The sequence below is a fragment of the Cavia porcellus genome, unplaced genomic scaffold, assembly GCF_034190915.1.
Source record: "Cavia porcellus strain 051 isolate PalLab524CR breed Dunkin Hartley unplaced genomic scaffold, mCavPor4.1 scaffold_23, whole genome shotgun sequence".
Lineage (NCBI taxonomy): Eukaryota > Metazoa > Chordata > Mammalia > Rodentia > Caviidae > Cavia > Cavia porcellus.
In genome coordinates, this window is record NW_026947506.1 from 11,098,884 (window position 1) to 11,164,338 (window position 65,455).

General features: G+C 43.9%; 1 protein-coding gene across 1 annotated transcript; it reads right to left on the reverse strand.

Annotated features, from left to right (window-relative positions):
• Nucleotides 1-21,296: 21,296 nt before the first annotated feature.
• Bms1 (BMS1 ribosome biogenesis factor) lies at nt 21,297-54,335 on the reverse strand. The gene is made up of 23 exons (XM_003466106.5): nt 54,187-54,335; nt 53,284-53,492; nt 52,122-52,312; nt 50,946-51,025; nt 48,108-48,296; nt 47,435-47,577; nt 46,771-46,892; nt 45,914-46,107; nt 45,146-45,285; nt 42,454-43,196; nt 42,157-42,258; nt 41,150-41,307; nt 38,343-38,424; nt 29,586-29,659; nt 28,826-29,002; nt 27,377-27,565; nt 27,003-27,183; nt 26,744-26,802; nt 25,865-25,987; nt 24,414-24,561; nt 23,941-24,116; nt 22,238-22,399; nt 21,297-21,822 (listed from the first exon to the last, which is right to left on the reverse strand). Exons 2-23 carry the CDS (start codon nt 53,457-53,459, stop codon nt 21,598-21,600), a joined length of 3,834 nt encoding a protein of 1,277 aa, XP_003466154.2. The 5' UTR covers nt 53,460-53,492; nt 54,187-54,335; the 3' UTR covers nt 21,297-21,597.
• Between the last annotated feature and the right edge of the window lie 11,120 nt (nt 54,336-65,455).

The window sequence follows — 65,455 nt, forward strand, 5'->3', positions numbered from 1 at the left end:
CAAACTTGCTGCAGGTCCTGGAATCATGCAAATGGTGCTAGTTTAACAGGAATGCAAAATCTAAGAGTTATGGGATCACAGAAGCTTCCACCCAGATTTTAGAAGATCTTAGCCTTGGAAGATTTAGCCTTGGAGGCTAGGAAGTGTGCCCCAGAGAAAGCAACATATGATGTCATGAGAGTAAAGCCAAAGGTACAATACAAACTCCACAAAGTTCGAGATACTAGGAATGTAGATTATCTACTAAAGAAATGTATAGGTCAAACAGAGCCAGCCTAAGTGGTAGGTAATGTGGGCTACAACCAGAAAGGCCATTGGAGTGGGACTTCTCAAGCCCTTTGGAGCTCATATGGCAGATACTGGATATAGAGCTATAGAATTTAATGTTTTCTCTACTGGTTTCAGTCTTGCTTTGGTCTAATTCCTTTCTATCTCCCTATTTCTCCTTTTTAAAATAGGAATGCTTTCCTGTACCATTGTGTGTTGGGAATGTTTAACTTTCTTTCTGATTATTTACAAAGCTCACAGCTAAGAATTTGCCTTGAGCCTCAGAGGAGACTTTGGTCTTCAACTTTTCGGCAATGCTAGAGCTGTTAGGATTTTGGTATCTCTTAGAGATGGACTTGAGTCTTTTGGAGGCCAGGGGCACAGTGTCATGGTTTAGATTCAAAATTTCCCCAGTGATTCTCATGGGTGTAAAAGGTTATTGAATCATGTGGTACTATACATCAGTGGATTCCTGCAGTTCAGTAACTGGACGTGCTGTTGGGAAGTGGGGCCTGGCTGGAGGCAGGTCGTAGAGGCCGTGATGGAGAAGGGTGTATTCTTGTCCTGGGCTCCTCACTTCTGTCTCTGCTTCCTGGTTGCCCTGCATTGACCAGTACTCCTTCATCATGCCCCTCTGCCATGCTGTTTCCCCCACAGAGCCAGCTAACCATGGACTGAACCTTCTGAAGTTATGAGCCAAAATAAACTTCTCCTCCTTTAAATGGTGGGTATCAGGTTATTTTGACCCAGGAATGGGTCAATGAATAAGAAAGAATTTGAAATAGAAAATTTCTGTGCTATGCAGCTCAGTGGTAAGCACTCCCCCAGTATGTGTAAGGGACTAAATTCAACCCCCAGCACTGCAAATTTGAATTTATATATTATATATATAGATTATATAGTTTGTGTGTCTTTTATTTTTAAATTAAAGAATAGATACCACATGGAAGAAAGTAATGATATTGAATGCAAATATCTAGAAAGATATGTGGAAGATCTACATCAGAAGACAGACCTGAGTATCTTTGAAAAGGAGGCAAAGGGCTAGGAAACTAAGCAGGAAATGGCTAAAGGATGCTGCTTGCCGGGCATGTACAAGGCCTGGTTCCACCCCAGCACCAGGGGGAAAAGGGGAGAAGTGGCCTATTTTTTACTCCAGCCCTATATTGTTAAAATGTTTACAAACTGAATATATTCATATACTATTTCAAAATAATTAAAGTACATGTAAATTAATACTTGTAAATAAAGAGGCAATAATAACAAATTATTAAGAAAAGTAATATTTCAATAATTGCTACTTAATTTTTCAATCTAAAGAATAATGAAAATTCAGAAAACAAGTGGAAAGTTCTTTCACAGTAGGTGGATATTTCAAGTAGGACAGTTCTGTGATTAAAAGGGACAGGAAAAACTTGCCCAAGACACAAACCCTCCAAGGCATAAAGAAAATACCAGGTTTATCTGCGAACATGCAAAATCTCTGAACAAAAAGAAGCATCACAAACACAGTAGAAGTCAAATGTCAGGCTAGGGGGAAACATTTGCAACATTTATAAACAGCCACAGGTGTGATGCATAGACCAGGTAACAAGCTTCCACAGAAGCAGTGTATAGAAAGCAGCCAGTCCAACGGAAGATGGGCCAAGGACAGGCACAAGTCGCTGAACATAGGAAAAAGGCCAAGCAGCTGTGGAAGGGATGCTGAGACCTCAGTCATCTAATAAAAATGCAAATTTAAACAATAAAGGATAGACTGTGTCCTGTGCTCACCAGACTGGCAAAAATGAAAAATCTTGGGTGCATTCACCCTGTGGGATCAGGAACCAGGGCTTCCTGCCCTGCGGCAGGGAAAGGATTCCAAACAGCCTTTTGGGGGCACCAGGGCCTCTCAGCTGTGAAGTGGAAATGTGCCTGCCCTTTGATCCCCAATCCCGCTTAAACAATCTACCCCGAGAAGTGGTCTCCAGGGTGTGCCAGGACCGGAGCCCCTCCTAACACAGCAGCACTAACCTGTTATCACCTCCAAGATCTGCAAACTGAGGCTGGAAAAGTTTCAGTGCCAGGCCCGCAATCACAGCACCGGTAAACAGGACGGACACAGTCTGAGTCCCAGCAGTGACTGCTTCACTTTCACCCTCTGCAGGATGCCGACGCCCATGGCAGCCCAGCTGGGAGTGGGGAAGAGGAAAAACCTAAATGCCAGTCCAGAGAGATGCCAGTCCAAGTGCTCCAGGGTGTTAAATCTGCTAACACAGAACCCACAGGACTCTCCAAGCCACCTTTATAGCTGGAAACAAGCAAGACCAGAGGTGGGTACTGGATGACCCTGAATGACGCTGTAGACATGAGAGCGTGGAGAATGTAAAAGGGGACACAGAAGAGAAGCACCAGGACTGTACCTCCAGGGTGTGGGCAGCAGGACAGGAGACAGGTTTTGTGTTTGTGGATGTTTATCTGTGGCAGTGTCTGCGGTGGGGATGTATCCATGCAGCACGTGGGTAATGAAAGTAGCTACCTTTCCCAAGATGAGTAAATTTAATGAGACGCACAGAAGCTATGTGAAGAACACTGACTCACTGGAAAACAGAAAAGGGAAAAATTATTGAGTTGCATTCATTTAAAAGATAAATCTGCAGGGCTGGGTGTGGCTCCGTGGTAAGTATTTGCTGGGTTCCATCCCGAGGATCCCAAAGAAATCAACACATTTCAAAAGCAAACACAAAAGAAGCAGCAAAATCCAAGATCAGAGAAGTTTGCTCTTCTGATATTAAAATGGCAGACATAGCAAGTGACACAACGCAATGTAAAAACTGCACTTGGGGGACTGGGATGGTGAAGGGAAGGTGGAATCTGGTCCCAAACACACACGTTTTTCTCAGCATACTTCAGGGTTTCCTTTCTGTTTCTCTTTTGCTACCTCCACTGAGAACAGATTTGCTTTCTCTTTCTTTCTTTTTTAAAATATTTTATCCATGTATTAAATTTTGGTTTTGGTTTTTTGATACAGGGTCTCAACATGTAGTCTAGGCCTTGAATTCCAGGTAATCCTCCTGCCTCAGCCTCCTGAGTGCTGGCATTACAGGCACACACCACTGATAGAACAGATTTCCTACTGATGGAAGTGGTACTCCTCCAAGGCCCCCAGTCCAGCTCCCTCCCTCTACAGATTGCTGTCACCTCAGACTTGTCTGGCATGCTCATGAATTTCCTAGTCCAGTTATTACTAATTATTTAGGGAGCACGGAGCATCCTAGGCTAAGGGAGCACCATCATTCCCAGATCCAGGGGATGTGGGGGCAGCCTTCCGAGGTCTGCTAGAACTGGCCATGCCTGGCTGTGCCCATCCCACAGGACCGGGTCTGGGTCCAAGCTCCCTCTCTCCCACTCTGCACTGCGACTGCTTCCTTCCTGTGTCATCTGGACCTTTGGCTCTAATTGTAACAGAAAAATACAGTAGCAAAATTAAAATGTGCCCTCGGCCCAACTTCTGGGAAAGGGGGACATGAGGACTGAGTTAGTTGCCAATCAGTCTCTCAGATGTGCGCATCTCCAAGGATGGCTACGCTCACTGAGACTGCCACCCACTGACTCTGGGAGGTGACCCAGCCTGGAGGAGCAAGCCCTGGCCCCTGCAAGCCCCTGCTCTCTCTGTCTCCACTTTGGCTGGTTCTAATTTCTATTACCCTGCCATAGTCACGTGACACAGGTAGATTGACGTAAAAGAAGGGGCAAAGGTATTTTATGTAAAAAAAAAATGCTATTTTTGAAAACACAAGAATTGCTCTGTTCATATGAGGTAATACCCAGAAAAGGTCATTCCTACAGCAAAAGAGGGATATTACTTAATGACAAAAAGATCAGTACATCAAAAATATAATGTACATGCACCAAACATCTGGGTTCCACAGGAAGCAAAGCATGATGGAGCTTAAAGGAGAAACAGAAAAACACAATTATACCTGAAGATATCAACATGCCAATCTTACAGGCTGCAGGCTCCCTAGATTAAAACAAATCAGCATAAGTAAACAGCACTATTAACCAATAGGATGAAATTGACATTTATAGACACTTCTATCCAACATTAGGACTCACATCACTTTTAAGGTCTGACAAAATGTATTCTAGGCTTAAAAATAAACCTTACCATTTTAGAGACTTAAGTCATATGATATATTCTTCTGCCCATAATGGAATCATTGCAGAAATAAATAACAGAAAGATAACAGGAAAATCTCCAAATACTTAAAAATTAAATTACACATTTTTACATAAAATGTGGACCAAGAAGAAGCCTAAAAGCAATTTTTGATGCAAACAACTAAATAAAATACAGCTTATTTGAATTTGTGGCAAACAATTATAGCCGAACTGAGAGAGAAATTTATAGGCTTAAATGCTGAGGGTGGAAAAGGGGAAAGTTCTCAAACCAATAATCAAAGAATCTAGAAGTGGAGGAATAAAATAAACCTAAACTGGGGACTTAGCTCAGCGGCATAAGCACCTGCCTGGCAAGTGCAAGGTCGTGAGTTCAATCCCCGGTACAAAACAAAACAAAAACCCACATAAAATAAACCTAAGCAAACAGAAGGAACTAATAAAGTTGGCAGCAGAAATCAATAAAATAAAAATCAAGACAGCAATAACAGAACATCAAGCCAGGCATGGTGGCACACACTCAGGAGGCTGAAGCAGGAGGGTCCTTGTGAGTTTGAGGCCAAACTGAGCTGTTATACCTCTAGCAAGATTGAACAACAGCACATGGATCACCAATATCAGGAATGCAGCAGGCAACATTACCAAAGGCACCACGCCATAAAAAAGGAACCTAGAGATACATGTGGCTGAGGAGCACAGGGGGCGTCCCCACACCCAAGGAGCACAAGGTTCATCCTTCCTCCTCCATCCCTTTCTGATTTCTTCTCCTTTCCTGACAGGTGTAGCTAGGATCGCAACTAGGGCAGGACACATCCGTCCTCTCATTGATCCTGGACGTGGACTAGGTCATGAGAAGCAAGCTGCAGTGTGAGAGACTGAGGGAAGCACTGCGGTCCAGATCTAAAGTGTCCTCTGTCCTAGAGGTCAGGCCTGGTGGGACAGTGCAGCGGGACACAGGGGCGCCACTGGGAGGGGTAAGGAGCGCCATTTCCTCTGCACGGTGCTTGTGCCTGGGAGCCACCGTGGACTGGCGTGTAAGCCAACATGAACTGAATCCCCTTCACAATGTGGGTGCAGCTACTTTGCCCAGTTGACAGGAAAATGATGAAGACAGTAAAGAAGCCTCATTTCTAGGCTGGAGGGCTAGCAGCCTCAAGGAACCAGGAAGCGCCAGGGGAGTCATGGAGTGGGTCATCCAGGGCCCCTAGAATCACCTCCTTTTGACTGCTGTGTTAACTTAACTGGCCACAGGGTGCCCTTGATCTGACAAGATCCAAGATTACAAACACCACATAGTGAAGACACATACAGTGTCACCCTGGACACTCCTGACGTGTCACATGTCACTCACACTAGATCTGAATGGCTGTGGACGTGGATGTTGAAATACTTTTGGCAAACTAAGGAATGGAACGAGATCAGGCTGTTCTGCTGTCGTGGGACAGTGTGGGGAAAGAAAGGGATGCACTTAAGAATTCACTGTCAAGTCAAGTGTCATGAACACCCGAAAACTCCTGATCACCCTGCTGCAGCCCTGCTGGCTGAGAATCTCATCCTGAGGCCAGCTGCACCCCAGCCCGCACTGATGGGGAAGGAACAGAGTAAAGGAAGGGGTGATAGGGCTGGATAGAGCAGGAAGAGCCTGGCAGAGCTGAGGGCACAGCCTCTAAATCCTGAGGAGTCTCCCCTGCCAGTGCGGGTGCCCATCCGTGTCACCTGCCCTGCACGAGGATGCCATGGTGGCCCCGATGGAGTTGTACCAGGTATACAGGTGGTGCAGAGCTCCCCAGGACCCAGCCCCTCCCCATCCCATTCCGTGGGCTTTCAGACCCAGACACTGGATGACTACAAGGGTAACCGGGGACTTACTCCAGCTACAGCTGCCCTGTGAGGTGTGGTGACCCAGCAGTCTGAGGGGTCCACTGCAGCCCAGTGAGCAGCACCACCGGTCAGTTCGGCTTCCTTTGCACCAGGCAGTTCAGCCCACCATGCACCCAGCTCGCAGGGACCCCCTCTGCTCCAGGACGGCAGTGACGTCCTGCTGACTAAGCCTACTGAGCTACAAGTAGCAACTGCTCCAGACTTACTGTGACCTTTCTGCATCAGAGCACAGGAAATTGATTTGACCGGAGTCCAGCAGCCTTTCCGCCAGTGAAGCCCCCGAGGGCCTGGAGCCCAGGGTGTGCTGAGCCATCACTTCCAGGGTAAAGATGGATGCTGATCTGTCCCCTCCTGCAACACTCAAGAGAGGCACTGTACCTAGTGGGCTTCTTTGGGTTTTTGAAGAACCGTGTTCATCATCTGGGCATGTTATTTTGGCTCCTGTAATGAGTGACCCCCAAAGCTGTTGTCTTGCATGGGGGTGAAAGCTCTGCAGTAGGCCTGGGTTATGGTGCAAGCTCCTCTGCCACCTGGCCACACAGCCCAGCAGATGTGAGGTGCTGGCATTGGTGCAGGTAGGAAGGCTGGTTGGGCTCCAGCAAGGGGAGCACAGTTTAAGCTCTCAGGACTCTAGAGTGAGGCCGTGCTGTCCTCCGGAGATAACTGTTTCCCTCTTGGCCTATTGCTGGCTTTAGAATGCTTAACCATATGTCACCAAGGTACTGTGCAGCCTGACCTCCCCCTCAGGAACTGGCTGTCATCTGAGCCACCCAGCCATACAACTGGACATGTATGGTACCCACTGTGTTAGTCACTTTCTGGTTGTTGGGACACAATGCAGTTTAAAGGAGGGGGGCGGATTTGGCTCACAGTCTCAGAGGCTTCACGGTTGCCTGGCTCCAAGGAAGTAGCATCATGGCCGAAGGGCATCCTGGAGTAATGGGGCTTATTTCATGGTGGCTAGGAAGCAGAGTGCAGAGGAAGAGCCAGAAAAGAAGGGGCCAGAGACCATACATAGTCCCCAACGTCACCGCCCCATGAACCACTTCCTCCCGCCAACCCCCACTGCCTAACAGTCCATTCAGCCCTGAAATTAGCAATGGGTTAACTCCCTGATAAGGTTTGTGGCCCCTCTGCCCCACCAAGCATCTCTTAAGCAGCAAGGCTGGCAATCAGAGCAACTGACACACTTTCTTCGCCAAACGGAAGTGGTGAACAGGCCTAAGCAGGCCCGGAAGACACAAGTGGCATGAAGCAGCCCACCTCCACGGTCCCCACTCCTACTGCACACCATCTTTCTGCCTGTACCTGTGGCCCCACAAGGACCTCCCTGTGACCAATCAACAGAAAGAGGTGACTTAGGCCAGGTGTGCAGATGGCTTTGCACGATTTGCTGGCACCACCCAAACGTGGACAGCTGCAGCGCCACGGAGGCCTGGGGGATGTCCCTGTAGGACAATGATGATGCAGATTTTTCCCTGTGGGCAGAACTCCAGGCAGACAGCTGGCCATGTACATGACTTGGAAGGAGAAATGGCCAAACATGGGATTATATACATCAACTGTGGCCAATGATTTGGCTGGAAGGACAGGGACTTGGAAAATGCATAATTGGAATATTGGTGACAAAGAAATTTGATAAAGCAGTATAGACATACACTGACTGCAGAGGAAGAGTGTCATCTCACGCGGATAGGCTGACCTCCTCTGTGGACACAGGTCAGCCTATTCTCCCAGCCACCTGTCATTGCCAGTGACACATGAACTGTGGAAATTACACACGGGCTCAGCAACATGGGACTCCACTCCCCAAGGCCAGCCTGGCTGTGGCTACCGCTTGAATGCCCAAATGTCAGCAGCAGAGGCCAACATTGAGTCCCCAGTGAATCACCACTCCCTCGGTGACCAGGCAACTCCCTGGTGGTAGCTGCTGCATTCGACATTTTCATCGCAGAAGGGGCAACACTTTTTTCCAGCTGCAACAGACACATTCACCTTCCCTGAAGGCAATGCTTGTGCCCAAATTTGCATGCATGGTCGTACGGAGTGCCTTGTCCACTGTCAAGCTATTCCACGACTCACTGTGGCTGATCAAGAAGCTCTCACAGCAGATGGGGTAAAACGGTGGCCCGATACTCATGGAATTCACTAGTCTTTATGTTCTCCACCTTCCTCAAGCAGGGGGCACATAGAGCAATGGAATGGCCTTTTGAGGGTTCACTGTGCCAACCAGGAGGCAACACCTAAAGGCTCCCAAAGGCTGGGTATGCTCTGAGGCACTGCCCGATATATACCACTGTCTCTCCCATAGCCAGGATTCACAAGTCCCAGAATCAGGGGCGGCAGTGGGAATGGAACCAGTATTATCTCCAGTGATCTACTAGCAAAATTCTCAATTCTTGTTTCATTAACTGATGATCATCTTGCCTGGTTCTTAGGTCCAGAAGAGGGGAATGTTCCCACCAGGAGACACAACACCGACCCACAGATTTTTAAGGTGGATTGCCCAGCCACCTCAGCTTCCTCACGCCTCTGAGTCAACGGGTAAGGAAAGGTAAGAAAGCAGCTGGGTGTGGCGGTGCACATCTATAAACCCAGCATTCTGGGAGGAAAGTAGGAGCATTACAAGTTAAAGCCCAGGCTGGGCGGTTTAGCAAGACCCTGTCTCAAATAAAAAAAAAAAAAAAAAAAGAAAAGAAAAAGAAAGAAAAAAAAAAGAAAAGCAAACAAAGGTGGGAATGCAACTCAATGTAGAGGCCTTGGATTCTATTCTCAGTATCACACAAAAAAGTAAAAAGAACACATCTAAACCTGGGATCCCGTGGTGCCCATCTTTGTCTCTCCATGTGCTTGCTGTGACTGCGGCCAATGGAAAACAACAAACTCATCCAGCAGGGGTCAGTTACGGTCCGGCCCCTCAGGAACGGAGGCTCGGGTCTCTCCACCAGCTACGCAGCATGGCCAGCTGTGTGTGCTGAAGGAAAGGGAACACAGATGGGGAGCTGACGGTCATTATGTGAGCCCGTGGCCATCTACAGAGCCGAGGACTGCCCTTGCCGTGAGCTTTCCTCTTCATTTGATATGCACGTTTGCATGGGTGTGCAGCTGTGTGTCTGGTGATATACAGGTCTCAGAAGGAAGCACAGGAGGAAATCTTCATGACTTGAGGTTTGGTTCAGACAGGACAGCAAGTACAAAATTCATAAAAGTGAAAATTAATAAACTTACCAAAATTAACGTAGCTTGGAGAAAGACTGATAAGACTCCAAAAAGACAGCAGTGGACTGGGAGATGTTTCCAAACCACACATCCAACAAAGGCTCTATTCCAACTCACATGAAAAACCCTCTGGGGCTGGGGTGCATTTGCCTCGTATGTGCAAGGGCCTGGGTATGATCTCTGGAATCACAAGGGAAAAAGAAACCAAATCTTTCTAAGTCAAGTTAGAAAATCATTCAGATAAAAAGTGGGCAAAAAGCTTCAACATAAACTTCATTAAAGAGGGGTCCAGGGATGTAGCTCAGCAGTGTAAGTGCCTGCCTGGCAAACGCAAGGTCATGAGTTTGATCCCTGGTACAAAAAAAAACAAAAAACAAAACAAAAGAAAAACTACTTATTCCAATGAATATGGAAGGCAAACAAGCACTTTTGATGCTCAACCTCATCAGTCAGTATAACATACAAATTAAAACCACAATCAAATACCACAGTGATGCTGGTGCTGGTGAAGAGACAGTCCCGAAACTCTCACCCATGGCAGATGTGCATGTAAGATGACACGGCCATTCTGAAAACAGCTGAGAGTTCTATTAAGCCATGTCACCCAGCCTCCCTACTCTTCAGTCTTACCCTGGAGGAACAAAAAGTTATGTCACACGAAAACATCTACAAAACTGTTTACAGTGATAAATTCATAATCATCAGTCTTAAACAACTGCAGTGTCCTCCCATTGCTGCAGGGGTCATCAACTGATTTCTCTGGAGAGCTGAACACCATTCCATAGTCAAAAGGCCATGGATGACACACAGAACTGGAGTCGCCTCCACGCATTGCACTTAGTGAAAGTAGCCAGTTACAAGAGGTCGCACGCTCCAGGTTTCCACTCACAGCGCATTCCTGAAGTGGCAAAGCTAAAGGATGAGGCACCCATTGGTGGGCTGGCAGCAGTTGGGGAAAGTTTGTGCCACAGCACAAGGGGAGTTCTGTGTGCATTGACCCTGTTGCACCTTCACTGCCATGGTGGTTATGTGACTTAAGACCTTCACACCCTAAAGGGGACCCCAAAAACCAACCTGAGTCTAAGAGGGGCAAAGGATGTGACCAGACGTTTCTCCAGAGGAGATACAAAGGTAACCGACACACCCGTGAAAAGATGCGCAGTCTCACTAATCACAGAGAGATCACAGTGAGACACTTTATACCACTGGAGTTTCCTGTTCAAAAGGGTGTCCTGATGGGGGGACACAGGAACCTTGCGAAGGGTAAATGGTGCTGCCACTGTGGAAGCAGTATGGTTGCTTCTCAAAAAATTAAATATAGAACTATCTGATCCAGCAATTTCACTTCTAGGTATACCCACAAAGAATAAAGGCATGGACTCAGATGGGATTTTCACATGAATATTCATAGGAGTCTTATTCACAAGAGCCCAAAAGTCCCTTGAGAAACAAAATGTGGTAGAGTGGGTGAACTGGGAAGATGTGGTGCTAAGGGAAACAAATGAGACCAACAGAGAAAGACAACTATCATTTGACTCTACTTTTATCAAGTATCTACAGCAGTCTCACGTTTACAGGGACAGAAAACAGAATGGTGGGCAACGGGTGGGCAGGGAACAAGGAGTTAGTGTTTAATGGATACTAAGGTGTGATTTGGGATGACAAAAAGTCCTGGAGAGGACCACACAGCACTCTGAATATAATGAATGCTACAAACTGTACAGTCAAAATGGTTAAAATGGTAAGCTTTATGTGTTGTATTTATGACCATTAATTGTGATGGTCAACTTGAATGGATTAAGGTGCCTAGATCAGTAAAGCACAGTTCCAAGTGTGTCTTGGTGGGTTATGGAGGCGTGACCTTGGGTACCATACATGGCCTCTGGCCCCTTCCTCTCTGGTGCCTTCCCTGCTCTGCTTTTGTGCCACATTCCTACTTTTCAGTCAGCTAACCATTGACTAAACCCGCTAAAACCATGAGCCAAAAAAACTTCTCCTTTAAGTTGTGAGTGTCAGGGATTTGGTTTAGACAACAGGAAAACCACTACAGAATACTGGCACCAGAGAAGTGGGGTTGTTCCTGTGACTATATTGTGTGGTTTAGAAGCCTTTGGAACTCATTTACAGTAGTTTGGAAAGGTTTGGAGATGTGCAATAGAGAAATTGTAGATTTTCAGAAGCCCTAGAAAAGCAGGTATTGATGGGTGATTGGAGTTTGGAAAGATTTGGAGATGTGGACTAGAGAAGCCCCAGAAGAGCAGAGATTAATAGATGATTCTGATTGGAGTTCTAGAGCTCACAATATTGATGTAAGTGTGAACAGTAAAGGCCAGAGTCAGGTGGTTTCAGATGGAGATTCTATTAGTAACTGAACTAGAAGTCCTGCATGTTACGCTGAGCAACCTGCCTGCATTTTGCCCATATCCTGAGACTGAGGGGCTGTGTGTGGATAGTGGACTAATTGATCTGGTGAAAGAAATTTCAAGTCCAAAATTCAGGCTGTGGAGTGGGTAGTGGCTGGCTGCCTTTATCCTTATTTATAGTAATAACTGGGGCAAAAAGCTGAGCAGAAAGATTTGAAAAACAGTTTGGCTCAGAAGGAATCACACATACAAGTTACAGGCAAAGTAATTATAGTAGAAGAGATTAGCCCCATTAAAAAGAAACCTCACATGCATGAGGCTCTGTATTTTTATTTTTATAAAAAATAAACCAAGAACTTTATGTAAGAAAGGAAGAAAGATGCCTTTAGCAAAACTCAGAAATCAGCAAGACCATACCTATCACAGGCTCAAGGGTGCAAATGTAAACTTTTCATTTAAATAGCCCTGGGTGGAAGGAGGAGGTCTGGGAAGACGGCGGAACAGTAAGCAGCAAACTAAAAAGCCTCTCTGAAAGAAACATCCCAGATGCTGGAATATAGCATCCTGGAGAAGGAAAAGCAGGAGAGACGTAGGTCCCCTTGACTCAGGAAGAAACTAAAGTGAGAACTGAAGCCCACAGAATTTTAAAAAAGAAAAACTTGAACAGAAGGCGGTAGCTGGCGGCACTCTCACCAGAGCCAGTCCCCCTGTGCCAGAAGCACTGCTGGAACCCGGAGATGCACGGGCCCAGTGAAGCTGGTGGCTGGTAGCCTGAGGCCTTGGTGAGGATATGTAAAGGCAGAAGGGAGCAGCGAACCAGAGAACTGCACTGGCTGGCATGTCTGAACTTGCATGGCTGTGACTCAGCGAACTGCTCAGGTTCCGCCACTTAGACTCGCCAAGCCATAGTTGCGCTGGGGTGTGGGTGCACTGAGGTCGGGGATCAGGGAGACCAACAGGGAGCAGAGCTGGTAGGGGACCTGCATTGACCTGGGGTGAGTGTCGGGAATAAAACCTTTCCATAGGAAAGGGAATGACATCTTGGAACCGGGCAGTACTGGCAGAAACGACGTACTGCAGAGACTTCCCTTCCCAGCTGGGATTGGTGAGATGTGCTTGGCCTGGGTCATGCCCCTGGATGGGAACCAATAGGGTGTCCCAGACCAATTCCTTAGGCGGGGTGCCCACTAAGGTGGTGAAGGCCTCCTCTGGCTGGCTGGCTGACCCTGAGAGGAGGGGCCAACATTTACCATCCCTATTTACACCTCAATAGCATACTGGAGTAGGTAGGGTCACCTAGCCAGTGGGCTTCAGAAGAATCATAATCACCAAAAAAAAAAAAAAAAAAAAAAAAAAAGGACTGGGGCCTTCTTTATATGCCTGTATGGAAGAAACAAAAAATATGAGAAGAGGAAACAATAGCAAAAAGTCCCCAGCCCCCAACCATGAGAATATTGATCCAAGAAAGGTTAAAAAAAAGAGATTGAGGCCAGCAAACATGCAATATCAGACACGGCATCAGTGGATATAAAGAGATATATTCGGGACCTCATAGACAAGTTCAAAAGTGAAATATTTAACCAAGTAAAGCAAGATATAAATAGGTTAATAAAAGAAATGCTAAACACCTCTCAAGAAGACACAGATGGAAGAACTGAGGAACACAAACAAAGGAGAGAACCATTTGATGAAGAATATAAAGAAAATATAGAATACATGAAGCAGATTCAAAGAGATTACCAGGAAATTAAAAACTCCATTGAAAGCTGGCAAAACTGCTTGAAAGAAACTAAGGATAGATTATCCAAACTGGAGGACAGGTTTGCAATGTGGGATTATGAAAGGAAAAACTTTTTTTAAAATAACAAGGAAACAAGCAGTAACAATACAAAGGCTAGAAGATGGCAAGAGGATCTATAACTTGAGAATAAAGAATTTGAATGAAGAAGCAGGGGTACAAACAAAGGAACTACAAACGATATTCACAGAAATATTTAAGGAAAACTTCCCAAACAGGAAATGGAAATGATATTCAGATATATGAGGCATACAGAACTCCAGCCACCTATAGCCAAAACACAGCCACAACCAGGCATATAATAATCAAGATCCTAGAAATTCAATATAAGAACAGAATATTAAAAGCTATTAGAGATAATAAACAGAAAACCTATAAAGGAAGGCCCATCAGAATTACAGCAGACTTCTTGACACAAACCATCAAGTCAAGAAGAGCTTGGAGCAAAATATTCCAAGCCCTGAAAGGAAATAACCTCCAGCCCAGATTGATATACACTGATAAATTGTCTCTAGAAATTAATGGAGAAACAAGATGCTTCCAAGACAAAGAGGAACTTGGGAAATTTGCAACCACCAATCCAATTCTACAGAGAATACTGCAGGGCATTCTAGATAGAGAGAAAAGTACCAGGATTCCTGGAACAGTGGCAGAGAGGCCTCTCCCCGAGGGTAAAATTGCCATATTGAGGGCTTGATTACTACATATAATTTTCTGGTTTGTTTTAGATTTTGTTGTATAACCACAAATCTAGTTCATATGGTTAAGGGTAGCAAATTAATAGTTACCTCAATTTGTCATTTCCTAGGCTGTTTTTGATGTTATTGTTATTTCTGACCCTATCACTTTAATAAACTGACATCATTGTTCTAATCGGTTGTTACCTCTGGTATACGAAGGCTGAGAGTGTCATAAAAAAATACTATAGGCCAAAGAACCAGAGGCTGGGCCAAGTAGGCAGCAACTTCTTGTCCCAAATAAATTGAAGAGATAGGATCTTGCAACAGACTCAAAACCCCAAAGCCAGCTACAGCTGGAAGACACTTCTGAGAAGTAATCATTTCCAAAAGTTTCTGAATATTTAGCAATAAAAGTAGGCTACTCACAAGCATCGACCCAATATTAAACTAAACAAACCAACAACAAAAAAGACATTTAGACAAGATAGAACCCCCAATGTCCAGCTCACCGAAGGTAAACCCAGGGGACAATGAGATAGACTAATCTGAAGGCCACCCACTTGGACATTCTGAAGTGGTAACAGTGGAAGTAACTAAGCAGATGAAGGAAGCTCCAGAAAAGATCAAATCAGAAATAATTTCAGGTAACTACAGAGATGGTGATCATAATGAAGACATGCTCAATGACTTTAGAGATGATAGAGATTAAAAAATAGAGGAGTTTAGGAAAATAATGGAAACCATGAATGCCCAACATCGGAAAGAAATGGAATCCATGAAATAGTCAGATATCCAGATTAAAAATTTCATTGAAAGTATACACAGCAGAATGAGTCAATGTGAGGATAGAATCTCAGATACAGAAGATAGGATTGCAGTTAGCAATCATGAAAAGGTTTCTTAAAAATAACAAGAGACCACAAGAAATCAATCCAGAAGCTGCTAGGTGATACAAAGAATAATAACTAAGATTGATCAGAGTAAATGAAAAAGCAGAAGATGAAGACATGAAAAATCTGTTCACAGACATCATGACAGCAAATTTTCCTGGCAGGAAGAAAGAATTTGATTTATAGATGAGGAATATAGAACTCCAATTAATCATAATAAAAAGAAATGTACAGCAAGACATATAATAGTCAAGACTCCAAAATTCAACACAAGAACAGAATATTAAAAGTGGTTAGAGAAAAGAAACAGATCACCTATAAAGAAAAGCCCATCAGAATCACAGAAGACTACTCAACACAAACCCTCAAGTCCAGAAGAGCTTGGAGTGAAGTATTTCAAGCCCTAAAAGAAAACATTCTCCAACCCAAATTGATGCATCCTGAAAAACTATTTTTCAAAATTGATGTGATATAAGAAACTTCCATGACAAAGAACACCTGAGGAAATTCGTGAACACCAAACCAACACTCAAAAATGTTCTCAAGGACATTGTAGAAAGAGATAACAAGGACCACAACTCCATGAACTCCAACAGAATGAACTCATCAGGCAAGGCAAACAAACAGAGGGATCCACAACAGGAAAATAACTTGTCCCTGACAAGTTAATATATACCAGTTACAACCATCAACATAAATGGTCTCAATTTACCAATCAAAAGAAACAGACTGGCAGAATGGATAATCCAGCACCTTTCACAGCAGCATTAAAAAAAAAGACATACCTAGGAATGAATCTAACAGAGGAAAAAAAAAGACCTCTATATTGCAAACTACACTACTCTGAAAAAGGAGATCGAAGAGGATATCATGAAATGATAAAATGAAAAGATATGCCTTGTTCTTGGGTAGGAAGAACCAATACAGTGCAAATGACCATACTTCCAATATTGTCATACAGATTTAATATAATTCCAATCAAAATTCCAACAGCGTATCCCACAGAATTACAGAAAACAATCCTAAAATCCATTTGGAACCAAAAGAGACCTAAAATAGCAAAAGTAATTCTGGGCAGCAAAGACTAGGCAGGATCCCCATGATCCCTAACAAAATTATGTCACAAAACTACAGTAATAAAAATAGCATGGTACTGGCCCAAAAAAACCCCTCCAAAGACCCCAAACAAACATAATCGAGGTTCAGTGGAACAGATTAGCAAATAAATGTAAAACTAACTCCAGATATACTTAGCCACCTTATCTTTTTTCTTTTCTTTTTTTTTTGTACCAAATATTGAACTCACAACCTCACACTTGCCAGGTAAGCACATGCACCACTGAGCTAAATCCCCAGCCCTAGCTACCTCATCTTTAACAAAGATACCAAAAACATTCACTGGAAGAATAACAGCCTCCTTCATAAGTGCTGAGAAAACTGGCTGTTCACATGCTGAAGATTAAAATTGGACCCATCTCTCTCACCATCTACTAAGCTAAAATTGAAATGGTTCAGTTCTAAATAGTAAAACAAATACTAAATCTTCTGGAAGACAGAAAAAGTGTAACTCTTAAAGAATTGGTATAGGCAAAGAATTTTTAAACAACCCCTTTGCACAGAAACTATCACAGAGAACCAACAACTAGATTTCATCTTATTAAAAAGCTTTTGCACAGCAAGAGAAACAACCAACAGAGTAAAAAAGAGAAAACCCACGTGTGGGAAAAGTTTTTTTTCCAGCTATTCCTCAGAAAAATGACTAATATCTAAAATACAGGAATCAAAAAAATCAGGCATCTCAAATTTAATGATCCAATCCAAAAATGGGCATCTGAAATGAATAGACACTTCTCAGATAAAGAAGAACAAACAGCAAATAAATACATGAAAAAACAGTTCAACATCCCTGGTCATTCAAGAAATATGAATTAAAATAAAACTGAGCTTCTACCTCACCTTGGAAAAAATGGCTATTATTAAGAGATCAACCAATAAAAAATGCTGGCAGGCTGTGGGGCAAAAAGAACCCTTCTCTACTGTTGGTGGGAGTATAAACTGGTACAACCACTGTGGAAATCAGTGTAAAGATTCCTCAAGAAACTAGAACTAGAGCTTCCATTTGATCCAGGTATTCCCCTTCTTGGAATCTTCCAGAAAGAAATTCATCATGCTGTAACAATACATGCATACCCATATCTATAGAAGCAGTTTATAATAGCTAAATATTGGAAACACCCTGATATGGATTGTGTTTAAATGTCCCCCCAAAGCCTCATGCAGTCATGGGGGGGTTGTGATTGGTTTATTGTGTAGTGCTGGGACTGCTGATGACTGCTGTATCCATTCAGGGGCAGACAGCTGGCATACAGTACAATGGAGGGAAGGAAACATGGTTTTGCCTTTGCTCTTCTGCTCATCACTTCTGTATCTGCCACAGTCACCATGTTGCCCCTGAGCCACGCCACCCTGTCTTGGAGCCAGCTGATTATGGAGTGGAACCTACACAGACTGAGCTAAATAAACCTTTCCTTCCTTTATTTTGGGAGTCAGTTTCAGCCATGAGAAAAAAGTAACCAAATGGATACACCTTGAAGACATAAGTCTTCAGTGAAACAAACCAGACACACAAGTGTAAATACTGCACTGTTTCTCTGCTGTGAGAAACCTAAAGTGCAAACAAGGACTAGGATGTGTAATAGATACTGTGAAATAGGATGAAAATATTCAAACGGTAACTAGGGATGGGGAAGGGAGAAAGGAAGGAAGGGAAAAGAAAAAAACTGATGAAAAACAAAGGAAAAAATCAAAACAAAGCTTTTGTAAATAAGGAAGGGAGGGAAGATGAAGGGAGGGTAGGGGGATGAGAACAAAAGATTTAGCTATGCCATGTACAGGAATAAATTCCCATGAATGTTATGCATACCTAAAATGTACCAATAAATGTAATTTTTAAAAAACCTTGATCTCAAAATGTCACTGCTACCTGGTCTAAATGTGTAAAACTACAAACAGGTGAAAACCATAATTTAGAATGACCTAATTTTGCTTTAAAAAAGTTAAAATATTCCTCCAAAAACCCACATAAAGCTGGGTATAGTAGCATATACCTGTACTCCCAGCAGTTGGGAGGCTGAGACAGGAGGATCAAGGATCATTGTGAGATCATGGCCAGCCTGGGCTACCTAGTGAGTTCAAGGCCAGCCTGAACTACATAGTGAGACTATCCCAAAAAACAAAACCAAACTAAAAAAAAAAAAAAAAAAACACATACACACACACACAAAAACCTACCCAACAGAGGTTACCAAGTTTTCACTCATAATACAGCCTGCACAATACAGAAAATGCTCAGCACTGTTATATTTAGAATTTAAAGTCCAGCAGTTCAGGCTTTTATCTCATTAGTTTGATTTCAAAATCATACAAGACTTTAAAAGAACAAATTAGGTGGAACTAGGTAGAAGCGAATCAGATTCAAGGTTCTTTTAAGGCAGACTTGGAATTAGGGTTTTGATCAACATCTCCATCTGGTGAAACCCCAGGAAGAGGAGTCAGCAGTAGGGGCCACTAAGCAGATGGCTCCCCTTAGAGGTGAGCTCGGCAGCACCCACAGAGCTGAGCACAGACCACGCCTCCTTCATTTGTTTATTCCTGGAAACGACAACATGTCACCAAACAACACAGCAATCTTAAATAAAGCAAGTTCATGTGATGAAGGAAGAAAAGAAGCAATTTAGTGTCCATGCCTGCGGGAAGTCAAAGCTATCTGAGCAGAACCGCCATACTTTAACGACACAGAATGACGGGGACCGTCCAGGCCAGGATTAGTGCAACACAGCCTGAACCTAGGGCTCCAAGTCACAGTAAAAAGAAGAAAAGGTACGAAAATGCGTGACTACAAGAGGCCCAGCACTGCAACACAAAAAGGAAAACAAAGTTTTACAATTTATAGTCTAATGCAATTGAGAAATACTTTCATAAAAATTGTTAACATATTTTAGAAGCCACATACACCACGCAGCATGCTTCAGCCATCTAAGTACCTCCCCGCCCTCCATCCACGCCTCGCCATGCCAATCCAAGCACTTATTTTACTCAGTAGCTCTCCTCTAAGTGCCAACGAGGTAAACAATGCAGTTTCTGCTTTCACGGAATTCATATTCTGGTGGGGCTGCTTCTATAAAACACTTCCTGACAGTATCAAATGACTACAGCATTAGAAGTAATTCCCAACCTCTCCCAGCTTGGTCTTCCTTATGGATCCAAACTTTATAGTTACAAAAGCTATGTGCAAGGGTTATTTTACTGACCAAATCAGCTGGGACCTTAGCTGTAAGAGTTCTACATGGAAAATAACCATTTTGGGTTACTTTCAGGCAAGAGAAATGTCTTTTTATTTCCTTTGCTCTCCAAATATGATATACCAAGATATTATCCAGTATTATTTCAATACTAATACTAGCAGACAGTATGCATACATACAGTCTCTAGAAATGAAAATCACCCACGACTATGCCTAAACATTTTCTTTCTCCACTCCTGAAGGATTCCATTGACTCTTCAGGCTAATGAGGTAATTACATACACTGTATTACTTGCAATTCTTACACTTCAAACGAATTTAGTTCTCAGGTACTTTTAAAACTAGGTTTCATCTATTCTTGGAGAAATCTTGGAGATTTCATAAGCTACTTCCCTGAAAAGCATGGTATGGAGTGCTTTGTATAGTTTAGTTGGATTAGTTTATGTATCAGTTATGCCACCTAACAACACAGCCATGTTTTAACCGTCTATCAGTTCACCCTGAGTGATAATTGGGCAGCTGCCACTTCAACCGATTGATTCTTGCATTGAATGCATTTCATAAAATTTTGTTCATGTTTCTAGTTATATCCTATAAAAATTAAACAGAAAAAATGGTCATCTTCTACTTAAATAGTTGGACTGGTGATTGTTTTATGGGTTTACTTATGCATCAGCCTCAGATCCATTTAGCATACTGGACAGTAAGATTCATTTTCTTCCTGAAACGGGCAATGTACATCCAGAATCCTCCAGAAGAGTCTGCGCACATCCCAACTGCTGCTTCCAGGCAGCTCAGCCCTGGCAGAATGCTCACCCCTCACTTCTGAGGGAGATGCAGGCTAAGCACTTGCTCGCTGAGTTCTGGGTGTTTATACATCTCTTACACGAGGCTCCTAGCTCATCCTCCGTCTGGGGTCCGGGGTTTACTTTCTTTGGCCCATGTGACGCTTTATGAGGCAACACAGTACTTGTATTAGCAGCGCACATACTAAAATCGGATCCAAACAAGCTAGTATAGTCTGTGTAAAGACAACATATAAATGTGGAGTGTTCCATATTTTCACATAGACATACACACAAGCAAGGCTGGAGGAAATCTGAAAAAAATCAGCAGACTGTATCGATGTCATCACCCTAGTATTTACAGAATGCTACCATGGGGGAAACCCGACAGCATGTGCAGAGTATATGACTGCAGTCACATTGTACAGATCAGGTCCCTGGCGGTTATGCCAACACATGACCACAGGATGGATACGGCATATACAGGTCATGTATGTTATACCAACGTATGATCACACAATTACACATCAGACCTAAGAGTATGCCACATATGAGCCCGCTGATAATTAATTTAAGAAAAGCAATACAGGTAGGTGGATGTAAGGCGTGAACTTCATTGGTATATCCATTTCCATGGTCGATGATAGGCATGTGACACAGCGATCCTCTAACGCTTTAGAGAAGTATTTACTGTCACTGAGCTATTGACACTTTATATAAAAACGTATCAGTGCACTATAGTATTGCCAGCAGGGTCGGGGTTCAAAGACTCCACCAGACGTAAACTAAATAAAAACACACACACGGCCTTCTCCAAGACTTTATACAAAAGCTGAGAGTCCAAGTTAGTATTTTTTTTCCCTCTTGGAAGATTACCATGAAGACAGCAAACAATTATTCCTAAGCAACTGTCAGGCATTTAGCTCTAATGAAAACCACTATGCCAAAATTAACTGGAAAATATTTTAATGGAATTTTATAGCACAAAATGATTCAACTGAGACAGGCAGAAGAAAGTAAAATAATACATATAACCGTAAGTTACACCGCTTCAAACTTGCACATCACTGGACGCCAAGAACGAGCAACAGTCCTACTAGCAGCCCTGCCGCTTTTCTGAAGGCACAGACGGGTTACGTATCCAGCAGGTCTCTTGGGCTCCAGGCCCCTGCCTGATTAACAAGCTCTGTGAGACTCCGACCTGGCCATCTCTGCGGGGCCAAAGCCAGCCCCTCCACCCACAGGCCCTTTCAACTGCTCCCAGCACCCTTCAGACTGGACTTCTGATTCCTCTTCTCCCTCTGGCCCTGGATTCGGAAAATCTTCTTCCTGAGGTCCTTCTGCCGCCTCAGCTTCTCCTCCTCCTCCTTCTGCTTTGCCCTGGCATGTGCCTTATTGTGCAGACGCCGCTGCTCCTTGGCCTTCTTCACCTTCTGGCTGTTCACTGTGCTCAGAGCATCCAGCAGTGCCAGGATCTGCAAGGATACAGCCCGGTAAGCATCACTTACTCAGCTGTGGCAGGCATGTGACCCACACTTCCAGGGCCTGAACACTCAGCTGACAGGTGTCACCTGTGCACAACCCAGGTAGAGGTTAACTAGGTGGAGCGCATCCTGAACCCGAACAGGACAACCTGCACAGAGCTGTATGTGAGCACATTTTACCCCGACCAAAAGCCCACTTGTTGGCCACTCTGTGGACGCTCTACCCACCAGCTAGGACAGAGGGGCCTCTGCCACCTCCCCGACTCCAGACCCAAACAAATACAGAGGATCCAGGGCTCTTGTGCCCCTGAAGAGAGCTGGGCACACAGTGGAAATGCCACACTGCACTACTGAGAGCACAACTTTGGTTCCCAAATGCAAAACAATAAGCCGTCGCTCACAGTACCTTCCTCTCATGAGGCTCGCGGATGACAGCTGGCCGCAACCTGTCCTTGGGCACCTGGCCGGCCTTTGCTTGGAGCTTGGGCTTGTTCTTAAATGGCAGAGCCTTCTGCAAGGCTTTGGGGATGTGCAGTGAATTAAAATGTTTCTTTTGCCTCAGGATGGGCTGAAAAGGAAAATAAAACAAAAACTAAGACATACATGAACTATAACCCAAGTCTATAGAAAACTCTGGCATCAACTCTTCTCCATGGATTGACCTTTCCACAGGTCAGTGACCCCTACGTCAGCTGCCTGCCGGAAGTCAGCATTCGCCACCCATGCAGGACAGCTGCTTCCGAGGATGCCGACATCCCTCACAGCACGGGGGCTGCAGGGCATGCTTATGGTCTTCGAGAGCGCTCTTATGGCGACATATGTGGAGGGCACTGTCGGGCTGCGTCTCATGGGACAACCAGGACCCGCCCCTGAGGCACCAAGCAGTGTTTCTCCAGCCTCTCACTTTAAACCGCTCTGCATGAAGAGCAGCGCTTCTTCAGCAGCCAAGTGTCCCTATTCCTGCCTCTAATTAAGAAGTTTAAATTTCTGTGTTGCTGCTAGAAGGCTGGGAAAGAGAGATGAAATTTAAGCAGCACAGGAAGGCACTGGAACTCTACAGAGAATTTTCAAAGTAATGTGAGTTCTATACTTAAATTAAGTACTACATTTTTTAATTCCCAGAAATATTAGCAGGAAGTTCAAAGTTTCGTCCAAGGCAAACTAGGGGTCAACATCAACCACTGAGAGAAGACTGCTGTCTTCACTGTTTAAAAAAAAGCATGGTACACTTCTGTAGCCCAGCTATTTAGGAAGCTGAGGCAAGATCACCTGAGTGCAGGAGTTCAAGATCCGCCTGGCCAACACAGATCCTGTCTCCCCATAAGTAAACAAGTAAGTAACTGTATCAGTACTAATCAATACCCTTTGCTCAGGAACCCAAATTGCTTTAAAATGTAAAACTTCAGAGAAATCTCCTAAAAAAGGCACCATAAGTTAATCATGGGCACACATCTCAAGTATATTTCACTAAAACCTATCTTAAATGGGAGACTATTTCTACCAATATAGCAGACTGATACCCTGAAAATACCCTTTTTCTTTGGAGGGGCATTGTTTTGAGGCCCAGGCTGGACTTGAACTTATGGTGATCCTCCTGCTTCAGCCTCCTTAGTGCTGAGATTACAGGTGAGAAGCACTATACCCAGAGGCAATGACTATTATTGATTGTGAAAAAAATATACTTGTAAACCTTGTACGCATAAGGGGTTAATAACCAAACTTCACAGAACTCTTCTTATAGGGCAACAGTAGAAAAACACACAACAAAGTTAGGTGAGATGGTAGGTAATGTCCATTCGCTTCACTATGGTAAGTATCTACCTATCTATCATAACCCAAAACATTATGTTACAAACCTCAAATGTACACAGTTTAAATTTTTTTATAATCCAGAGAAAATCACCTCCATTTTCCTGCCTTCCTGTCTAAAATATTCCATGGATTTACTCAAATTTAACATTATACTTGAAAATTCAAAGCACACAGGACACGGTACATAAAAGCATCTGGGTGACTGCCTAGACCACACCTGTGCCGTCCTTCCTGACACGTGCACACACGCACGCACACACGCACGCACACACGCACGCACACATGCATGCTCTGTACCTTGTACAGAGAATCCTTGCTGGCCTTCAACTTGATGCCATGAGCGAGCCTGAGCTGACCTGTGGTCCGCATTCCTGACCAGGTGTCTTTCTCACCCACTGGTTTCAACAGAGACGTGACAGGGTTATAGAAGGCTGGGACGGACACAGGGTACCACGTGCGCATGAAGACGATATCTGGAAAGAGGAAATTTAACGTTTCAAAACAAGATGCATACCCACCTGCCTGTTTGTGTGGCATGCACACACATACACACACTCACCCAACTTTTCTGCCTCACCAAGTTTTCTATTCTTGTGCATTACACAGCTCCCAAGGGTGTGAAGCAGGAAGTGGCAGGCACTGTTAACTGGCAGTGGCAGAAGAAGCTCTAACTGGGCAACGCCGGTGCTGATTCTTTCTAAGACCTAAACTCTAACTCCTAATCAACACTGGCTAGACATCAGCAACGAAAGGCAGCACGGCGCACTTACCACTCATCAGCAGCTTGTCCTCGAAGGTGGCCCGAAAAGCCCCCTCGGGGGCCCGCAGTGCTTTCTTGATCTGTCCCCTAATTCCGCTGACAGTCCGAATCACAGCACCTTCAAATTTGGCCACTTCCAAGGCAGAATGAAACATTCCCTACAGGAAAATGAGCAGAAACATGCATAAAATCATGTATTTCAACCCTGAGTTCAGTACTGGTATCAAAGTGACATTTCTATGTCAGGAAGTACACAGCTCTATTTTACTTTCCCAAAGTAACATCAGTTCAGACTGCTGTGGGCTCATCAGCATGCTCATCACTGGTACCCGGTAGAATAAAGAGCAGAGATGCATTTACTGGACACCTGTCACGGGCACCCTGTGGGCTGGCCTGCAGCTCACACCGTATCATTTAGGCCCCTCCATTTAAAGTAAAAAGTGCTAGACAGATGCTGGCGGTATTATTACTTGACTTCACAAGAAGATTTAGAATCTTCTCCGCCTCTTTTTCCTCCTGTGGTGTTGGGGATGGCACCCTTCACTGCTCTACCAGTGAACGAAACCCCCAGTTCTCAGGATTTTAACTGTTTTTAATGAAAACATCTCTGCTAATGAAATTTCCAACAAACGCTGCTCAAACTACCCTCTCCCAATACTGTAAAATATTGTGCCCACTGGCTAAAACCTTGAAGCTTTTTGCAACCAGCTTTGTCTTTTTCCTTTCTTTCAGTTTATTAGCACATGTGTGTAGCACACTTCTACATTCTTGGGGGAAGTCAGTGCATGCATATAACACATCTTAATTCCCTTTTCATCTCCTGTCTCTTCCCTCTCTTCCCCCTCCACTTGGTACTTCCTGCTTAACTGCTACATAAATGTATCATCTTCCTCTTAACACAAACCTAAGAGAGAAGAAACCCAGAGGAGCAGGCACAAGTTTTTGGTACTAGTTCTCAGACACGGAAGCAACAAGAGTCCTGGGCACTAAGTATCTTCTTGACTTCACTTTGAGAGTTACAGCACATTTCACAAACATATAAACACCAACAAGTCAACCAAAAAAATTCCAAAGAAAAACATTCAAATACTATTCTAAAAACATTCTGTCTGCACTTTAGAAGACCAGGAAAATCCAAAATGCTCTAAAAACTGAAACTTTCTACGGCAGACATGCTGCTACTTGTGGGAAATCTGATGACTTCATGTATGAGTCCCAGACAAAATGCAGGCCCACTAAGGACCCTGTATGCAGTGACCTTCGCTCACATGGGTAAGGTCTATGTGAATCACACATGAGCCATCTCATTATATGTATGTAAGTATCCCAAAATCTGGGGAAATTTAACCTTTGAAACACTTCTGGTCCCAAACATTTCAGATAAGGGATCTGAACTTGTACTGCAGTCTTCTTTGAACAGTATAAACATCTGTAAATATGTCAATAGATAAATATACAGACCTTAATAAATGAAGTATTCTTGAAAATTTTATAAGGAAAACCAGTTAGCTTTAATTTCTTCACAATTTTTATTGATTTATCCAGGTCCAGGATAACTCCTGTCGCAGCTATCCGGAAATCAGGCTGAAAGAAAACCCCCAAATTTTAGTATAAAATATCTGCAGGATACAGCCAACCCGTGCTACACAGTGAGTTCAAGGCCAGCCTGAACTGCATAGTGAGACCCTGCCTCAAAAACAAACCAACAAACACACAGACCAAAACCAAAAACCCAGCAGGAGTTTCAACTCACTGTGAAGCACTAAGTGACCAATGTTTGCTTTACTTATAATCAGCTAAGAAAGAACAGGACAGCACGTGAACAGGTCAAACAGTATCTCAGCCAGGCATGGAAGCTGCAACACGGGCAGCTCAACTGACACCGACAGCAACTTCACAGCAAGTGTCAATTCGGAATGAAGAGGAAAAACTGAAGTTAGCTGTAACTGATAACAAACTAAACTCTGGACTCCTGGGGTAGATTGTTTCACCTCCTCCTCCTCTGTCTGTGAAACTGGCTCTGACCAGTCTCACACAGAGGGCACACACCTGCTCAGCCTCCCCAGGGGAGGGGCCCCTAGGGAACTGGCTGCGCTGAGCCCCCACAACAGGCACAGCGCTGCCCTGAAGCACAAGAACCTGTGTCTACAATTCTTCTACACCAGTCTTCTCTACTTCCAAGCCCTTTTAAAGGACACAGGAAAATCAAAAGCAAACAGAAATTTATCATGCACTACATGCTAAAAATGAGAGATTTCCAACTTAAAAGATTCATGTGACTCAGATTCAAGATCAACTTCTCAAATATAATTTATGAAATAAAATACCCAAGATACTTACCATTACACCACTGACGGACTGTACTGCCAAGAACCCAGTTCCCTGCGGAGTGATGGGACCTTAAAGGAAACGGGAAACAAGCCGGAGTGAGACGCACGACTATATTCCATTTTGCACACATACTCCAATCTCTTACCCCAGGAGACAAATATTAGGACGAACTGGCAGTTGATGAAAGAAAACAGCAAAACTTAATCAGAAGGCCTAATACTGGACATCAGTGGAATTTTATAGCCAAGTTATTCTAACTCCACTTTACCCCAAAAGGTTGCTCCACAGTGCATGTGCTGCGGGGTGTACTTTAGAAGCCTCTGTCGTCCATTGTGGTCTTCAATGTAATACAGCGGGATGGTCTGAAACCTCCTCCACCCAACAGAGAAAATGATCGGGTCTCGTGACTTCAGGATTTTCTTATACCAGCGATGTTTCTTCAGACGCATCTGCAAGGAGAAATGTGGAGCATAGTAGGGTGCACACTCACGTCGATGGCTGCACACGGTGGGCAGCCACAGGACCACCCTCCCCAACCACCACTTGCACGCCCAGAGCACTGACCACACAGGCCCCATGCTGCCCTTGTGCCCACAGCACCCGCCTCCCAGTCCCCACACAACCTTCACATTCAGCACCCACCTGCACATACCCCACGCTGCCCTCACTGTTGCCCAAGCCACCCAGAATAATTGGGTAGTGGGGGTCAAAGTTCATCACAAATTCACAGGGGACGTTTTCGATCTCAATTCGGACATACATCCCAGGTCGAAAACCTTCATACTGGACTCTAGTTTCGTCGTCTTGATCTTCAAATTCTGCTTGGTTAAGCTACATATGAAAAGGGGGGAAAAATAATAAAACTTCATCATGCTATTAATCAATCTAAGATTAAAATTAAAAATAAGGAACTTATTAAAGGAATTCTTTAGGTTTCAACCTCATCAAAAATGGTGGGTATGGGATGGGGAAACAGTTCAGGGGCACAGCGCCTGCCTGGCAAATGAGAGAGAGAGGTCCTGAGTTCAATTCCTGGTACCAAAAAAACATACAAATAAAAACAACAACATTATGTTGTTATGTCTTTTATCTTAATCTCCTTCTTTCTTTTCATTTTTTTTAAATTAAAAAACAACAACAAAAAACACAGTGGGTAGCTGGGCACTGTGGCACACACCTATAATTCTAGCCCTGGGAAGGCTGAGACAGGAGGATCCATGCCACTTCAAGGCAGCCTGGACTGTAAAGTGAGTTCAAGGCCAGCCTGAACTACATAGTGAAACCCTGCTTTAAAAAGATAAACAAAACAAAACAAAACAAAACAAAACAAAACAAAAACAATGGGTAGCTATGCTGCGGTTGTTAGCTGTGCTATATTCTCTCTTGCTCAGGACATGACAAACGCAGACACCCGGGAAAGGAGCCCACTGTACTGTCAGCACCCAGCTTCCCCGGGCCACCCCTCCTTTCCTCACTGCGACTTCCTGCTTCCCTGCTCCACACTAAACCCCCGTGACTTCATCACTTCAGCTGTCAGCCTCCTTCACAGTTGCAGTCCACATCTCTATGAGCATTCACAGCTGCCTGCGCTCACTAGGGGGGCCCTGGGGAGGTGACTGGATCACCGGGTGGGCTATGCAGCAGCGACCAGCCTACAGATGAGCCTCCAGCTAAACGTGGTGCTGGGAGGTGAGGCTGCTGGACGGCACTGAGGGCGTGGCCTGCAAAGGTGTGTCCCCCCCCCCCTGGATTCTAACTGCCCTGCTAGCAGCTGGCTCTTTCCCCACTGGCATCACATTCTGCCCAGGAACCAGCTGACTATCAGCTGAACCCTCTACAAACTCCTCACCTGCAGCCACTGCCCATGCGCTCCTGTCTCCTCCAGAGTGGGGCCACCATCTCAGACAGCCAGCTCAGCCCCAAGCAGGAGCCACTCTACCCTATCCCTGAATCTCTGTGGAAACTTTCTGAGTTTCGAACTGAGACCATGAGCACCATACCCACATGCACCTTGACCGAGAGCCACTGGGAAGGCGCAGAGCAGGCAGGGGCAGCGGCCCTGGGAGGAGGCACGCAGGAGGAGCCGCTCACCTGTGCCTGTTTCTGCATTTCTCCCTTAAGGTCATCAAAGTAAGTGCTTTCTCCCTCATCATACTCTGCATCGAACAGCTCCTTCAACTTCCTCTTCTTCTCCAAATGCTTTTTCTTGGTGTCTTCCTCTGTGCTGGGGTCAGTTTCTTCCTTAACTTCTTCCTCTACATCTTCAGTCTTAATTTCCAAAAGGAAAAACATTTTAAATGTTTATTAAACAAAGAGCAGATAAACTTCTTTTTGAGCTGCAAAAACCTTAGTCATGAATAAGATATGAACAAAACAAAACCAAACAGCAGCCTCTGGCACTAAGAGACTGCACCCTGCGGCAACAGACAGCACTGCAATGATCGCTGGTCCCTCAGACCTGGAATGCCTGAGTGACAGAAATGTGCGCGACCCAGAGGCTCCCAGAAATGCTCCAAGGACATTTCAGGGAGAAAAGGAAACTAGTTTTCTTTAAATGGCACTTACATTTAGTAAGAGGGGAAGATGGCAAGAGGAACAATAGAGGGGCAAAGATGAAAACCTCCATGAATAAAAAATTGTAAGGAATCGGTAAACAACCATGGCAAGAAGGGGCTGGTGGTGTTGTGTAAAAGACTGAGAAGGAGCTGGTGGATGACTTCTGTCTGTCCTGCACCTCACCTTTAGGAAGGACTCTCTCCGCAGGTCTGTGAGTTACGCAGGTAGCCACCTGGACTGTGCTCCTTACCAGGAGTGACCACGGTGCAGCAGGATGCAGCTGTGATGGACTCACCTGAGCATCGGAGCCTGGCTTTCCTTTGTGCACGTCCCCTGTTTCTAAGTCTTCAAAGTCACCGTAGAGCTCGTCTGAAAAAGAACATCCACAGGGCCATCTGTGATGGGGCCAGCACACAACAGCACAGAACCCCATGCCCTCCACACATCCAGCTCTGATCTACTGGTCTCCATGGTTTCATTGTCACTGCCATTACTTGTCAGGCAAAGGAAATGGACCCGATCCACATTTCCACACTCATCCCAAATCTCACTCAGCTGTGTGCTGTTCTTCCAGCACAGGTGAGGACTCTGAAACAAACAACAGAAGTGGCAAGCACAACCCTCAGGAGGGGCACTAACACCAACACCCAGAGAGTGACCAGGAAAGCCACCGCCCCAGAGGAGGAACCAGCGTAACATCCTTGGTGTGACACACCAAGGGCAGGAGCATGTGCAAGGGCATCTCAGCCGTGCTGACACCACAGAACATTATTATTATTATTTTTTTTGGTACCAGGGATCGAACTCACGACCTTGTACTTGCCAGGCAGGTACTTACACCACTGAGCTAAACCCTGGCCCAAAAGATTTCACTCACTCATTTATGCTTGGAGCACTGAGCTCAGTTGCAGATCTTGTCTTAGAAACTTCTTTGGGAGGGCAACATTAAGAGAAGTATTAAAATGTTTTCACACAGGAGCCAAAAAAAATGAAACAACACATGGGATGCTCCTATTTTAATGAGAAACAAAAAAGGGGAAAAACACTCACGTATAAACCTAACAAAATCTCTCCTGGAACTTTATTTAAAAAACAGGCTGTAGCTGGGTGTGGTGGTGCATGCCTATAATCCAAGCACTCGGGACGCTCAGGCTTGAGGATTATTGCAAATTTGAGATCAGTGTAGGCTACAAAGTGAGCTCACGGCCAAACTGAACTGCATAGCGAGACCCTGTCTCAAAAAAACATGCTGTAATATGTCATCACAGGACATAGACATAACCTTATCAGCCACGTCCCAGCCACCCCCAGTCTATGCTGCATGGCTGATAAAACCATTCTCCCAACAACACAACCACGATAACAACCACTGCCAAGCACTCCTAGTCTACTACTTCTAGAGCTGCAAGCTCCAGAAGTAATGCAGGAGATAAGAGGCAATCAAAGAATTCTGGAAGGTAGAGAGAAAAAGAGAAAAGCTGGTGACTGATGCCAGGGTTTCCCCACCCTCACCCAGGCAGAGAGTGGCCAGGCAGGCTCTCTACCTAAACAAATCTTGCTGACACTAGGGACACTGGGCAGCACAAGGACAAGGGGTAGGCCCCAGACCATGACAAGGGGCAGGGCCCGCCTCCCAAAAGGGCCTGAGCTGATCTCTTTTCCTCCACCAAGACACCCGGGGCTGAGGTTACCCACAAGGGAGAATCTAGCAGGCCCAGCTCCCCTCTCCCACTCCAAAGCAAGCTGCAAACAGACAAGATCAACAAGGACATGCTCCAAGTCAGCAAACAGCCTGCAACCTAAAACATCTGTTCCCCCAGGGGCACTAGCACGACCTGATGAACCAAGCTGGCTAAAGCAGCTCCACAAAGGCTCTGAAGTCAAATTATCACAGGAACTATATTCTTAGTACTCTACAGAGTACTAAAACCCATGTTGTGCTACACCTGGACAGGGTGATGCCTCTAAACGGTAAAAGGGAAGGAAAAAAAAAAAAAAAAAAACACACAGAACAGCTCCTCTCACAACAGCCAAAAGATACCGAAAACAAAGAATCACTGATTGTATTTCATATTCATACATAAACTTAACACACCCTAAACTTAAATGTGAGAAGATGACCAAAGACACCAACTCCAAAATGGATCAGATGCTGAAACTACTGACTCACACTGCAAAATGCTTCATCGAGCAACTACAAATCCCATGGCAACAAACAAAACCTGAAAACCTCAGCAAAGAAACTGAATCAAATGAAAATGACAGACCTGAAGTCTACAGTAACAAATTTAAAACTATTGGATGGGTTTGTTCATTAGCAAAGGTGGAGCAGGCAAAGGAGGGAGCTGGAGGCCTGATTAGCAGAATCAGTATCTGGACAAGAGTCAACGGCCTGCAAACTACAGGTCTGTGGGAGGGAACCACCACATGTGCCACCGAGTCCCACCAGGAGACCAAGGCCCAAAAACAGGCAAAGAAGGGCCCTAAGTCTCCCAAATCTGAGGGGAAACTTTCAGACTCAAGCCAAGGAAGCTTCAAAGTGAACTCAAGAAATACATGTCAGATAAACTTCTGAAAACTAAACTGAGGCAATACTTGCAGGGGTACCCAACTCAGGGGACAGCATCTTGCCCGCTGAGCCCTGAGCCCAGGGCATGTGGCACAACTATTCTGAGGACAAGAAAAGTGAGGAGACAATGGTTCCAGGCAATAAAGCCAATCTTAACAAATTTAAAAGAACTGAAATTATAAGAGTGTACTGTCAGACTATCACATAATCAATCTAGAAATTCATAATAGAAAGTCAACAGGAAAATAATCAAGCTAGAAACTCATAATACAGCCAAAGGCAACAGGATATTGAGGTAGGTGGGGTGACAGCGATGCATGGACTGCTCTGGGCCTGCATGTATGCTCATGTGTGCGTAGACCTCAGGGACCTTGGAGGACTTTCTACCATCTCCCTAATGCCGCTATGACCCTAAAGATGTTCAAGAAATCGATTTTGAAAGACAGAGAGAGAGACAGACAGAGAGACAGACAGAAAGAGAGAGAGACAAAGAGAGACAGAGAAAGGAAGAAAGGACCAAGAAGCAAGCCCTCCCCGAATCAGCACCATGCAACAGCTTCTGGAGGGACAGTCACATGCCAGCCATTTCCTGTTGAGTCAGTGCCATTCATGGACTACGGGGGGGGGGGGGGGGACGACGACGGACACAGACGGACAAGAAGTCACCAAGAAGCAAGGCTTCCCTGTGAATCGGCGCCATGCGCAAGCTGCTGAGGAGAGCCAGATGCCAGCCTCTTTAAGATGTAGGCTGGGAAACGAGAGCTAACCCACCCCCCACTGTAAGCAACCAGCTTATCTGGAGAAACACAGGCTGCCATGATAGCTGTTAAGCTAAAATACAATTTAATGCTTGCAGTGTTTAGCATTTCACTAACTTTGCAGGTCTAAAGCTGGTAGTGTGATCATCTACACAGAGGATAACAATACACAATGTAGCATCTATGAGGGATTTCCTTCTGAAGGTGGCAGCCATTGCTAATTCCATATCTTGTTTTGAAATCTGTATCACTTTCATTGTTTTGTTGGGTTGGGTTTTATTCTGTTTTGTTTTGTTTGATTTTTATTATATCTGATGGCATGGGCAGCTATTTCAAAGATAGTAAGATATATTATGATAGGCATTTTGGATTTACTTTTATCTTATTTTGAAGTTCTTTATTGCATTCATTGTTGTATTAGTTCCATTCTGTTCTGTTTTTATTTAATTTTTACTATGTCTGAAGCTGCAGCTATTTTGAAGACAAGCGGAATTATGGTAACCATTGTTGATTTCCTATTGTTTTGAAGTCCTGTGTCACAATGGTTTTTTTGATTGGCTTTATTCTGTTTTATTTTGCTTGGTTTTAGCCTCTTTAAAATAAATTAAAAAAAAAAAAGAAACTCATAATAGATGCCAACAGAAAAAACTAAATAACCTACTGCTAACATTCCCAGATCAAACGGAAGTCTCAGTACAAACAAAAAAATGTACAGAATGCAATCAAAATGAAAAGCCATGAAAATTTGTGAAGTGCAACTAAGTAGCAGCAAGAGGGAAATTTACAGCACCAACCACACTACCAAATACAAGGGTTAGTAAATGAAGGTCTCAAATCAGAAATATGTGAAAATTGAAAGGGAAAAAAACTAAACTTAGCAGAAGTCAACAAAATTTAAAATGAGAAAACAGAAAAATCAACAAAGAAATAATTTAAAAAATCTTACTGACAAAGATTTTAAAAAATGAGAATGAATCCAGATTATCTAAAAGGATCCTGCAGCCACTAGAAGAGTGATAAGCATATTGTCTTAGTTACTTTTTACTAGTCTCTGAGACAAAATACCTGATGCCCAAGTTGGGAAAGGAAAGGTTATTTCTTACAGTTTTTGGAGGTTTCAGTCCACACTCAGGTGGCTCCAAGACAGGCGGGCATGGCTGGACCACCATTCATGGTGACTGCAAACAGCAAACAGGAAGCAGCAAAGAGCAAGACACAGCTTCTTCCTGCCATTACATCACATCCTGGCTCCACCCCTAAGTGGGTGTAGCACTAACACCATCAATCCAAGCACTATACAATGAACGAATAACAAATGCACAATTCAAACTCATGAGGTCTGGGGGACACAGACATAACCCTTGACACATATATTATCCATGGAGCATTATTCCTTCACAAACAAGAAGGAAACCCTGTCATTTGTAGGAAAATGTATGGATCACCATTGCAAGCAAAATAATCCAGACACAAAAAAATCAAGGTCTGCATGTTCTCCGTCATATGTGAAAACTAAAAAAATACTTGAGGTCGAAGAGGGCTGTGTGCACATTAATCAATGCACAATATGCATCTATGGGAGAATCACAGTGAATTACAGTAACTTGTGCAATTAGGGTGTGTTAATAATTAGAATTTAAAACACAAAATTTCAGCGAAAACCATGAAAAGTAATTAAGTAAATATACATTATTTTGTGAACATCACCCTCAGAATATTCAGACTGGTCTGAGAAGGTACTTGGCAGACTCTCACCTCACCAACAAAACTCCTAGAAAATCATAAGATTCCAAAATTTACAAAACCCCTAGAAAACTCCTAGAAAATCATAAGATTCCAAAATTTACTCAAAGTGAAACTAATAACCTCAATCATCCTCCAACCATCAAAGAAATATAACGTAGTGGAAGTTTCTGAACAAGTAATCTCCAGGCCCAGACAGTTTTATTGGAGAATTATACCAAATATTTAAAGCATTCATCCATCAAATTCTTTTAAGAAACAGAAAAAACATTTTTCAACTAACTGTATGAGGTTAATATTTATCATCAAAGCACATGAAGACAGAACTGAAAATAACAAAACTATAGACCAACATCTGTGATAAACTTGGGTATAAAATTCTCAATAAAACAGTACCAAGTAGAATCCAACAACATTTAAAAAGACATATATACCATGATCAAGTGGGATTCAGTCCAGGTACACGAAGTTGGTTCAGTCAAAAAAACATAATGCAATCCAGGACAGCAAAGAGTAGAGAACACAATCTTCATGATCACATCAGTGGGTCCTGCACGGCATCAGATAAAATTCAACACTACTCATAACTTTAAAAACTCCTCAGTACTCAAGGAACAGAAGAAAAAATGTGTACAAGAATAACCAAACTAACATCCAACTTCCCAGAGAAAAGACTGGGAGAAAGGCAGGTATTCTCTCAGCCTCTTATTCCACACAATGTTGACATCCTAGCTGCTGCAACAAGGAAAAAATAAAAACACAAGGCAAATGGCTGGAAAAGGAAGAAACAACACTGTTCCTATTTGCAGACTACAAATCTGTCCATGCAGAAAATCCCAAGCAATCTACCAAAAATGAAACACAAATGTCCCAGAACTAATAAGTGGGTAAAAGGTATCTACAGACATTTTACATCTGTACACAGTCTACAATAAAGCACCCCAAATAATCAACAGCAAGAGCCACCATTCCAATGAGAAAAAGACTGAACAACATTCAGACATCTTACATAAATAAAAGATGGCAAAAAAAGATGAAAATATGCTGAAGGTGCTACACAACATAAGCCATCAGGAAAACGTAAAGTAAAAACGCAGTGAAGTGTCACTGGATGTCCATGATGATGCTGAAATCACGTGAGAGCACCACAGGTTGGTGAGGCTGCAGACACGGAGCCATCTGGGCACTGCTGCGGAAATGCAAATCTGCCAACCACACCAGCAGTCTCCTGAAGACTTAAATACGCAATCAGCTGCAATCGTGGGCATGTATCCCAGAAGACAGGAAGTCTGTATTCACACAGAAGCCTGTGTAAATAGCCCAGTGTGCACAGAAGGGCCTGGGGACATGGCTGGGGTAGAGCGAGGGCCCCACATGTGCAAAGCCTGGGTTCTCCCCAACCCAGCACTGGCTGCATGAAAATGTACATGCACAGAAGCTCAGTTCTGAGTTCCTCAAACTGCAACAGTCTGGATCTCTTCTCATGATGAGGGGCTAAACACACTGGGATATGCTTTCCACAAGAAAACCACACAGCAACAAAGAGGGGTAAGTTACAGTGAAGATGAGCTGAGTATGCCTAAGAACTCTGCCCAGTGAAAAACTCCAGACCCCAGAGGATACTGATCATATAACTGCATTTACCTAACATCCTAGGAGCACAGACTATAGGCACGGAACAGACCAGGCCTCCCACAGCGTAGGGACTGGGGACACAAGGATGGCAGGGAGGGGAGTGGGTTCCTGAGAGAACAGGGAAGAAAAGAGGTCCTGCTGCGGTGGGTGCTTTGCGCAGTTTTACACACGCAGACCCCTAAACATGATGAAGGCATGTATCACACAGTCCTTTACACACGAGGGCGCACGTGAGGGCAGCTATACATGGCTATCAAAACTGACTAAGCTGAACACTGCTCTACCTCAATTTTTGAAAAGCAGGCTCTAAAACAATGAAGTTTTTTCTAATCCTGCAACTAGGGAATATAAGTAAAAGTCAGACTTCATTAATTTTCTAGTCATGAAGAAAACGGTAGGACTGAAAATAAATCTACAAATTATTGAGAAATAATTTGCAAGTGTAAACTTAAAAAGACCAAAGTTGGAAAGGACAAAGTGTGCATAACAGATAAAATTTTTTATTCTCTAACAATTTCAAATTCCAGGGCAGCTTTACTATTTACTGAAAAAATGCTATGATTCCTGAAAATATTAAAGTGTAAACAACAACCACAGCCAAAAGCACTCAATCAATGATCATGGAAAAATTGAAACTGATAACCAGAACTACCAGAAGAGTACCGTCTTGATACAGCTATGTGCACATCTGCTAGAAATGCTTAAATTAAAATGAAGCAAACCTTTACTCCTAACACACAGCTTATAAGACTGAGAGAAATGGAAGGGAGCTCATTAACACCGCGTGGAACATGTCCCATGACAATAGGCCAGTTGACTTCCAAAAGTCACTGTCACTATTAAGGTGAGGGGCAGTTGGGGTACTGCTATAGATCCAGGGTGCCAAACTTGCATAGCCAGGGAGTAAATACTGTAGGCTTCTTGGCTGTACAGCCCCTGTTGCAATCATTCAACTCTGCTACTAACACACTCATGTGACTTTTCCAGTAACATTGACATTGAAAACTGAAATCTGAACTTAATATAGATAGCATCCATATTATAAAATATGTTGGTTGTTTTAGTCCTTAAAACAGTGTAAAATCCGTTCTCAATCAGTGTTCTTTGGAAGCAGGGGTGACAGGAGATGGTGGTGGGCTCCAGTCAAGGCCTGCAGAGGGAGGTGGGACACAGCTCCTCCTAAAGACTCTGCATCTGTGCCCTCAATGCAATACAGGTTTAAGCACTGTTTTCTGGGGCCAGGGGAGTCTCTTTAGCAACAGTGCCTGTTAAATCACCCCTTGGGCAATGATACTGAAGGAATCTCCATGGGAAGAGTACGAAAAGGAAATCTCTCCACAGAATTTTAGAACCAATTACATAATCTTTTATACATTTATTATTACACTAAAAATTTTAAAATTAAATGACAAAAAAGTATTTGGAATAAACAAATGATAAATGTCCTTTAGAAATGCTCAAGCTTATATATCAATAAAAATATAAGATAGGCAAAGGATACAAGCAATTCACCAAAAAACTGCTGCAGCCAAAATGATTTAAATGAATACACTCACTTATGAGTTGTCAAAGAAATACTGATTACATATAGGAGAAACCTGTTTTCATCTTTCAAATTGGCAAAAAAGGGGCCAGAGATTTAGCTCTGTGGCATAAGTGCCTCCCTGGTGAGTGCAAGGTTGTGAGTTCAATCCCTGGCACAAAAAAAAAAGCAAAAAAAATTATAGATAGCACTCAGTATTGAATAAAGGAGTCCAGTAAGTATTAAGATACATGCACACAGGCACATAACTAAGAAAGGCCTACTGAAAAATCATGTGGTAACTGCATAATTTTATCTTGATGGTCATCCAATATAGAGCTCTTCAAAACATGGACAAAATCCAAAACTGCTTAAAAATAATAGTACTGTGACTTGAATTATAGTATGGTATTTAAATCATAACAATGAAATCTTTGAAAAATTTAATGGGAAAATGTATTAAGCATATGATAACAGACCCAATTTTAACAATTAGGAGGAAATATCTCTAAAGTTAACAAAGGTTTTTTCTTTTGTTTTAGTGGATAAACAACTCTAGTACAAGATGCACTTTTTAGTCTAAATTTTCTACAATGTATACTTTAACATCAAACGACAAAACATAAACATTCACACAAAGGAAACCTACTTTTTAAGAAATGCATGATCAAAAGTGAGCAATTTTCTCATCTATCTTTAAAGTTTGTATCTACTCAACAGGTTAACAGAGGGAAGAAAGGAGGCAGCAGGACACTGCCTGCAGCTGCCAGAGCCCAGCATCACCCCAGCCTGCAGTTACAACACGGAGGGGACCTGCAGCCTTACCGTCTTCTGCTAAGATCTTGGCGGCATCCTTGTCCTCTTCCCACTTCCCTGTCACGAAGCAGTCTCGGATACTGTTCATAACCTGACACAGAAAAGCAGCGTTCAGTGATGCGTGTCAGTCATGTCATGGGGTACTGCTACTGAAGCGCAGTAGCAGGCGACCACCAGCCTGCAAGTGCTTCCTGAGGCACTTCCAGGCACAGCCTCACGTCGGGGGGCTGTGGGGCGATGCTGCCGGGATGACCACAGAGACAGAACACAAAGGTCACAACATTAAGCAGTGGGTAAGGAAAGCACCCCTAGGCCACTAACTCATAAACAGTACTTACTGATTTTCAGTGTATTAATGTTTTTAAGGCAATGAATGCAACGGGATCTTTTACTAAGTTAGTCATTCTATTTGTTAATCCAAACCTACCATTTCTGCTTGAAAATTTAATTCCTATAGAATAGGTGAGTATACTTGCAAATCAAGTATCTGATAAGGAACCTGTATCCAGAATACATCAGCAACTCCTCACCCAATCTTAAAAATACGCAAACAATATGAACAGATATTTCTTTCAAGTATTTATAGAGATGGCCAGAAACTTCGCGACATGATGGTGGAACCATTATCTATCAGAAATGCAAATGAACACCATAATGAGGCATCATTTCACATCTTCTAGGACAACTATAACTGAAAAACAGGTAACAATCGTTGGTGAGGAGCCCAAACACTGCCAGCAGGAATGTCAAATGGCACACAGCTGTTTCTGAAAGCAAAATCATGTAAGGGAAAAAGTATGTCCCACAATCATAGGAATGGTTCTATGTGTAGCGGTGTTTTAACACTCTTATGTAATATGGGATAGACCAAAGAATCACCTCCAGATTCAACCAGAGGATAATTCTCCAGTAGAAAAATGGACACAGACACTTAGCTCAGCAGTGTAAGTGCTTGCCTGACAAGTTCAAGGTTGTGAGTTCAATCCCTGCTCAATACCAAAAAAAAAAAAAAAAAAAAGAGAGAGAGAGAAATGGACTCAAACATGAACTGAAAACACCTGTAAAAATCCCTCATACTCTGACCACTGAGAAGGACTAGAAACAGTGACCAACTCACAGCAATAAGCACTGTCATGCCTTGACAGTGGGAGGCATCTTCTAGTAAAGGAAATCAGCGCTGACTCCAAGTCTGGCACCAGAAACCTACCAGCTGAATGCCAGAAATGTGGCTCAGCAGTGAGAGCTTACATAGCATGGGTGGGGCCCTGTGTTCCATTTTTTTTTTAATTCAGGCTTTTATTCTGCTTATATGGAAGGAGGTAACACAACCAAGTGAGGGGAAGTTTCTCTTTACAGAAGTATTATGGAAAAACAAGCGAGTCTCCCTTCTATAGCCTTCAGATGTCGGGGGCCCTGGACATCAAGCATCACAAGTGCTGACATGAGGGGAGACCCCACTGGCCTCCTACTGAAAAACCACCAGTACCTAGGAAGCAGGGCTGCCCAGACCAATTCAAACCTCACCCTACACAACTTCTGCACACTTCGTCTACAATCATTGGGCTATTTAAATCAATCTTATATGACATCAAAATTAAATAAAACATTTGGTTCTTCAATCCGAGCAGCCCACTGATCTAAGTGCTCAACCCACAAGCAGGCCCTTGACAGCTGTGGGATGCACGCCCCTCTCCACGTGGCTCTGAGCTGAACTGAAGGGGACACAGAGCAGCGGGCCGGGCTGCACATGGGGAGGCAGTGCATGCATGAGTTCTGAATAGAAGAAATGCTACCCAGAGAACACTCACCTTAACAAATGAGGAGTACAGGAACAGTAGAGACCAGAGGAAGGGAGGAATACAGAGATTTAAAAGGCAAAGAAAAAATAAAAACCCTGTGAAACTGAACCTCGGAGTTTAGTGATACAAACTCGGAGGGTAAGAGGTAGAGAAGATAAACGGGCAGTGTAGACATGCTCCATGAGCAGGATCAGCTTCTGACCAGCTATTATGTGGTTTTCATCATCCGTATTAAATTTTATCATTAAAAACTTATTAAATAAAATTTATAAGCACTACATAGTGAATTGTATTAGGCAGTATGAGAGTAATGAGGCTTCTCTGGGGAGGGAAAAACATTTAAGCTAAAATGAATGACAAAAAGCAGTCAGGCTTGGGAAGAACATTCCAGAAGAGAAATCAGAGGATGGGACAGTCCAACAGGGGATAAAGCCTCTGCAAATTTGAGAAGTGAGTGAATTCCAGTTTGACTAGGGAGCAGTGCATAGGGGAAGAACATTCCCAGTGTCATGGATCTGTCTACTCAGAAAGAGTAGAAATTGTACATTTTAACTCAGGACAGCAGACGTGTTCCAGTAATGACACACAGTGTTTCAAGTATACAAAGAGTCTTCTGCGCAATGCCTGAAATCAAGGGAACACCACTACTCATACTAAACGGCGAACACTTTCCTTTTCCATGATGCACGTACGGGCTGTGACTAAACTCAGAACAGCTTCTTGCTCAGCATGCATGAAATGCCTACTGCGATACCTGAGAAAATCACCCACTGTGGAAATGAGAGGCCAGCGATGAGGAAGCAATGCTCTTCAGAAGAGATTCTAGAGTTACAGACAAGTCAAATATACGAGCTTTTTCTCATTAAAACCTCAGAATTCGGGTTTAATTTGCAGTGTTGGCACTTTGTGGTAAGAGGGTTTGGGGTTGCAGTTTGGGGCTTCAGTCTCTAAAGGTTCACCATATTCTACAACGATCTTCTCATTCCTTCCAAAAGTGAACACGCGATTCCGCCTCACCTCTTCCAAGTCCCAATCATGGGGCGCTTCCACAGGAAACCTGGAGCAGTCCATCGCGTCGGCCTTGTGCTTGCAGCCTCCGTCAGGCTGCCTGACGCGGAACAGCCCTCCCAGCTCTTCCTGTGCATCTCCGTCATCATCTCCATCATCTTCTGTCACTAAAGGGAACACCACAATGGCAAAGTGAGATCAAAATCTTCAGCTCTATAGGATTCGGTACCAATTGGCTAAGGCTCTTGTCAAATAACCCAGGGGACTGTGTGTCCTTATGTAGGGTGGGCACAGTGGTGGCCCTGAGCCAGTCAGTCAAAGAGAACATCTTGGCCACAGATAGAGACATCAGAAGATGCCAGCAGAAACAGACCAAGAATTGGGGCCAGGGAGTGATCTTAAACGCAGAACTAAATTACCACAGTGTTTTTGTGCAGTGCTGAGCCCACACAGACTAGTCTTTTGGCAAATTCTAAGTGAAAAGAAGCACAGACCAAGCTTTCAATTTGACACTTCTATCCCAAAGAGTCCAAGTCACATGGTAACTAAAGAGCACAGCTTAAAGCTCCCCACTTTTTATCCATTTTTTCAAATGGAACATACAGGTGAGCCTGATAAGCTATAAAAATCAGGGCACCAGAGCAAAAGGGGAAGAGGCTGCATTACACACAATTCCTACTCTCAGAAAAGAAAAACAAAGATTTTTATAGGCAGAAATATTTCCCTGGCATTATTTTACAAAATTTTCTCATGTAAGACTTTTAAATAGAATGTGAAATGACATAATGCACAGTATTCTCATCCAAAATTTTATGGCAAACCCATAAATCTATTTCATGTAACCAACCTGTGGCCCTCATGAGCTGATTAAAAACATCTGCCAAATGTAAAACGTGACAGCCAGGGATTACAGATGTCAAGAGCACTGACCCAATTTCCCAACCAACTCCCTCATCTGTTCTGTACAAAACAGTCTAAAACCCCTACCTTTCCAGCTCTAAGCCAGAGCTCTTTACCTGTCCCATAAATAAGCTTTCGGAGGTTTGGCGCTGCTTGCTGCTGCCGCAGAAAGGCCTCGGCCGCCTTCCTGGAGAGGTCTTCCTTCCACTTGAGAGCCCCTGGAACACAATGCAAGAGCCAGTTACGCCTGCTCACAGTCCTCTCCGCTGCAAGCTCACAGCGCAGCATCTGACAGTTAACTAAGTCTCCCAACAGCAGACCCCAAACGTGGGTACTGTACTGACAACTTTTCAAGTGTTGAGTTTCCAGAAACGGCCAGTTAACCTTAAGCATACTTGAAGTTAGTTACTCACCTGATGTTTCTGTGGAAGGATTATTTTCTTCCTTGTAATCTTCCTCCTCCTTGAGTAAATCTTCGATATCACTGGTCTCCTCAATCAAGTTCTCTGACCTCAGTTTCTGACGATGATGCCCTCTAGAAGGGCATGCAAGCTTCTCCCCAGCAGCCTCTCCGTCTCCCACGTCCTCCTCCTCTGAGCTAGGTGAGGAGCTTTCTCCAGATGCGAAGGCCTCCTCTGCTGTGCAGTGGCCAGAGTCAGAAGTGGCAAGAACTGCTTTCCTCATTGGCAAAGATGTCTCCAGGTTCTGGTGGCCACTCCAGTGGCCAGCTGGCAGCAGTTTTGCTTTGCTGCCTTCTCCATCAGCCTCCAATTCTAGAATGTCCTCCTCTCCATCAAAGTCACCATCTTCACTGCTTTCATCGGCTTCCTCCTCTTTCACTCCATCCTCTGAGCTTCTCTCAAGGTCATCGTCACTGTCAGCAAATGCTGGCAAGTCCACCTCACTGTCCTCCTCCATCGCCAGTTTCTGCCGCTTGCCACCCTTGACAGCCAGGTACTCACGCTCAGTGCCTTCAGGACCTTGTTCGTCCTCTGTCTCGTCACCACTAGAGCCTCCTTCCAGTCTGTCGCTGTCAGACCCTTCATCGCCTTCCTCGTCACTATCTCCAGATTCCCCTTCATCTCCAAACACGGCTCTGCGACGTACTCGACCAGTGCTCACATCCAGGTGCTTCTCCTCTTTGGGCATCCACAGCCTGCATCACCAGATGAAGACAAGGTAATTTAGGATGTACAGTGGCCGCCTAATCTAGAAAAGGAGGAACAGTCAATAAAAATACTAAGAAACAGCAATATCAAGGAATCATTTAAGGTGACATACACAGGAAAATGATTTGATAAACACCAGCATAGTAAATAAGCAAATGGGAAAAAAGAGATACACTTTTTTAAAAAACCCCTGATATCAGGCAAACTGTCCAAAAGGAGGTTAGTGTTCAGTAATCTTTTGGGAAACAGATTTCCAAGCTGGAAATGCTGGTTCCAGACCTGCAGCAGGGACAGGATGAAGGAAGCTGGATTGTTCTGTGGTGCAGGAGACCAGTGGGGATACACAACAGGACATAGTAAATGGCCTGAGCCCTCCTGTGGTCAAAGCAGGGACAGCAGAGGCCTAAGAGTAATGGCAGCAATGGGGTAAGGATCCACGGAATAAAACAAAAGCTCATTAGTCAGCGGTGACTCTGGAATAAAAAGGAAGTGCCAGCTCTTCCCTAACCAAAGTCAGCTGACAGACATCAAAGGAATGGAAGACAAGAAAAGTGCTGATGTAGTTTAGATCTAGGTGTCCCAAGGACTCTGTTAGGTGCTGCTCCGCTGTTAGGTGCCCAGTCTCTGGGGACAGGACCTGGAAAGATCAATCTACTCCAAGCTCCCTTCTCTCTCTGCTTTCTGGTGACCATAACAAGGGCAGCTTTTTCCCCACCCAAGGCCTTCTGCCTGTCATTTTTTAAGCTGGCCAAACATGGATGGGAACTCCTGAACTGTAACCCAAAATAAGCCTCTTCCTTCAAGAGGCAGGTGTTTTGCCCCAACAATGAGGAAAGTGCCTGAGACAACGGCCATTTCAAGTCACTGTAACTGCAGAATCATTAAGGTTCTAAAGCTACAGGATGAAATGAAGCTACATGAAGCTACTTCACATAGTGCTACATGTACAGTTAGGAAACCATCAATGGAAAAAACTGAAGGGCACCTGAAGAGTAAATGATAACAAAATAATTAATGAGATGAAGACTGCAGAGAAAGAAAATGCTGCAGCTATGGCACCACATGCCTGTAGTTCCAGTACTCAGGGAGGCTGAGACAGGAGGATCACAAGTTTGAACCCAGCTGGGTAACTTGGCAAGATCCTATCTTAAAAAAAGTAAGATAAAATTAAAGTAAAAAGACAAAACAAAACCCCAACCTAGGGATGCTGCTCAATGCAGAGGTTCTAGGGTTCAATCCCCGGTAACACAAAACAAAAATGCTCAGGATACTAAAATTAAAAAAATTTTTAAATGCATTGTAATAGCATTAGAAAGGAGTATCCACACCCACAAACATGGCAACAAAACACACAAGAATGAAAACAGCTAATTACAACAAGGAGTGAGTAATAGTAACCTTCAGTGAACACTCACTTGTCAGGTGCAATACTAAATATTGAGGCACATTAGAACAAATTCTGTACTAGATCATCTTGATCACTTTCAGGTTGAGTAGGAGGCAAAAATCAACACACTCATTGGGTATGAAAGTACACAAATTCCTAGCCCAAAGTGAAAAGCCATACAATAGTGCCCATTACCCCGGAGACACAGTATGATCCAACAAAATTTCCAGACAAGGTTTGTGGCTCCAGCTAGTACTAGATTCTGCTCTAGACGGTGGGGCACAAAGAGAAAACTAAGCAGACTCTGACCTCCTAAGAAACTACAAGCTACCTACAAAAAGACATGATGCCATTTGAGGGATACATCTGGTGACAATGAAAAAGGTTGAGAAATATTCCCATGTAACATCACGTAAGTCAAAAGAACTTTGAGAAACACATGCACAGACAACGGAAAAAAGCAATCTTGAGCAATGCCACAGCAGAATGATGGGTGAGAGGAACCCTGTAATGCGGTATTTACTAAAAACAGGGGAAGAGTACACTTACCCTTGGTTATCTATATCCTCTGACCCCAGAGGTTTGGAATCAGAAAAAAGCGTCACTCTGCTTGAAGCCATCTTGGCATCAATAGTGGAGTGGGTGGCAATGAGACTCTGGACCAGCTCCTGGGTGGGCCCTGCTGCCTCCTGTCAAACCAAGGAAGGCAAGGAGAGAGCAGACGGACTCTGAGACACTGACTTCCCCAACATTGTAAAATTACTCTAAAACCGTTCGAGAATCCTTATGTCCTTAAAAAGAATCCTTACAACAAAGTTTGAAATTTACACCTATCTTCATTAACTCTTTTCCAACATCCATGGGGCATATCATCAAATACTTAGAAAAATCTCAGGACCCAATGCTTTCAAAAACATTATTTTAACCCAGTAATAATCTCATTTCAAAATACAAAAAATCTAAAGTCCATTTCAAAAAGCAGAAACAAGACTACTCTGAATAAGGAAACGGCATGAGAAAAAGAAAAAGACCAACCAGAGCTGGAACATAGGTTGGTCTATATGGAGACAATGGGCGGCACAGATGCCAACCCCACCAGGATGCCTATGCTGGGTCAGAGACAGAGGACAGGACAGGATGGTTTGTGTTTGGCAGATGCACTGAGCTACTCAGATGTTCTACCCCCTTAAAATATGTATTTGGGTTTTAGCGTAAAGATGGATGAGGAGAAAGGCTTCAATAAGTACAAATGATGCATTGCTGTAATGAAACATAGCCTGGGCAGACAGAGGAGTTCGGAGCAGCCTCCCCACTTACCAATGCCTGAAAGCCATGGCTGCCGCCAAGGTCGACATAGACGGCATCTTTGTCATACAGCACACCCCCAACTCCAGAGAGAGGTGCGTAAACCAGCTTTTCCTTCTCGTTTAAACAACGCTTCTTTTGCTGTTCAGGAAGAGCACATGGGTCCGGGAGGAAACTGACATCACTCACGGCAAAATCTCCGACACCTGGAGAGGGGAGTTTAGCTGACAGCAAGCCAACAAGTACTCACAGCTGGAAAGTATCTCCTATACCAAAGGCTCAAACCATAGCGTAAAAACGGGCACCATTCAACACTGGCATGTACTGTGCCTCTCTAGCCATGTGACACCAGCATCCACTTAGCACCTTTGCGGCATGACACGTAAATAGGGTTTTTGGCTTTGGCTTTTTGGGAGGCAGTACTGCAGATCAACATGTGGGTTGTTCTATCACTGAACTATATCCCCAGCCCTTTTCAAAATTTAGAGACAGCATCTCAATAAACTGCCCAGGCAGGAGAACTTTCAATGCTCCTGCCTTAGAGCCTCCCTATGGTTGCAATTACAGGTGTTGCCACCAAGCTCAGCTTACCTTCTGAAACTACTAATGAGCTAGCCATGGTGGAGCCCAGTCTGGGCAACTTAACAGCTCAGCAACTCTCCCAAAACAAAAAGTTTAAAAAAAAAAAAAAAAAAAAGGCATGGGATGCAGCTCAGCATGAAGGCCCTGGGCTCAGTTCCCAGCACAAAAAACTGAAACAAGCAAACAAACAAAATCCCTCCATCAAGGCATTGATCATTTTTCAGTTTTCTCCAAAAAATGAAACCATTCCCAAAGTTCCACAAATACACTAATTTTATAAGGAATACCTGGCATGTGAATTTGGCTTTTATTTTTCAAGTATGCTCCTCGTAGATAACCATAAAGAGACACCTTTCGGTCACACTTGATGTTTGTCCGAATATCCTCAGGGTTTGTCAAATCTTCCATCCTAGAAAAATAAAACCCAATCACGTGGAAGAAACAACAGCCTTCGAACCTCCCTTCATGTTGATAATGCATCAATTTCTTGTTCACTGGGGACATTGTTTAGAAAATGAGACAATGTAGGAAGTAAACACAGTTCACCATCTACCAGAGAGGGAGCAAACACAACATGCATCCACCAAGAAGGGAGTAAACAGCCACCTGGGGTCAGGGAAGAGCAGAGGGTTAACCTGGGACCTCGCAGTCTATTTTGGCTGGACTCCAGCAGGACGAAGGGGTCCCAGAAAGTCAACAGCAAGCACAGTGCAGATGCTCTGAGCAGCCGCAACAGCAGGACCCAAGGACCACACCCTGGGAGACCAAAGCTAAAAGACAGCAGGGTCCACACCCACAGAACTCAATGCTCCAAGATCCTCCAATGCTATACATCTCATGTTTTATTCACTCCCAAAAGCATGATGGTCCAAAATTAGCTCTACTGTTGTTGTTCTAACCTTTTCAGCCTTGAAATACAGGCAGGAAGGAAAAGATTGTACTCATTTTTACCTGTCTGCCAGGATATAAGGGTGAGAAGTCTGCCATGTAAGAGGCCTGAACTTCATGACTGTGATAAAACGGCCCAGGTTGTGAATCTCTTGGTTCTGATATTCTCCATGTACCATTCCAGAGAGGTAGAAGAGCTTGGCACCCTAACACCAAAAAGACGTAAGTAACGAAATATAAATTACACTTCAGTGACATTGTTATAAATACTATACCAAATAGCAGCCCTGAATAAGAAGCAACGCTAAGAGGGGAAACCTCCAGCAAAGCCCGATCCTGGTGCTCCTGAGCTGATAGCTTCTCTAGAATTTGTTGTCCCATGAGGAGCGGACTACTCTCCCGTCTGTCAGCAGCTACTGCTCAGACTCAGCAGGGAAAGGGCAGTGAGGCTCCCAAGCAGCCAAGGATCCTGCGGCCAACGGGGTCACAGTGGTATGCAAAGGAGAGAACAGAGGCACCTTCTAGTCCCTATCTCTCTTCATTCATGGCCCCAAAACAGCCAGACACTGCCTGCTGGGGGAGATAGATACACCAAGAGACCCAAAATAGACTCTTGAGAGCAACAGTCCAGGGACCAGGAACAGATTCAAATGGGAGACTCGGGAGGTGAGTCTCAGAGACACTTGTCAGCCTCTCTTCATTCTGGTTAGTATTCAGTAATGATTTCTCTTCCTACCGGGTAGACTTCCGTCCAGAACCTGTGTTTTAATCGCTTCTTTGTCTTCTTCAGCTGCTTATTATGCTTGAAGGAGTCCAAGTGGGTGAGAATTCCCATAATTTTAGGAAAGCCATGTACTTGACAGATGTTTAAAAATTCAAATGTTTCCATCTCAAACCCAAAGCTGGCATCTATAAGCATCAGCACCTAAAAACAGAACACACAAGTTCTCAAGGAAACTACCAAAAGGGACCATCTAGACCAGAGGTCACAAAGCAAGGCCAGCACAAATCCAGCCCATCACTGTTTCTGCAACCAGTTTTACTGGAACACAGCCAGTGATTTACTTAGTCTACAGCTGCTTCTGCACTACAGCTGTGGGGCTGATTGAGGAGCAACAGAAACTACGGGACACACGAAACCTGAGACTTTACTCTCTGGCCCCTTTCAAGAAAGAGCTGCTGCTCCCTGCTCTAGCCTCAACCCCATGACTGCCATGGTGCCCCTGGGCAGAGAACACCACTGCCCTCTCACCAAACCAAAGTGACCACCAGGATGTCAACTTCCATCTCAAGAATCTGTTTGCATGAGAACTCAGAAAAGGCTGGGCCAGATGAGAAATTCTGACTTCAATAAATATAGCTTTTGGTAACGTATTTTCAAGTAGAGTAACAGGTCCCTAGCCAGGAAACCAAGTAGATCTCAGACATCGAAAAGATGGGGAAAAGCAATAATCAATAATAAAATATTAAAAGTATACAAAAACTGGGGCTGGGGATTTAGCTCAGCGGCATAAGCGCCTGCCTTGCAAGCAGGCAGTCATGAGTTCGATCCCCGGTACCGATTAAAAAAAAAAAAAAAAAAAAAGTATAGAAAAACTAACCTTTGGCTTCAGTTTCTTAATAAGGCTAATCTATTTTTCTCTGCGAAGTATGTAGGAGACTTCTGTCAATGTATTAAGTGATATGATACAATTACTTGCATTTTTTTCTTCTGGTATGGAGGATTGAATCCAAGGTCTCTGCGCTGAGTTATTTTCTTTAGCCCATTTTATTTTTTTATTTTGAGACAGGGTCTCATTAAGTTGCCAAACCTGGCTGAAACTTTTCATCCTTCCCCTGCTTCAGTCTCTCAGACTGCTGGGAATACAGGTATGTGCCACCATATTAAGCCAGAAATTATTTTCTAGAAAGGCTACTTAGAACTGGGTCAAAGCATAGTATAATCATGAATAATGATCTATGAATATGAGGCCAATTACTAAAATTTAACTCTTCAAATATATAATTAACTTCAGAGCTGACTGCTAGAGTTTGAGTTTTAGCTATTAAAGATAGTTTTGTTCTCATCTTTCTGTAGCTAACTTAAAAAATAAACAAAAACCTTTATATTTCTTTAAGTGGGGAACATTCCATGATCCTAAGCCATAAACACACAGTTGTAGGTGCCTGTGTGTGCCAAGAGGCACTGGTGCTGCTGCAGCCCGCAGGCCAGGTACCCTGCAAAGGTCTGTAGCAACCGAAACAAGGGGAGGGTGGGCCGTGGCCGTAGTCAGCTGACACCAGAGCGCTAAGGGGCAAACAACTGCCACCACATCATGAACAGGCAGCAAATGCTCCTTTGCTGCCATTTTTGCCAACCATATGCTTTGTTCCTTGAGAACACACCCTAGTTCATGTGTCCTGCGTGCCTCTACGGTGACACAGGAGGCATTAGGACAACTCCGGGCACAGCAAGCAACACAAACCAGACTACAGTCAGAGAATGGAGTGCTATTATTAAAAACGAGGCTGAGCTATAAAACTTACTGATTAAGTTATGTCCAAGAAATGGTACATGAAGAAAGGAGAGCACAGAAGAATCTGTCTCATCAGCTCTCACTTGTGTGTATATAGGGCTGCACGTGAGTTTATTGGGATCTGGGACACGGCTCTTAGGGGAGCCAAGAGACAAGGCAGAGCCGGAAAGAGCAAATGTGCACAGTGAGGACCCCACAACACAGCTGGAGTATTCCACCAAGCTTGTGTGTTTCTCACTAAAATTTTAAAAATATTTACATAAAAGGAATCTCACCTATGCTTTCTAAAAGGAATCTTGCTTTATGCTTTCTAAATTAAGGAATTAACACCATTTCAATCATTTCTGAAGTACCAGGTTAGTACAATTATGCCACTCTGTTCACAATAATACTTATTTTTACTAATGGCAGCATTACATGTCAAAATCTGAATGATGGTCAGGCATGGTGGCGCACACTTGCAATCTTAGCACTTGAGAGGCTGGGGCAGGAGGATCACCATTATTTGAGACTAACCTGGACTACACAGGAGTCCAAGATCAGCCTGAACTACAAAGGGAGACTGTCTCAAAACAAGAAAAAAATAATTAAATGGTACTTAGTTTTCTGACATTCAAATGGCACAGATTTAAATATCTACATTAATTTACTTCATGTTTTAAGTGTCTTCCTAAATCAAAGGACAAAATCTATAGCTTTTTGTAGCCAAACAGCTCTCTAGAAGCAGCTAAAAAGGAAAACAAAACGGAAAAAAAAAAACTAGCCAAAAAACCCAAGATATCACTCTTCCTATAATGCTAGTTTAATACTGATTATGGAATTGCCAGAAATAATGGTTTACCACTTCTAAAATGCAACCACGGCCATATTTTCCCATGTATGTGCTGTGTGACTAATGACAGTCTCCATCGACTCAACTGAATCCCATCTACTGTATCTCTAATGACATCTACTATTCCTTTAACGACTACGTATTTTTTCTCTTCAGCGTGAGTTGTCAGTAATCCATCACACTATCGCAGGGCTCATCGCAAACCCCGGGTACCCCAGGGACTTACCAGATCTGCAACTTTGGCCAGATCAATCATCATGTTGATGTCACACCCACATTCAATGAAGGTGAGTCTGCGCTTTTTACCTATAAGTGGAAAGACAAAAACTTTACTTTTAAAAAAGTCTGAAAAGACTCTGTTAATGCTATCATTTTTTAAACTACATCCAATAAAACAGCATACAAATTTATGTGAGTACATGAAATATCCTTTTTTAGGAGAAAACTAGTAAAATAAATTTCATGTTAGTTTTCTTGCTATGTTCTCTTTAATGCTGAAATACCAAGCGTCACCAAATAAATAAAAGTGCTTACACAGGTAAAATTCTGACCAGAGTTCACAACTATGATCCTGCCTTTACCAAATTTCTCACACTCATTGAAACTAAAAATGTCCTCAACCATAACACAACAGAATGGTAAAGAAGAGTAATTATTTCTAAGTTAAAGCAAAATGAAAATGGTCAAGAAGATAAAGATGCCTTAAAGATAAAGAAAAACCTCACCAGGTATGGTAGTGCACATCTGTGATTCCACTTATGCAGGAGGCTCAAGCAGGATCACAAGTTAGATGCAGCCTGGGCAACTCATAAGACCCAGCCTTAAATAAAAAGGCTAGGAATACAGCTCAGTGGCACAGCATTTACCTAGTATGTGTAAGACCCTGGATTGAATCCTCACTACTGTCCAAAAATAATAAGTTTTTACCTGTCTACACTATTGTTATAACAATACATTTCAGATTTCATCACTGCTATTTTGATAACTGTCTGATTTCTTCCTCAAACTTTTAAAGATCACTATTACCTAAAGCAGACAAACTCAAAGAAAAAGAAAGCTTCCTCTCATCTCCAAAAGAACATGGCTTGGAGATGGCCAACAGCTGTGCACCGTGCACACCCTCACTGTAAATGAATGTGTTCACAGGAACGAGGCCTGTTGAGCCCTTCCAAGGAGCAGCCCTGGCCAAGCCAAGGGAGCAGGCAGAGTGAGGTATGTATCCTCGTCACTTCCTGAAAGCTAGCCCTTTCTGATGTGACAGTCAACACAGGAGAAGCAAGAGAGAGATAATACCATGTGACAATATTAACATTTTCTACTGATGAAAACAACCAACAAAACACATCCAAGGCCCTCAAGTGACACCTGCCACGTCACTCACTTCTGAGGCAGCAACTCCTACCTGACACAATTGTCACAGGGCCTCTGATCTCAGTCAGCTTCTGCCTGGTGAAGTTCCGAATGAGGCACTGAATTAACGTGCTCTTCCCAACTTTTGGAGGCCCCATTACCACTACTATTATTGGTGGGGGCTCTAGTGGGGTTCGGTCAACCACTGGAATGTGATGCTTTTTTGTCTTTAAATCTTGAGTCCTATTTATTAAAAAAAAAAGGAAATTCACTTTTATTTTATGGAAGGAATAAAAGGTCTCAACCTGATAAGCAGATTCTATAGAGAATAGCTAATACATGAATACAATGAATTAATTAACCTCTGGCCCCAATTCAAACAACTGCTCTTCAAAAAAAGTATCACAAAGTAGAAAAGTATACATAGTTGAAAATTCAATAATCTTAAATTTCATTGTTTTGTAAGTTGACTTTAACAGTTTAAAAGAAAAGAAGCAAACAGTGTATCATAACAATCAAAGCACAGACTTTGGAGATAAATTTGGCTATTCTACTATTGGTTATATGACTGAGGGTACCTGAATCTGAGCCTCAGATTTCTTACCATAAAATAAGAGCAAGAATAATTCTTGTCAGATGTAGTAGTATATACCTATAATCTTAGAACTGAGGCAGGAGGACAGTCTGAACTACCTATTAAGTTCAAAGCCAGCCTGAACTAGATAGCAAAATCCTGTCTCAAAAAAAAAAAAAAAAAAAAAAAAAAGAAAGAAAAAACAAGTAATTCTTACTCTCTTAAGACTCCTAGAAGAATTTAATTCAATAACATTTAAATTACTGCTAGATGTATTGCAAGGCCTCACCAAGTAAAGTGGTACATTTATTATTATAAATTATAGTTTCAGTATTTCCAACTATAACTAAAATTATATGATTTTTTAAAGCACATATTCTAAGGATTTTTGAAGTTTAGAAACAGACTCCATAAATTCTATAAATCCTTTTCCCTTGAGGGGTAAAAAAAAAGCCAACCTGTCAGGAGATGCTTGAGAAAAGGCAGCACCTATGGAAAAGGCTGCTCACACTTTGGTAAAAGCTGTATGGCACGTATACATCCTTGGAGTTGGATTCGACTCATGAAGCCAAATGTCATCTGTGAGACTCCTACCATTTAAAGAATACATGAAGCAGCACCAGATCCTAGCTACACACACCTGTGAAAGGATCGTGCCATCCGCACAGCAGACTGGACTGCAAACGCTTTGGGGTTTCTCTTCCGGGCATCCTCTTCGTCTCCAAGCTGAAGATCCCGCAGATGCCGTTTCTTCTTTTTCTCAGCTTTAGGCCCACTGTGTTTCTTTCTGTGTTTCTTCTGATCCTTAGTCTCCATTGTGGCTATTTGTCAACTCACAAGTAACTCGAACTTACATGGAAAGAGATGGGAAGGTGGAGAAAGTGTTTCACAATTGGGGCAACACCAGAAAAAAAAACCAGTTAAATTTTATTTATCTTTTTCATTTAGAGATGAGTTATCTGTCCACCCAATAGCGGTAGATACTGCTTAATTCGCCATGCTCAATTTCACTTCCCCCTACTGTATCACACAGAGTGAGTTCTCTATGCTAAGGCTCCCTTTTAAACTTAAATTACTTCTTGTTCATTTTAATTGTCAACCTCTGCAGGGCCTGGATTTGTGACGATGAATATTCTCTGTGTTTTTCAGCATTAGTCACACGCGGCCAATGAGAACATCAATTGCATCTACGGAAACTGAAAAACATGAATTTTTCATTCTAATTAACTTTAAACTTAAATAGCGACAATAGCTAGTGGCTGACATACTGGCCAGCCCAGGCCTATGCAATCGTTTCCTAGCTTCAATTAAAACATAAGTGAAAAATCTGAAGCATATTAAACACTGCCCAGCCTCCTATGCTGGGGGGCAGAGGCAGAGGACGCTCCAGTCTCTGCTGGGGGGGGGCACCCCCGCCCCGGGGTGCTGAGCCGCAGACCCACTTCGCCGACTCCACGCCGACTTCTCCGCCACTCCCCGCCCACTCGGAGAAGCGTCTGAGCGGCAGAGGCTCCCGGAACACTGGATACGGGACTGAACTCACCGCGCGCAGACTCACGATCTCCCCAGGCTGCAGGGAACACTGCAGTCACCTCAGCTGCCCGGCTACAGTTACCAGACTGACAACACTTCAAGTCCGCATGGAGCGACCGCCGGAAAAGGAAACTCGCACCACTTACCAAGTCGCCGGAGGGAAACAAGAAAGAGACTGAAGAAAAAGGCCCGCGGAGGGACGATTTTCAGGGGAGGTCCGGAAGTAGGCTCGTGATTGGCTGCGAGCGCGCGTAGGCCTCGCCCGCGCGGTTGCGCTCTCAGTGCAAGGTAGAGCCCAGCCCCATACCCCGTAGCCCCACCCACAATGCAGTGGCCCCGCCCCGGCGCCCACCTGTTTCTGCGCACAGCTGCACCGGCGCCCAGCTGTGTGTCGGCTGACAAGCAGCCGGCCTGGCTCCGAACTCGGAAGCGGTGAAAACTGCTCATGGTCCCTCGCAGAGGGTTCATTGTGTGCTCTCCATACCAGCGAGGCCGCGCGTGTCCATCCGCACACTGCACCGGGTGCCGCGCAGCCAGCCAGCCTGTTGCTAACGTCCGACCGTTACAGCACCCAGTTGCTGTGTCTCTCTTCATGTCAGGCTCCTGTGTCCTACACCACTAGGCTGTCGCGTGTTTACTTTGCTCCCCTTTGCATCAAACTTTCAAAAAAAGAACCTGTCAATATATTCTTTGGTTCCCTAGACAAATGTTATTTTTCACTACTGGCGAAGGAACTCACCATCACTGAGCTACATCCTCATCGTTTTTTATTTTGAGACGGGATCTAAGTTGTCCAACTTAGGCTCGAACTTGGGATCCTGTTGCCTCAGCCTCCGTAGCTGCAATTACAGGCATGCCCCTACCGTTCCTGGTGCCCAGAGGGATTTTTAAAGGAGATGCAGATGTTCAGTGTCATACAGGGTGGTGGGTACATGCTTAACCCCATCATGCCCACAGAACTGTACATCATGAAGATGAACCTCAATATTTGCAAAATCAAAACCTGCCAAGATGTCTCATAATCAGGATGGAGGGCTGTGACAAGGAGCCAGCTGAACTCTTTTTTTTTTTTTTTTTTTTTTTTTTTTTTGTCTTTTTGTCTTTTTTCCTTTTCGTCGGGATCAAACTCACGACTGCCTGCTTGGAAGGCAGGCGCTTATGCCGCTGAGCTAAATCCCCAGCCCCACCAGCTACACTCTTAACTGTAGAACATGATCCCACCACAAGGGAAGAGGGCAGAGGAGCTGACTTCAGCAGCTTTGGCAAAGGATATTTTGACCAAAAATTAGAAACTAAAGACAAAAGGAACTGTGTGTAAATAGTAAAGTCATTGGCAAATGGTTCTTGGACGGTGCACGCTAACGTTCAGAAGTGGTGAGCTTTGTCCCAAAGTGAGCTCATGGGCGGAGGCTAACAAGAGCCAGAGTTCTTTCTCCCATTGGAGAGGAGCCACAGATCAGCAAAGGGGGAGGATCAAAGGGGACACTGGTGCTGGTGGAGTGCAGCCCCTGGAGCGTGATCTGCATCCTAGTCTTGTCCCCCTAGAGGCCTGGATCACTGAGCACCCACCTCACAGATCCTGGTTTCTAGTACCATGGTCTGGGGTGAGAAGCAGGGCTTATTGGAGAAATGGTTGCGCTAGGGCTGGAGCAGGAAACGTGTAAGGAGCTGGGAGTATTTTTAGTGCCTGAAAGTGAGAAAATGCTGAAAACCAAAGTCTGAAGTGAAGGTTTGTTTTGGGTATCAATTTGCTTAGGAGAGGGAACTGGCAAAACGTTATTGAGGGCATATCTATAGTACAATTAGAAACAAAAGAGCTGAGAGAATCACTCTCTTTCTTCCTTTTAATTCTAAACAGCACCCTACAGTTATTCCTGCTTCCACTGTCCTAAGACAGGTAAAAATAGCAAGCCTAGGAGATCATCAAGCCTTAGCTGAGCACATAGACTCCAGAGCACTGGTACTGGACTCACTAGCAGAAAGGGGTAGGGCCTAGGAGTTGCCAAAATCAGTTTCTGACATTTAAATTCTTGAAAACCTGAGTTATCAGTCACTTCTTTGCCCCCTTATTCCTGCTGCAAGCTTTAGTTTGTGTGCAGTACTTTTCCATTGCCCCAGCACCTTCCTTGGTCTGGGTTATACTTCTGTTGGCATGGACTGGCCCTGAGCGCAACTTCCTCTGGCCTCTGATAAAGGTAGCTACTTGCTACTTATTACTGGCTTAGCAGTTCTTTCCTTGTTATACACAACAATTCAGACCATGATGGCCCATTCAACTGTGATATCTATGAGACACCTCATTCTGGGTTCTTTGGCGCCAGTGGCCTTTAAACTCTCAGGCCCTGGCCTCAGGCTGGAGGAAGGATCAGTGTCCTTGGTCTGAGGTTTTCAGCTTTCTTGGACTGTGTCATTGCTTTCATCTTCTCTGGCCCTTCAGCTTGCAGCCAGCTGTCTTGAAACTTCTCAGCCACTGTGATTGTGAGTCGGTCTCTTCATGGGTATTTGGCTATTTCCCCCAGAGAACCCTGAATCACACAGATAGGGTGGAAGGTGCCTGTGATGGCCAGGCTGGCGCAGTGTGAGCTGTGGGGAGAAGATCTGTGTAGAGCACGGCAAGTTCCAAGGGCTTCATGGGGCTGACCAGGGAAGAGGAGAGTGGGAGGTAGGCAAAATCACAAAACTGGAAAGATGTTTAGGAGAAGCACTTGGGTGGACATTAATGATTAGAGAGGAAAAGTCAGGGGCAGGGCTGTTGTTGGTCATGGGAGGAAGGAAGGGAAGATGATGGAGGATTTCTGGAAGCAGAGGATGGGGGCAACGTAAAGAGGAGGGTGTCAGCAATGAGACCCAGAGACCCAGCAATGCGACCCAGAGACTCCGCAATGAGACCCAGCCTGGGAAGGAGTCTAGAAGAAGGTGGGATTCATGGGGTTCAGGAGAAAGGACTGTGGGCAAGGCAGTAGTCCTCATGGTCTCTGTAAGAGGGAAAAGGGCCAAGGGCGCTAGGAGAGGGCATTTGGCCATCGCTGGGAGTTGCTGGGTAACATTGTGCGAGCAGGTGGGGCTGCTCTGAAAGGCCTCTTCAGCCCCGCTTTCCTAGAATTTGGTGTTGGAAGAAAATGACTGGTCAGAAACTAGGTAGGGTCTTTGGTGGGTGGGGAGACTCACCCAGAAACTAACTTGAGGTGTCAGATAAAGTAGTCGTCCTCTGGGGAGGAATTGATTTGGGCGAGACAGGTAGCAGGTTTGTCCAAAGGCAGTGTAGAAAGTTGGTGAACCTAAACTCTGCCTCACTTGTGTCTTAGGTTGTTCAGGCTGCTGTATCAGCATACAGAGACCTTACTTAACAGGAACTTACTTCATACAGCTGTGGAGGCCAGGAAGGCCAACCTCAAGGCAGGAGGAGATTCTGTCTGGTGAGGGCCCCCTTCCTCGATTAGATGGTATCTTCTTGCTGAGTCTTTATGCAGTGCAGGGAGAACGCTAGTCTCTTCCACTTTTTGAAGGGGAACTAGTACTCTTCCTGGGGGCACTCCCTTTGTGACCTGGTCACCTCCCAACATCCCACCTCGTAACACTATCTCATTTGGTCTCAATGTATAAATGAGGGGAGGAGCCCACAAGCATTCTGTCCACGGCACCTTGTGACTTCCTGATGGCCAGAATCAGGGTGAGTGAGACAAGGATTGTGACGGAAGTCAGATTCTAGGCACGAGCTAAGCATTACACCAACTCACATTTTATGGGTGGAAAACCTGAGACCCCAGGACAGGGAGCATGCTGGCTACGGTTGGAGCAGGAACCAAGCCTCTCTGTTGTGAGGCCTGGAAACTCTGAGCGCACTTGGCAGTGCTGCTAATAGTAAAATGACCACAAGGTGGTGTTCTTTCATCACTCACACCGCCTCTGAGTGTGAGGAGGGACAGGCCGACGTGCTGTGACTGTCACCCAGTCAAGATGCCTGTCACAGGTGCATGGGTTGAGCTCAGGTATACCCTGCAGGACAGCCTTGATGAGGAAATGTGCTTCATCTGGGATCCCAGGACACTGGCCTGCCGTAGCCCAAGTGTGCTGGGGTAGTGCAGTAGGTTCCCAAGAGAAGAAAGAAACACCTGGAGATGGGGGGAGAGACAGGGTGTGGTAAAGTACCCATGGGGAAGGATGGGTTAAGGGAGCCTGATAGCAGAAAAGGGTAGAGTCCAGGGGAGGGACTGGACAGTTTCCAGAAGGTTCTAGGGATGGTGCCATGGTACAAGCTGGACTATTAATCACCAAAAGATCCAGGGTGGCAGGATGGACAGAATGCAGAAATGGTGTTTGAGGGACATGGTGCCAGATGTTCAAGTTCTTCTCACGAAGGATAGAGTTCAAGAAGTATGAGGCCAGGATGGGGAGGATATAATTTCACACAGAGGAGAAAGAGGTAAGTGCATGGTGCATGCCTGTAATCCCAGCACTCGGGAGGCTGAGGCAGGAGATTGCTGCAAGTTTGAGACCAGCCTGGGCTACAAAGTGAGCTTGAGACCAGCCTAAACTGCATAGCAAGACCCTGTCTCAAAAAAGAAGGAGGACTAGGAGGAGAAGGAGAAGGAGGAGGAGGGGGAGGAGAGAGGGAAGAGGAGGAAGGAGGAGGGAGGGGGAGGAAGAGGAGGGCAAACTTCACAGAGGAAAAGGAACTCTAATCTCCCAGAACTCTCAGCCACCTTTCCCTCTTCGGTGTGCATCTAGGTTTATAGATGTATTTTCCATCAGGATGAGGTCAGTTCTAGACTGCATTTTGAACTGAAAAGCTTGTACCCATTAACTACAAGCTGGCTGCCAAGTCCTCCTCCTGGCCTTGCTTGTCCTTTAAAGATATCAGCTAATGAAGAGGCAATTATAGCTTAGTTTGCATTTCTAGTCTCATGATGTTGAACTGTTTACACATAATCAGCTCATGCAGTTTGTAGTTACTTAACTGTCATGTTACATTCTTTTCCCATTTCTCTTTCCCTTTAAGAATTATATATTAAGAAGGCTGGGGATTTAGCTTAGTGGTGTGCCTGACTGGCAAGAGTGAGATCATGAGTTCAATCCCCAGTACAACCAAAAAAAAAAAAAAAAAAAGGAAAGCAAGAAAAGAATTATATATTAAGATCTTCTCTTTATGCCGAGGACTTTTGCAGAGATCATTGAAGTTCTCCTTAGAGAAACCGGCTTTTAGTTTATTGGGAGCTGTAAATTTCTTATAGAGCTTGATTCACACTCAGAAAAACATGCACTTTTAATTCTCATATGCTATTCAACTTCACATATCTTTTGCCCTGTGTGGCCTACCTTAGTTGAGGTCATAGGCTGTTTTCAAGTCTGCTGCTTGCACCTTTAGGAGGCTCCCACAGGGAGAAGAGCCAGGGCCCAACTCCAGAAGGCCTATGGGCCAAAGGGGCAGCTCCCTCTGCATTTCCTGTTCCTAAGCAGGGCTGGGTGTTCCTGGCTTAGAGGGGCAGTGTAGGGAACGGGATGGTGGCAGTGAGCTGAGTCACCCTTGAGGCTGTTCTGCTGTCACAGAAGCCTAGTATGGGCAGTGTCCTCACTAAGATGACAGAGGGTCTGACAGCAGGTGATCCCATCACAGTTGTGGTGGGTATGGCAGGTGTGCCTGGAACAAAGTAACATGCCTGGCTTCTGCAGGGGCACACAAGTATGCTCTTTGAAAAATGTAGGAGTGTCCCCATGGCCTGGGACCTCTGTCTGCAGAAGGACTGGTGCCACTCACAAGGTGGTAGAAACTGCATCCCACACTTGGCCATAAACTCAGGACAACTCTCCTCTGAGCAACCATGGCAGCAGGCTGGAGATGGATGGGGAGGTGGGGGCACAGAGGCTGGGGGCTCCAGCATCAGAGGATGGTGGTTCCCACACTCTGGCATGACTCAGAATAACCTGGAGGCTCATTGAGCCTATTTCCTGAGTCTCAGGCGTCTGGCTCATTCTGAATCTTCATTTTCTACTGTCCCTTTCTGCCTCTCTGTAAGTAAGAAACCACTTCCATAATGGGCTATGTATCTGTTGTCCCACAAGACTCAGGAAGTATGTCTCAGGATGGTGTCAGGGGCTTTTGTTACCACGTGAACGTGAGGGAGTGCACATGTATAGACCTAGATGGCATGGCCCGCTGCAGACCTGTGCTACAGAGCATTTAGGGTGGTGTCACCTGCTGCTTCTGGGCCGTGATGAACAGAGCGGCCAGAGAATAAATGATGCAATTGAAAGTCACAACGAACCTGAGAAAACATTGAGGAAATTGCCCTGGCACTGGTCTTGGCAGTCACATTTTATTTTATTTTATTTGTACCAAGAATCAAACTCAGTACCTTGCACTTGTCAAGCAGATGCTGTGTCACTGAGCTATACCCCCAACCCAGCAGTGACTTTTTAGATGATACAAAAAAAAGTGCAAGCAATAAAGGCAAAAATATGTAAGATTACACCAAACCGTAAATATTTAAACAGCAACCGAATGAAAAAGGAGATCCAAAGAAAGGGAGAAGATATTTGCAATCCCTATATATGACAAATGGATAATATCTAAAATACACAAGCAACTCCTATAACTCAACAGCAGAATAACAGCCCAATTAAAAGTGGGCAAAGGAGTTGAAGGAGCAGTTCTGCAAAAGAAGATATACAACAGGCCAAAAGGTATATGAAAAAATGCCAGCACTAGTCATCAGGGAAATGTAAATCAAACTTCCAGCCAGCCAAGAAGTGTTGAGGGTGTGGAGGTAAGAGAGTTTCTGTACACTGTTGGTGGGCATGTGAATTAGTCCAGCCATATGGAAAATAGCAGGGAGCCCCTGAAAACATGAAACACAGAATCACCAAGTAATCCAGCAATCCCACCTCAGGTATGTAGCCAAATTTAATTGAACTGAAATCAGAAGGTATCTATCTGCCTTCGTGGTCAGTGCACTATTCTTCACAATAGCCAAGACAGGGAAACAATGAAAATATCCATCAGTCGATGGCTGGATAAAGAAAATGTGCCATATTCACACCATGGAATGTTGTTCAGCCGTTAAGAAAGAGGCCAGCCAAAGGGTATCCTGGAAAAGCAGCACTGTGTGCCTGCAGAGGTGGAGACAGGCTTTGGCTGAGAGCTGTTGAAATGGGCCTGAACAGAAGGTGTTAGCCAATCTGTAAGAGCAAAATATTTACCAGTTGTTGATTGAATAGCAACAGTAAATGTAGTAATACTGAGTGTTGGTTATGGGGATATTTAGGCACCCTTTATATTTAGATTTAAGGACAGGAAAAATTTGCCAGGCAGAGTGGCACACACCTGTAATCCCAGCATTTGGGAAGCTGAGGCAGGAGGATCACTGTGAGTTTGAGGTCAGCCTGGGCTACACAGTGAGTTTGAGACCAGTCTAAGCTACCTAATGAGACATTGTCTCAAAAATAAATAAATAATAAGAAGAAGAGGATAAAGAAGAAAAGAACAGGTAAAATTGGAGTAAGTGGAGAAACACTGGGAATAATCATTAACCCTTTTGTCAGGCCTTATATAGTCAGCTTTTTCTAGCTTTACTGAGCTATAATTAACAAAAGTTATCTATATTTATGAAGCAAAACGTACTGTTGCTGCAATGATTATAAAAATCAGGGTAGTTAACATTTATCACCCCACCCAGTGTTGTTTTGTTGGTGAGAACATTAAGACCTACTCTCTGAAGACTGCAAGTACACAAAACAGCGTCAACTGCCCACCGTGCTGTATGTTAGGTCTTGTTACCCTTGGACTAACAGCTATTTCTTCAAACTCCTGGCATCCTCTGTTCTGCTCTGCTCTCCAAACTGAGTCTTTTCCGTAGCTCTGTAGTAGAATCATCCCATGTTTGTCTTTCTATGCCTGATTTGTTTCATTTAGCATAATGTTTTCCAGGCTTATTGATGTTCCAAGCAGCAGGATTTTCTTTCTTAATGTTTTATCATTCTAGGCTGATGGTTTTGTGAACCATCAACTTTTGCTTTCATTGATTTTCTGTTTCTCTGTGTTCAATTTCATTGATTCTGCTGTATTCCTTTTATGATTTGTGTGTGTGTGTGTGTGTGTGTGTGTGTGTGTGCGTGTTTGTGTACCGGGGATCGAACTCATGACCGCACACTTGCCAGGCAGGCACTTGTGCTGTTGAACTAAATCCCCAGCCCAATATTCCTTTTTTTTTTGTCTGCTTGCTTTGAGTCTGAAATGTCTGCTCTTTCTAGCTTCCTAAGGTTGATACTTAGACTGTTGGTTTTAGATTTTTCTTCTTTTGTAACGTATATATTTAATGCCTTTGTCTTGATGAGCTGTGATCAAAACTACCATAAAGAAATCTGCTGAAAGATGAGCTCATAAAACCATGACAGTGATTGTACCAACAAGAAGACAAACTCATTAAAACATGACAGTGTGTCCTTATCCACCTTACTCACTGGATCTGGCACCATGCAACTTCTGGCTCTTCCCCCAAGTCAAAATGATAATGAAAAGTAAGTTTTGAATCAATTCAGGACACTGAGGCAACCACAACAGTGCACTTAAAGACACTCATGAAAGAGGACTACCAGAACTACTTTATAAAGTAACAAGAAAAGTGGGATAAGTGTATTCAAAGCAAGGAGGAATAGTTTGAAGGGTGTTAATGGCAATGTGTCCTGTATTATAATAAATTTTTAAAAATTGAAACATTCACTGTATCTTTTAATCACACCTGTACTTTTCATGACTTTAATCCTACTACTAGGGATTGAACCCAGAACCTTCACACATAACATCACCAGCCCTTGTTTATTTTAAAACAAGGTCTTAATAAATTGCTAAGTTGTCCAGGCTGAGCTCAAACTTGTGATCTTTTTGCCTCAGCCTCCCAAAGTATAGGGATTACAGGCATGTGCCACCACACACTGCTTCTTTTGAAATTATTGAGGCTACTCCAAAAGGACTATTAAATACTCCCTTTTTCTAACTATGTGTCTGTAAGGTTGAATTTTTTCCCGTAAATTTGGCAAAAATGGTGTAACAGTTTGCATGCAGAAGCATATAAGAATCTACTTGTGCTCTATTAAGCCAAACATTAAGGAGATTTGCAAAAATGTAAAACAATACCTCTTTCTTGTCACATTTCTATCTTGCATTGGGAAATGTAATTACTTTCATTAAAGTATGGTATTTGTTTTTTAAAATATTTATTCAGGCTAATTTTGTGTTACCAGATATGCTCTCTCTTGACACATATACCATCTAAGAATTTCCTCAGAGCTCCCTGTAAGATGTGTTTCTTGGGTGCCTGACCATTCTGAGAATATGCTGGAAGCCACCAATGCACTCCCCAGACACTCAGCTCATAGATAAATTCTTAAAACATGCAAGTACAAGATGAGGGGAAAATGAAGAAGCCAGTTTCTTCCCTCTATGCTTAAGACTATTGAATGTGTTTCAGATGGGACCGTGGGGGCTCCATAACCCCAGAGGGTAAGAGAAATTATGAGCCAGCCATTTATCCTGGGGGTGGGGGACCTGCTGTTAATTAATCTATGTTAGTTACAGAGGTAGCCATGGTCAGATACATGGCTAGTGGAAGCTATCAGCTAGCTAACAAGGCAGTGAAAACCTAGTTAAGATTAGTAAAGTGAGGAGGCAGTGATAAGAATGATATCCAGGCAGGCAAAAGCAAGTTGAGATGAGAACCCAAAGAGAAAGTTCATTACTGTCTCCTCATCCAAAGAAGGAATATCTGCTCAAAATAGGAACCTCAGTTCTCCCTAATTATAACAGGATAAAGACACTCATAAACAAATGGCACAGAGGAACCTAAAGATTCTTGGTCCTCCATGTGAGGCCTCTATTTGCTGCAAAGAGACCTGTAATAAAGGACAAGAGAGGAGGCAAACCAAGGGCCCAGGCAGCTGTCCCCATGAGGCTGCCGGGACTGTGGTAAGGGAAAAGAAGAAAGCACTGTCAGGCTGAGTCCCTCGTCCCTCCACACTGTCCTGGCACCACTTAGCTGTCTGCTTCTGGTTCAGATATTTCCCCAAACACCTGAATCTTGCTTCCCTTAATATAAACTCTCTGAAATACATTTTTTGACACTAGAGTTTGAACTCAGGGAGTACCGAGGTATATCATTGGCCCTCAAAAAATTTTTTTACATTTTGAGACAGAGCCTTGCTAAGTTGTCCAGATAGCCTCAAACTTTTGATCTTTTTGCCTGAGTCTCCAGAGTCAATAAAGTTATGTTTTGCTAAAAACTTTTACTAAAATCAAACATTTGTAAGATTTTGTTCTCCTCCTACCTGAGGCTCAATGAGATAACACTTTTCGGTAAATGGTTTTCTACATCTTTTGTAATCTCCAGATTTCTTGACTCTAATTTCTCTAATTAAAATGAGCTTGAGTTATAGATGAGGCTTCTAAACATTTAGGACACTGAGAGAAGTTTCTCATCTGGGGTGAATACATCAAGCAAAAAGTGAGCTCTGACCTCTCAATGGAAAACATCCACACTCTACCAAAAACAACAGCAGAAAACACAAAGAGTTGCCATGGAGACCATTATGTTTCAGACCTAGAAGTGAATTACATCACTGGCCAGATCTCATTCACATGGTTGCATCCAGACTTAACAAGAGGCTGAGAAACACAGATAAGCGATGCACCAGGTTGGGAGAAGAAACACATACTGCTAAGTGCAATGCCAATGTTTCCATGTGAGTTCTTTGATGTAAATTGATAACTGACTACAAGTGGAAGGATTATAGGGCTTCTTTATTGGACAAATTTTTCATCACATCAAAGGCTCTTAATTGGGGTAGGAAGGTTTGACATCACCAGTTTTGGTGTTTATCTTCTCATTGTCTTCTTTGATGTGTGGCAACAGCTGGTTTGTAGCAGGGCTTCCTGAATTCATTAACTGCATATGATTTCTCCCAAATGAATTATGTTTAATGAGATATGAGCTATTATAGAAGGACCTCCACATCCATTCCATCGCTGACACATTTCTCCTGATGCTCACTGAGAGAAATACCAAAATGCAAGATTTAGGCTGTGAAGAGAAAGGGATCTGGGAAGCAGTGAGTTCTGTGTCAGCAGAACCCAACACAGGCCTATCTCCTGATACCCCAAATGTAAATAACTTCAGCAGCCAAAGTCAATACTGGTCAGTATAAATAACATATAACTGAGGTCACTAATGGCACATGACCACTATTGTGTATTATGGTGTTGGCCGGCTTGGGGGACTCGAGGAACATTT

Bases quoted from the DNA above. Each gene is read 5' to 3' on its own strand.
- Bms1 (XM_003466106.5), bottom strand. From the start codon at position 53,459: ATGGAGACTAAGGATCAGAAGAAACACAGAAAGAAACACAGTGGGCCT. The intron at 46,108-46,770 runs GTATTCCTTATA...TCCCCTCTCCAG, and splicing joins AAGCCAAATTCACATGCCAG to GTGTCGGAGATTTTGCCGTG. The intron at 29,003-29,585 runs GTGAGTCCATCA...TTGGAAATTAAG, and splicing joins AGCCAGGCTCCGATGCTCAG to ACTGAAGATGTAGAGGAAGA.